At 45.8% G+C, this 72089-nt stretch overlaps 2 protein-coding genes and 2 pseudogenes across 2 annotated transcripts; 2 read left to right on the plus strand and 2 right to left on the minus strand.

The window, feature by feature from the left end:
• Positions 1-28187: 28187 nt before the first annotated feature.
• Positions 28188-28535, plus strand: LOC137359423 (histone H2B-like; the record flags this gene model as incomplete). The annotated part of the gene is made up of 1 exon (XM_068025403.1): positions 28188-28535. A coding segment is annotated over one exon (348 nt), but the record flags the coding sequence as incomplete, so codon positions are not given.
• Positions 28536-29537: 1002 nt separating this feature from the next.
• LOC137359402 (histone H3-like) lies at positions 29538-33484 on the plus strand. Its single transcript, XM_068025384.1, has 2 exons — positions 29538-30005; positions 33269-33484. Exons 1-2 carry the CDS (start codon positions 29574-29576, stop codon positions 33482-33484), a joined length of 648 nt encoding a protein of 215 aa, XP_067881485.1. The 5' UTR covers positions 29538-29573.
• A 515-nt stretch (positions 33485-33999) lies between these two features.
• On the minus strand, positions 34000-41215 carry LOC137359404 (histone H2B-like; annotated as a pseudogene).
• Positions 41216-62115: 20900 nt separating this feature from the next.
• LOC137359433 (U4 spliceosomal RNA) lies at positions 62116-62172 on the minus strand (annotated as a pseudogene).
• Positions 62173-72089: the final 9917 nt, after the last annotated feature.

Genomic DNA, 72089 nt, shown 5'->3' on the forward strand with positions numbered 1-72089 from the left:
TGCCCTCTTGGTCCCTTTTTCCCCGTTCCTTTCTCACCTTTTGCCAGCCTGATGCCTGGCCGATTCCCTTTTGTTCTCAGCAGGAGTCCCTTACAGTTCACTAGCCTTCTGCTGTCGGGGCCTCCAAACACCGATACAGGACTTAGAGGTGTAGATTTCACTGCAGGCTGGGGTTTCCCCTCAATCTGGCACATGTGGAAACTCCTACAGTACTCCACTACATCTTTGTAGAGTTTTAGCCAGTCAAACCGCTGTGCTATGTGGGCTCTGGGTTTTTGTACACCGACATATACAGCCACTGTAGTCCCGTGGGCCATTCTTAATATTTCTCTCCGGTCCCTCTGTGGCAGCACTAACTGGTGAACCACTGTCCACTCCTTGCTCTCAGGTCTGTGACGAGAACTCCACTTCTTCATCAGTACCTCATTCTTTAAACAGTAGCAATCAGGTACTCCCTCTGCTTCAATTTCAGAATAGGTAGCCTGTGCTAACTCTCTCAATACTGGGTCAGCTCGCTGAGCCTCAGCTAGGGAAGATCTATTTAACTGATTCCCTGGGTCTTCGAACTTTCCAAAGAAAGTCTCGGACAGGCAGACCTCATGGTGATCTGCCTGCAGTGCCAATTCAGTCTCCTCTGGGGGAGTTGGTTTGATCATGGCCTCACTCATTACATTCAGAGAAACTGCAGAGGACCATCTCCTGCCACTGCCCTGTCTCTCTCACCTCCTGCGGTCTCTCTTTCACTACTGGGGAAGCTACCACCTTTGTCCCTGCCCGATCATTACCTAGGAGCAGGTCAACCCCATCCACAGGCAAACTAGGGACAATCCCTATGGTCACCGGTCCTAAAAATAGGTCGCACTCCAAGTGCACCTGGTGCAAAGGTACAGGCATACGCTGCCCTCCAATACCATTTACCACTATTCTGTAGTTTACTGCACTCTCTGGGGCAAAGGTCAGGCCTTTTCCCAGTAAAAGGGATCTAGTGACCCTGTGTCCCTGAGAATTACTATGGGCTTGCTGGCCCCACTGCAGTGGTATGGGGTTACTCTTCCTTCAGACACACAACCCTGATAACCTTCAGGAATCCTATTAAATTTTCCTGCACTTGCAACGGTAGACTTCCTGGGTCTCACTCTTACTGCAGTTAAAGCCATAACTTGTTCTGCTGTGCTTTCCATCAGGGTCCTTTCTTCACTGAGCGGGTGTGCCCTGATTAACCCGACAGGTTTTCCTTTTAGTTTCCAGCAGTCAGCTCTTAAATGCCCTGCTTTATTACAAATGGAAGCACACAGGTCTCCGGGTCTCACTCCTACTTACAGCACTTTCCTTTTTGGCTGAAGGAGGGTCCCCTGTGTCTCCTGCTTTTCTTCCCCTCCCAGGATTGCTTGGGCTTCTATCACCTTCCCACCCTCTGTCCTTTTCGGATTTGTAGGGGTGATTAGGAAAGGTTTTCCCCTGGGAAACTGATTTATAAATGAGAGCAAACTCATCGGCCAGGACTGCTGCCTGCTGTGCTTTATGAGCCTTTTGTTCCTCCACATGTGTCTTTATGGAGAGCAGGAGAGAGTTTTTAAATTCCTCTAACAAAATTACTTCTCTGAGATTTTCATAGCTGTACTTTAAGAGCCCTCAGCCACTGGTCAAAAGCCACCTGCTTATTTCTCTCAAACTCCAGGTAATTTTGATCAGCTTGTTTTTGAGGGTCTAAATATTTGGCGATAGGCTTCTGGTACTAACTCATATGCCCCGAAGATAGCATTTTTTGTCAGTTCATAATTTCATGAACTCTCATCTGGCAACATGGAATAAACCTCATCAGCTTTTCCCACTAATTTGCTCTGTAACAACAGAGTCCAAGCCTCAGCTGGTCACTTTAACTGCCTTATCAGTTTTTCAAAAGACACAGAAAATGCTTCCATGTCTCCCTCATTGAATTTTGGGATCAGTTGGGAAAGTTTTAACAATCCTGAACCCAGCCCTGAATTGTGTTCCTCCATATTGGCCATGCTTTCACTGTGGTTACTCTGTCGCCCCTGAGTTAACTCAATCCATCTCAGCTCTCTTTCTTTGCATTCTTTCTGGAAGGTTCTTTCTCTTTCCCTCTCCTCTCTCTCTCTTTCCCTGTCTTCTAATTCAAGTTTCCTCTGTTCCAATTGTACCTTTGCTAGCAATACCCTGTCAGAGTCTACTTCTAACCCTGTTTCTGCTTCTTCAGATTCAAGGGAAAAATGATTGGCCACTGGTCTTAGGAGTTCAGACTTCCTCACCTTGTCACGTACAGTGATCCCACACTGCTCAGCCATTTTCCTCAACTCCTCCATAGTCAGTGCTTTTAACTTATTCCAAGTTACTTCCCCCTGGCTTGGGGAGCTACTAGCTTCCATCGCAGACATGTTAGTATTCCAGCACACACAACCACGAGAAAACCTGTATTGAAATCTTTTCTCTTTGTTGATTGGGAAAATATTGGCTTCCCACTTCCAATTTCCCTTTTGTCTATGGGTAAAATCTCAGATGCTCGCCCCCAAATTTCTCTTATGACTAGGTGAGAAGGGGTCGAGGGGTTCCCTCTCAGCCTTTGCCTGGTTTAACTGTAACAGGGGTTAATTTTTAAAACACTGTGTTTTTAGCTCCCCCTTAGTGAATCTTTGTTCACTGCTCCAATTGTAAGGCAAAGAAATCAAATAGGTTTCCTTAGATTTAAACAAGGTAAAAGTTTATTAATCTTAACCTCTAATCAGGTTAACGATTATGAACATGCGATGCGACCAGGCTAGCATGCATATACGATAAACACACGCAGATAGAGACAGAAAAAGTAGAAGGAATAAATGGGAAATGTTTGAGGCAATATCTGGTAGTTACAGTCCTTTAAGTTCAATGTGGAGTCTTTGGTTGTCGATAGGTCTTGCAATTTGTTGGGGCACAGGTTCTGATGTAGCAGTCTTTTCTCCATTGAGATTTACGTGTCTTCCGTATCCAGTGCCTTCAGTCGTTTCTTGATATCATGTGGAGTGAATCGAATTGGCTGAAGTCTGGCATCCGTGATGCTGGGGACTTCAGGAGGAGGTCGAGATGGATCATCAACTCGGCACTTCTGGCTGAGGATTGTTGCAAATGCTTCAGCCTTATCTTTCACACTGATGTGCTGGGCTCCTGCATCATTGAGGATGGGGATATTTGTGGAGCCACCTCCTCCAGTTAGTTGTTTAGTTGTCCACCACCATTCATGGCTGCATGTGGCAGGACTGCAGAGCTTAGATCTGATCCGTTGGTTATGGGATCACTTAGCTCTGTCTATTGCATGCTGCTTACGCAGTTTGGCACGCAGATAGTCCTGTGTTGTAGTTTCACCAGGTTGACACCTCATTTTGAGGTATGCCTGGTGCTGCTCCTGGCATGCCCTCCTGCACTCTTCATTGAATTAGGGTTGGTCTCCTGGCTTGATGGAGTAGAGTGGGGGATATGCCGGGCCATGAGGTTACAGATTGTGGTTGAGTACAATTCTGCTGCTGCTGATGGCCCACAGCGCCTCATGGATGCCCAGTTTTGCATTGCTAGATCTGTTCAAAATCAATCCCATTTAGCACGGTGATAGTGCCACACAACACGGTGGACGGTATCCTCAATGTGAAGGCGGGACTTTGTCTCCACAAGGACTGTGCAGTGGTCACTCCTATCAATACAGTCATGAACAGATGCATCTGCAGCAGGCAGATTGGTCAGGACGAAGTCAAGTATGTTTTCCCCTCTTGTTGGTTCCCTCACCACCTGCCACATACCCAGTCTAGCAGATATGTCCTTTTGGACTCGGCCAGCTCGGTCCGTAGTGGTGCTACCGAGCCACTGTTGGTGATGGACATTGAGGTCACCAACCAGAGTACATTCTGTGCCCTCGCCACCCTCAGTGCTTCCTCCAAGTGCTGTTCAACATGGAGGAGTACAGACTCATCAGCTGAGGGAGGGCAGTAGGTGGTAATCAGCAGGAGGTTTCCTTGTCCATGTTTGATCTGATGCCATGAGACTTCATGGGGTCCAGAGTCAATGTTGAGGACTCCCAGAGCAACTCCCTCCCTACTGTATACCACTATGCCGCTACCTCTGGTGGGTCTGTCCTGCCGGTGGGACAGGACATACACGGGGATGGTGATGGCAGTGTCTGGGACACTGTCTGTCAGGTATGATTCCGTGAGTATGACTATGTCATGCTGTTGCTTGACTAGTCAGTGGGACAGCTCTCCCAACTTTGGTACAAGCCCCCAGATGTTAGTAAGGAGGACTTTGCAGGGTCGACAGGGCTGGGTTTGCCATTGTCGCTTCCGGTGCCTGGGTCGATGCCGGGTGGTCCGTCCAGTTTCATTCCTTTTTATTGACTTCGTAGCGGTTAGGTACAACTGAGTGGCTTGCTGGGCCATTTCAGAGGGCATGTAAGAGTTAACCACATTGCTGTGGGTCTGTGCTAAATTATTCGGATTCATTCTGTACCTTTCCATCTGCTGCTCTACCTCATATTTAATTTGTAGCTTAGGCTGCACTCTTGTGGGATTGATCCGGTGCCTTTCAATCTGATAGTGGGTGTGATTTTGAACTGAGATTGATGGATCTACCTTTGAGCAGGACTGAGTTGGGGTGAATTGGAAACAACTTCTGCCTCTCCTGCTTTGTTTGATTGTCTGCTGGATTGAAAATGTGTCTCTGGAACTTGGGATCAGTGTGAGTCTGACTGCTTCTGCTCTCTGTGACTGTGGAACTCATGGCCTGTCTGTGTCTCTGAGCTCTGGGAGTGATAATGTACCTACTCTGTGTTAGAAGGAGTGGACTGTACATGTCCTTGTGCCGGGGAATCATCACATTCCTTCTGGTTCCTTCAAGTATTTGCCGAGAGAAAGAAAGAAAAATATCTCTTGTAACTCAAGATCAATTGAGGTGGAAACTAGAAAAGACATGAATGTAATATTTCAATTAATAATCATTATGACCAACCAAAAAGGATGATCAGTAATACAAAGAGTGTCAGTGTCTGATTCCACTGCAGCACTCAGCTTCTGCTGATCAGGTTTTCTTTGGTAGTTTTATAACAATTTAGTGACATCCAGGAACAACCCAACATCTGCACTGCTCCATGAATGGGAATACCTGCTGGAGCAGGGATATTTGCACAAGTCAGATTTTTAATTCCACCTGGCATTATAATGCAAGAACTAGGAGCAGGATTAGGCCATCTGCCAGTCGAGTCTGTTCCACCATTCAATCAGATCATGGCAGATCTGATCATAGTCTCAACTCCACTGTCCTGCCTGTCCCCATAACACTTCACTCCCTTGTAAATCAAAAGTCAGTCTAACTCAGCCTTGAATATATTCAATGACCAGCTTCCACCATCCTCTTGGGTAGAGAATTCCAAAGAACAACAACCCTTTGAGAGAAGAAATTCCTCCTCAATTCCATCGAAAATGGGAGATCCCTTATGTTGAAACTGTTCCCCCGAGTTCTTGTTTCCCCTCATGAGGGGAAACATCATCTCAACATCATCAAGCCCCTCAGTATCCTATATGTTTCAAAAGATCACCTCTCATTCTTCTGAACTCCAATGAGTGTAGCACAACCAGGTCAACCTTTCCTCACAAGAGAACCATTCATCCCAGGAATCAACCTGGTGACACTTGCCTGAACTACCTCCAATGCAAATATATTCCTCCTTAAATAAGGAGACCAAAACTGTAGGCAACACTCAAGGTGTGGTCTCACCAACACCCTGTTCAGTTGCAGCAAGACTTTCCTACATTTATACCACATCCCCCTTGCAATAACGGCCAACATTCCATTAGCCTTCCTAATTACTTGCTGTACTTTCATGCTAACTTTTTGGGATGCATACACAAGGACACCCAGATCCCTCTGTACCACAGCATTCTGCAGTCGCTCTCCATTTAAATAATATTCTGCTTTTCTATACAGTCTACCAAAGTGGATAACCTCACATTTTCCCCACACTATACTTAATTTGCCAAATTTTTGCCCACACATTTAACCTGTCTTTATCCCTTTGCAGACTCTTTGTGTCCTCCTCACAACTTGCTTTCCCACCTATCTTTGTATCAGTAAATTTAGTTACAATACATTCTGAAGGGGGAGGTGAAAGGGAAAAGGACATGTAACAGTGAACAAAGGAGAAGGCCTGATGAACCACGAGTAGTCATGTCTGACATAAACCAGACAAGGGTGAAAGTTTCATGCGTTCGTGCCTTGCTAATGATTGGATAGTATAATGTATACCTGCTTAGAATGTAATTGGGTAACCTAGCTATGTACAAGTAGACACAACTGGATTGAGATAAGAGACAAGACTGTGTAACAGAATGATTGGTAAATGTAAATGAGCTGCTATCTGTAAAATGGTATAAAAATGATGTTTTTGGAACTATTTGGGGAGTTCGTACACCATCTCGAACGGGTACGGTCTCCCTTGCAGATGCTTGCAATAAACCGGTGAACAAAGAGCTTGAGTCTCGTGTGGTCTATTATGGACAGAGGGTGACTGAACTCCTTTTCACACTCGGTCCCTTCATCAAAATCATTAATATAGATTGTAAGTAGTTGAGGCCCCAGCACTGATCCCTGTGGCACCCCACTAGTTACAGTTTGCCAACCTGAAAATGACCCATTTATCCCAGTTCTGTTTCTTGTTCAATAGTCAATCCTCTGTCCATGCTGATATATTACCCCTCAATACCATGAGCTCTTACCTTGTGTTGTAATCTTATACATGGCACTTTAGCAAATACCTTTTAAAAGTCCAAATACACTACATCTACTGGTTCCCCTGCATCTACCCTGCTTGTTACATCCTCAAAGAACTCTACTAATTTTGTCAAACATGATTTCCCTTTCATAAATCCATGTTGACTCTGCATGATTGTATTATAAATGTTCTTTTGCTCTTTACTTCATCAAGGATTCCAGCATTTTCCCAATGACACCCATTAGGCTAGCAGGCCTGTCATTGCCTGCTTTCTCTCTTCCTCCTTTCCTGAATAGGGACGTTACATTTGTGGTTTTAATATCCACTGGGACTGTTCCAGAATCTAGGGAATTTAAGAAGATTACAACCAATGCATCCACTATCTCTGTAGCCACTTCTTTTAAACCGATGCAAGCCATCAGGTCCAGGGGACCCGTCAGCCATTAGTCCCATTAGTTTTCTTAGTACATTTTCTCTAGTGATAGTGATTGTTTCAAATTCCTCCCTCCTTTTCTGCCTTGATTTTCTACTATTCTTGGGATGCTTTTAGTGTCTTCAGTGAAGACATGCAAAATTCTTGTTCAAAGTCTCTGCCATTTACTTGTTTCTCATTCCACCAATCATTCAACCAAAACCGACAGCCGCTGTTCAAACCCTTAACACTTCTCACCTGGTGCCAGCCATAGGTGTCGTTTGCATAACTGTCCCCATCCCTACTGTCCGGCTCTGTTCCCTCTATTCACTGCTCAATAACAACGAACAGTGAGAAACTGGAGCTAAACCAGGAACATGCATTACAGGTTTGAGGATAGAAAACAACAATTATTTTCAACAGCAGCTTCTTCCCGTTCTGTCTCCCTTACCTTGTCCACAAATCGCCTGAGAAAGGCTTCTCCTTCCGCGCTCACTCCATGTTCCGGGACCAGTTCCTGCTCCACTCCGCCTCTTACAAACAGCCCCCGAACTTGCTCCAGAGTCAATGTTGATCTCTGAGCCCCTCTGCGGACAGGCTCCCAAAACAACGTGCTGCTGGAAGGAGACTGCTGTTTACTCGCTTACACCGGGACTCCCATCTGTTTCAAACAAACTTCTTCCGCTCACAGAGTAAATGACGCGAAAGGACACTGCGAGGGGAGGGGAGAGCGCATGCGCTCTTCTGCTCCTGAACAGTGGGGCGGGTGGGATTGCATCGCGCATGCGCTTCTTTCCCCACTCATTCAGAAAATAAAAATGAATTGGAACTTTCCCCAGTTCAGTTTTCTCCGAGTTTGAGCAAAGGAACTGGGGCTGTGGGGAAAGGTCAGAGAACGTTTCAAGCTGGGGGATTCCCCCTTTCTGAAGCTCAGTTTGAGATCATTCCCTGCAGTGTGTTTGCTCTTCATTCACCCGTCTTCTCAAAGCAATCCTCCGAGGGAGTTGCTGTGTTTGCTGCGATCGCGCAGGAGTTAATATCTGACAGTAACAGTCCCAGATTAATGTCATCACATTGAAACTGTCCCTCACTGACAGTCATATCGAACGGTGTGAGCTGAAAGATTACAGAGATCAACAGGGCCAAGAGCGTTAAATTTGGAACATTGTTCACCTCACGAACTGTTTCACAGAGTCGAGGAATAATAATGTGTCTGTTTATGACACAGTATCAGTTAGAGATGAGACTGTACCGTCTGTCTCCCAGGGGATCTTTCAAAATAAAATGAGGCTTCCAGGTCAGCCTGTAACTGCTGATGGGGATCTCTCTCTGTCTCACCTCTCATCACCCCCCGCCCGTTCCCACCCCGCCCCCGTCTCTCTCAATTTTTCACTATCACCTCTGTCTCTCGTGCTCTATATAAACGTGGGATCCAGTTATTGGGTGTGACATGGACATACTGATAGAAAATGCACTATTGATACTGTCTCTCTTCCTCTCTAAATGCTGCACATATGTTTGGGATACATTATTGTTATCAAAGTTATTGAGTGTGATACGTGTGCACTTTATTGTGTTACTGATACTGTCTCTGATGATACATATGAATGTGTAATACAGTGTGATATGGGCACACTGTTAGGAATGGTCGGACTTATTCTCTGCGGTGCTGTATATGAAGGGGGATAATGTTAGTGAACATGATAGAATCATAGAAGGTTTAAGGCAGAGAAAGAGGCCACTTGGCCCATCATGATCTGTGGCAGCAGAAAAAGGGCTAACATAAAGGAATGGCAGGGGTGCTTCAACCTCGAGAATGCACCTCTTGTGCTATGTGGGAGCTCCAGGATGCTTCCCGTATCCTGGAGAACCATTTGTGCCAGGAAGTATTGTCAATTGCAGCTGCTTAAGCTCTGGGTTTGGAACTTAAGCGGCAGCTGGTGAAACTGCGGTGCATTCGTGAGAAGTGAGTTATATGGATAGTATGTTTATAGATGTGGTCACCCCACAGATTAAGAGTATGCAGGGAGAGAGGGAATGGGTGACCACTAGGCAGTCAAAGAGAATCAGGCAGGTAGTGCAGGACACCCTGAGTGCATCACACACTCCGACAGGTTATGAACACAGAGGACAGTGATGCTTCAGTTGGGGAGTGCAGCCAGAGCCAAATCCATGGCACCACGGGTGGCTCAGCTGCAAAGGGGAGTACAGGGAAGACTGGAAAAGCCATAGTGATAGATGATTCAATAGTCAAGGGAACAATCAGGCATTTCTGTGGCTGTAGACGTGAATCCCAGAATACTGTGGTGCCTCCCTGCTGCCAGGGTCAAGGATGTCATTAAGCAGTTACAGAGCATCCTAAAGGGGGAGGGTGAACAGCCAGCAGCTGTGGTCCACATCGGAACCAATGACAAAGTTGAAAGAAGGATGTTGTCCTCCAGTCAGAATTTAGGGAGCTCGGTAAGAAATTAGCATCAAAAGCAGTATTCTCCGGATTACTCCCAGTGCCAGGCAAAAATGAGTACAAGAATAGAAGGATAAGACAGATAAATGCCTGGCTGGAAAGATGGTGCAGGAGGGAGGGCTTTAGATTCTTGGGACAGCTCGGATGGGTTACACCTGAACAGAGCCGGGATGGAGTTCCTTGTGGGACATTTGCTAGTACTGTTGGGGAGGGTTTAAACTCATTTGGCAGGGGGGTGGGGACTGGAAGGTAGACTCAGATGGGACAAAATTAAAAATGAAAATGGAAGGCAGAAAATTAATGGATGAGTCTGGAAGACAGAGGAAACAAAGGTTAGAAAATTTTTTTAAAGTTTGGCAGTGCTCAAGAGTATCAATTTCAACGCAAGGAGTATAGAAAACGAAGCAGATGAGCTGAGGGCACAGATAGACACGTAGCAGTATGATATCATAGCTATTACAGAAACATGGCTTCAGGAGGGACAGGAATGGCAGCTCAACATTACTGGTTACAGGGTTTTCAGACACGATAGGGAGGAGGATAACAAAGGAGGGAGAGTGGCAATTTTGGTCAAAGAAACTAATCCAGCTGTGAGGAGGAATGATATGTTGGAAGGTTTATCAAATGAGGCCGTATAGATTGAGCTAAGGAAAAAAAAAGGGGCAATCACACTGCTGGGAGTGTACTAAAGATCCCCAAACAGTCAGAGGGAGATAGAAGAGCAGATATGTAGGCAAATCTCTAAGAAGTGCAAGAACAATAGGGCAGTAACAGGAGGGGATTTTAACCACCCCAACATGAACTGGGATACTTTTAGTGTGAAAGGAATTGAGGGAGCAGAATTCTTGTGATGCATTCAGGAGAACTTTTTTTAGCCAATATGTAGCAAGTGCAACAAGAGAGGGTGAAGTTTTAGATGTAGTTTTAGGAAATGAAGATGGGCAGGTGGAAGGAGTGGCAGTGGGAGAGCATTTTGGTGGTAGTGATCATAATTCAGTCAGAGTTAACATAATTATTAAAGGACAAGGATAGAACAGGAGTTAAAGTTCTCAGTTGGGGCAAGGACAACTTTACTAAGCTGAAGAGTGATTTAGCAAAAGTGGACTGGAAACAGGTACTTGAAGGTAAATCAGTGTCAGAGCAGTGGGAAGAATTCAAAGGGAAGATTCAAGGGGTTCGGAGTCAACATGTTCCCACAAAGAAAAAGGGTGGGAAGGCCAAATCTAGAGCCCCATGGATGTCAAGGAGCTTATGGGTATGATAAGGCAGTAAAGGAAAAATTATGCCCGACATAGAGAACTTAATACTACAGAAAGCCGAGAGGGGTATAGAATGAGGAGTGGAGCGGGGTGGGGGGTGGGGGGGGGGATGCGGAATCAACATCGAAATTAGGGAAACTAAGAGCGGGCATGGAAGAATATTGGTAATCAAAATCAAGGTGAACACAAAAATGTTTTATCAATGCATTAAGAGTAAAAGGATAACTAAGGAAAGAGTTGGGCACAGAAAAGACCAAAAAGGCAACCGATGTGTAGAGGCAGAAGATGCTGGCATTGTTCTTAATGAATAATTTGCATCTGTCTTCACAAAAGAGGGGGACGATGCAGATACTGTAGATAACGAAGAGGGGTGTGAAGTATTAGACGTGATCAACAGAGGGAGAGAGGACATATTAATGGAATTAGCTTATTTGAAAATTGATAAATCACCAGGGCCGGATGAAATGAGCCCCAGGCTCTTCAAAAGCAAGAGAGGAAATAGCGGAAGGTCTGACCATCGTTTTTCAGACCTCACTGGATACAGGTGTGATGCTGGAGGATTGGAGGACTGCTAACATTGTACCTCTGTTTAAAAAGGGAGTGAGGGATAGACCGAATAATTACAGGACAGTCAGTCTGACCTCAGTAGTGGGAAAATTATTGGAATCTATTCAGAGAGACAGGATAAAATGTCACTTAGAAAGGCACAGATTAATCAAGGATAGTCCAGCATGGATTTGTTAAGGGAAGATCTTGTCTGACCAACTTGATCAAAATTTTGAAGAATTAAAAAGGAAGATAGTTGAGGGCAGTGCAGCTGATGTAGTCTACATGGATGTAAATGTAGGAAGCATGATCAAGAAGTTTGCAGATGACACAAAGATTGGCCATGTGGTAAATAGCAAGGAGGATAACTGTAGGCTGCAGGAAGATCTTCATGGTTTGGCCAGATGGGCAGAAAAATGGCAAATGGAATTCAATCCAGAGAAGTGTGAGCTGATGCATTTGGGGAGGTCAAACAAGGCAAAGGAATACACAATTAATAGGAAAATGCTGAAAGGTGTAGAGAAAGTGAGGGACCTTGGGGTAAATGTCCACAGATCCCTGAAGGTAGCAGGACAGGTCGATAAGGTGGTAAGAAGGCATATGGAATCCTTTCCTTTATTAGCCGAGGGATAGATATAAGAGCAGAGAGGTTATGCTGGAACCGTATAAATCATTAGTCAGGCCACAACTTGAGTAATGTGTGCAGTTCTGAGCACCTCATTACAGAAAGGATGTAATTGCCCTAGAGAGAGTACAGAGGAGATTTACGAGGATGTTGCTGGGACTGGAACAACGCAGCTGTGAGGAAAGATTGGATAGGCTGGGGCGGTTCCCCTTGGCACAGAGAAGGCTGAGGGGAGATCTGACTGAAATGAACAAAATTTTGTGGATTCTGGATAGAGTTGAAGTGAAGGGCCTGTTTACCTTAGCAAAGAAATCAGTGACTCGGGGAATAGATTTTCAGTGATTGGCAGAAAGATTACAGGGGAGATGAGGAAAAAAAAAATTCAGCCAGAGGGTGGTGGGTGTCTGGAACTCACTGCCTGAAAGGGTAGTTGAGGCAGAAACACTCAACTCATTCAAAAGAAGTCTGGATATACACTTCAAATGCCGTAATCTGCAGGGGTACCGACCAAATGCTGAAATGTGGGATTAGAATGGGTGGAAAGTTTTTCATCTGGCACAGACATGATGGGCCAAATGGCCTCTTACTGTGCCATAAACTTGCTTTGATTCTATAAATTATCCAGCTGCTGCAGTGGAATTTGAACTCATGTCTCTGGACCATTAGTGGAGACTTTTGGATTACTCGTCCTTTAATGTAACCACAAAATCACCATACCTCTGTATGAGAGTTTTTACTGGTTTGTCATGTGGAGTTCAGTCTGCACAAATGGAATTGATAATCTATTTCACTCTGATCATGTATGAGATGTTTTTGGCTGGTAAATAATGTGGATCACAGTCAACTGTATTTTTCAATTCTGCAGTCTGGGTGAGTTCTACCCAGGCATCTAATTTACATCACAGTTTACACTTCGTATCAGCATTGCTCAGTCTGATACTGTATGTGATTTTTGGACTGGCAATGTTTAGATAAATTTACAGTAATGGAATTGATACTGTATTTCAGTTTGATATTGTATCAGTTTTTAGAATGGTATGTAATGTTTAGATCAATCTGCACTAATAGAATTGATACTGTGTGTTTTTAGAATGGTATACAATGTTTCGATCAATCTACATGAATAGTATTGATACTGTATTTCAGTTTGGTATTGTATGAGTTTTTAGAATGGTAGATAATGTTTAGACCAATCTACACTAATGGAATTGATTCCGTATCTTTCCATTTCACAGTGTGGGTGAGTTCTGAACTGGTATCTAATTTGTGTCTCAGCTTACAATATCTTTCAGCACCTTTGAAACTTTCACTGTAATGAATGTTGGACTTGTTTGCGACTTGTATCTCAGGGTACACCATGGGGATGTTTCAACATCCTTTATAATCAATGGGTGTGAGCTTTGGGTATGGTATTTAATTTAAATCTCAGGGTACATCATTAGGTTAGATTCTGTGCCAATCAATCAGTCTTCTTCTTCTTTGGCCTCGTTGTCTCGAGAGACAATGGGTAATTGCCCAGAGGCAGTCAGTGGTTTGTGAAGCAGCTCCTGGAGTGGCTAGAAAGGCCAATTCTCGAGTGACAAACTCTTCCACAGGCACTGCAGATAAAATTGGTTGTCGGGGCTGTTACACAGTTGGCTCTCTCCTTGTGCTTCTGTCTTTTTTCCTGCCATCTGCTAAATCTCTTCGACTCGCCACTCTTTAGCCCCGCTTTTATGGCTGCCCGCCAGCTCTGGCAATCTCTGGCAACTGACTCCCATGACTTGTGGTCAATGTCACAGGACTGCATGTCGCGTTTGCACATGTCCTTAAAGCGGAGACATGGATGGCCGGTGGGTCTGATACCAGTGACGAGTTCCCTGCACAATGCGAGATGGGGATCCTGTCATCTTCCATGTGGCTCACATGGCCAAGCCATCTCAAGCGCCGCTGGCTCAGTAGGGTGTATATGCTGGGAATGCTGACCGTCACGAGGACTTCTGCATTGGAGATACAGTCCTGCCACCTGATGCCAAGGATTCTACGGTGGCAGCAAATATGGAATGAGTTGAGATGTCAGTCTTGGCTGACAGACGTTGTCTAGCCTTGCTGCTGCAGAGCAAGGTACTGAGGACACAGGCTTGATAAACTTGGACTTTTGTGTTCTGTGTCAGTGCATCATTTTCCCACACCCTCTTGGCCAGTCTGGATATAGCAGCAGATGCCTTTCCCATGCGCTTGTTGATTTCTGCATCGAGAGATAGGTTACTAGTGATAGTTGAGCCTAGGTAGGTGAACTCTTGAACCACTTCCAGAGTGTGGTCGCCGATATTGATGGTATCAATAACAAACAGTAACGTGTACCAATTCTATCTGATATTTAATTGCTAGCTAAGTCTGCATTATATTTAGATTGACACATTGCATTTCAATCTGCTAGTGGGTGTGATTTTGACCTGGGATTGATGTATCTGACTGTCAGTGGGACTGAATTGGGTGAAATGGAAACAACTTCTTTCTCTCCTGCTTTGTTTGATTGTTGGATTGAAAATGTGTCTCTGGAACTTGGGATCCATGTGGGCCTGACTACTTCTGCAGTCTGAGACTAGGGAATTGATGAACCATCTGTACCTCTGTACTCTGAGTGATAATGTACCTACTGTGTGTGAGAGGAGCTGGCTGCACTGTTCCTTGTGCCTCGAGTGCAGCAACCATCACATTCATCATGATTCCTTCAAGTATTTGCCTGTATGAAGAAAAAATATATCTTATAACTCAAGAACAGGTGAGGTGCAAAATATCAAAGATGTGAATTTACTTTCTGAATTAATAATTATTAAGAACACACACAATTGAAAACCCATGTCAGTATCTGCCTCCACTGAAGTACTGAAGCTCCCAGCTCCTGCATCACAAGTGTTCTGGGCAGATCCATCCAGACAAAACACTGCACTGTGATCGTCCCAACTGCTCTATGCTCTGCACAATATTTCCAGCCATCCTGCATCATTTGCATAAATAAAGAAAAATAAAGCCTGATATGTATATTGCTCAATTCATTTCTCCCCATACACTTGCTCACTTGTTCCACCTCCCCTTACGTGCATCAATACTATTCACCTCAATCTCTCCATGTGATAGAAAATTCCAGATTCTATCCATTCACTGCGTAAATACAATTTTCATGAATTCCTCATTGGCTTTAGGAATGATGATTTTATATTTTTGGCTCTTGTTTCAGACACCACCACAAGTGGAAACATGTCTCCGTGTATTCCATAAAAGCCCTTCACTATTTCCTCACTTTTTTCATTTGTTATGTGACGTGAATGTTACTTGCCACTTATCAGCCTAAGCCTGGATGTTGTCCAGGTCTTGCTGCGTCTGGGTTCGGGCTGCTTCAGTATCTGAGGAGTCATGAATGGTGCTGAACATTGCACAATCATCAGTGAACATCCCCACTTTCAGCCTTGTGATGGAGGGAAGGTCATTGATGAACCAGCTGAAGATGGTTGGGCCCAGAACATGAGCCTGAGGAATTCCAGCTGTAATGTCCTGAGACTGAGATGATTGACCTGAACAACCACAGCCATCTTCCTTTGTGCTAGGTATGACTCCAACCAGCAGAGAGTTTTGCCCAATTCCCATTTACTCCAATTTTGCTTGGGCTCCTTGATGCCATACATGGTCAATAGCTGCCTTGATATCAAGGGCAGTCACTCTCACCTCACAAGGCAATGTTTCTTTAACTCTAAAATAAAAGCAAAATTCTGCAGATGCTGCAAATCTGAAATTAAAAAAAACAAAATTGCTGGAAATACTTAGCAGTTCAGGCAGCGTATGTGGAGAGAGAAACAGAATTAACATTTCACGTCTGTGTCCTTTCATCTTACAATATGTTTTATGTCCTGGTATGTAATGGTCAAGTTCATTCAGTTTGCAGTAATGGAATTAATACTGTGTCTTCCGCTCTGACCATATGTGAGATTTGTGGAGTGATGTGGAACATGGAGCTCAGTCTGCAGTCTGGGTACATTATTGGGATAAATTCTGTACTTTACAATCAGGTTCTGTTTGTCTGCTGTATCTGACATTGAATTTGTAGTTCAGGCTGCACTCTTGTGAGAGTGACACAGTGCCTTGCAATCTGATAGTGGGTGTGATTTTGGACTGGGATTGATGTATCTCCTGGTCAGTTGGGGTGAAATGGAGACAACTTCAGTCTTTCCTGCTCTGAGTGACTGTTGGATTGAATAAATGTTTCTGGAACTTGGGATCAGTGCCGGTCTGACTACTTCTGCTGGCGGTAATTGTGGAATTGATGTCTCTGCTCTCTGTGAGTGATACTGTACTTACTGTGTGTGAGGAGCTGGCTGCACTTCCTCTTGTGTCGAGGAATCACTGCATTTATTCTGCTTCCTTCAAGTATTTGCCTATGGAAAGAAAAAAGTATTTATTATAATTCAGGAAGAGATGTGGTAGAAGATACAAAAGTGACCAAAACAATTTTTCAATGAATAATCATTGTGAACAATCACAAAGGAAACCCAGCAATGCAAACAGAGTCAGTGTCTGATTCCACTGCAGTCCTGCAGCCCCCAGCTACTGCATACCAGGGGCTTTGGCCATTTTACAACAATTAAATGACATCCAGAAACAATCCACTGGGACATGAATGGGACTGACCGACGGAACAGGAACTTTTACACAGGTCAGATTTCCAGTTCCCGCTCCCATGGTCTAACCGTTCAAGCGAAACCAAACAGCCGCTGTTTAAAATGTGTCCTTCACACTTCTCACCTGGTGCCGATAATAGATTCTCTTTGTGTAACTCCCCACATCCTGACTGTCCGCATCTGTTTCCACACTTCACTGTCCAATAACAAGAAACTGTGGGATGAGGCTGGATCGCTCTCTTTGCGCTGGCACAGACATGATGGGCCGAATGGCCTCATTCTGCGCCGGAAATTTTCCATGTTTCTGTTTGCTGAATTGTTGCAGAAATCTGCGCCTGCGCTCCCCTCCCCCAGCACTGCCTGTGAGCGGAAGAAGATGGTTGAAAACAGCCTCGAATGGAGAGATCCCAGTCCCGGGGGAAGGGAGCAAACAGCAGCCTCCTTCCAGCAGCACATCGCTTTGGGAGCGTGTCCGCAGATAGACTCAGAGATCAGCATCGAGTCCGGGGCAAGTTCAGGCGGAGGCGGGGGCTGTTTGTAAGAGGTGGAATGGAGCAGTATCTGGTCCCGGAACATGGAGTGAGTGGGGGAAGGGAGAGGCCATTTTCGGGTTGTGTGTGGACAGGGAAAGGAGACGGAATGGGAAGAACCTGTTACTGCAGTGCAGTCAAACAATGATAATATTTGTATGGCTGGGCTTCCTTTGTGGGCGTTCATTATTATTTGAGAGATTAAATTCTTTAAAATCCTGTATGTTCTACCTTCCCTGTATTTCAGTTAGAAACATACTTTTGTTCAAACAGGCAAATAATTGAATGAACCGGAATAAATGTGATGTTTCCTCCACCCAAGTTACAAGGAAGAGTGTCACCAGCTCCTTCTCATACAGTCCGTACATTATCACTCACAGAGCGCAGACGCACAGACAGGTCATCAGTTCCACAGTCTCAGACAGCAGAAATAGATGCAGAGACACATTTTCAATCCCTCAATCAAACAGAGCAGGAGAGACAGACGTTGTTTCCATGTCACCCCAACTCATAAATCCCAGTCCAAATTCTCACCTACTATCAAATGATCACTGTGCCAATCCCACGATCGTGCAACCTCAGCTACAAATTATGGTTCCCGTTTCAAAGTTACAGAATTAACCTCAATAATGGAGGCATTATGTGTGTTTATGGGCGGCACAGTGGTTATCACCGCAGCCTCACAGTTCCAGCGACCCCCGGGTTCAGTTCTGGGTACAGCCTGTGTGGAGTTTGCGAGTTCTCCCTGTGTCTGCGTGGGTTTACGCCGGCTGCTCCGGTTTCCTCCCACCTCCAAAGACTTGCAGGTTGATAGATTAATTGGCCATTGTAAATTGCCCCCAGTGTCGGTAGGTGGTAGGAGAATGGTGGGGATGTGGTAGAGAATATGGGATTAATGTAGGATTAGGATAAATGGGTGGTTGTTGGTTGGCACAGACTCAGTGGGCCGAAGGGCCTGTTTCAATGCTGTATCTCTAAATAATATAAAAATATACTCTGAGATTCAAGTTAAATACCAGCCCAACACGTTCTGAGTTTATGAGTAATAATTGCCATAATGTGTCCAGACATATACATTAAAACTCATCTGGATTATGAAAATAAAAGTTACAATATAAATTTGATTTGTGTAGTCTGAGCTATAAATAACATACCAGTCCTAAAACCTCATACTGTGTCAGTTGGAAGATACTGTACAATTCCAGACTGAGTTCATTTTACATGCAAGTCCAAGATTCTCCCTCAGACTGAATGGCACTGATCAAATTGATTCGTACAGCCTGAGTTACACTTGCACACCAATCCTGTATCAGATTGAAGGATACATTATTTTTCACTATTGTGTTTACAGTGACAGATATTTAATATCAGGTAAAACCTCAAACATACTGTCTGCTTAAAACCTATCACATCTGTGGCCTGTTGCATTGCTGACATTTTATGTAGAATGAATCCAGACTTGCAAACAGTCCCAGGGACGGAAGGTTATATCATGAATCCCACACTCACACAGAGTACCAGATACTGACAGATACAGAGTGATTCTGATACACATGCTCAGTGCCAGATGCTGAAAGGTATAGGTTGATTGCTGCACTCACTCACAGTATCGCAGCCTGAGTCATCTAAAGCAATCTAACACACAAATAGTAGCACTGAGACATTGAGAAAGAGTCCAAAACTCACATAGAGTACCAGGCACTGACAGATACAAACTGAAAACTACACGCACATGGATATAGGATTGGCTAACTCACAGAAAACAGAGTGGGGATAAATGGGGCATTTTCAGATTGGCAAACTGTAACTAATGGAATGTCACAGGGATCAGTGCTGGGGCCTCAACTATTTATGATCTATATTAATAACTTGCATGAAGGGACTGAGTGTACTGTTGCCAAATTTATGGATGGTACAAAGATAGGTAGGAAAGCAAGTTGTGAGGAGGACACAATGTGTCTGCAAAGAGATATAGATAGGTTAAGTCAGTGGGCAAACGTTTGGCAGATGGAGTATAATATGGGAAAATGTGAGATTGTCTACTTAGGCAGGTAGAATAGAAAAACAGAATATTATTTGCACAGTGACAGACTGCAGAATGCTGCTGTACCAAGGAATCTGGGTGTCCAGGTACATGAATTACAAAAAAGTTGGCATGAAGGTATAGCAAGTAATTAGGAAGGCAAATGGAATGTTGGTATTTTTAGCAAGGGGAATGGAGTATCAAAGTAAGGAAGTTATGCTATAACTTTACAGGACATTAGTGACATCCCAACTCTACACAGTTTTGGTCTCCTTACTTAAGGAGGGATATACTTGCATTGGAATCAGTTCAGAGAAGGTTCACTAGGCTGATTCCTGGGATGTTGGATTGTCATATGAGAAAAAGTTGAGCAAGTTGGGCCTATACTCACTGGAGTTTAGAACATTGAGAGTGGATCTTCTGGAAACCTACAAGATTCTCAGTTGCTGGCCGGGGAGATGCTGAGAAGATATTTCTACTTGTGGGGAAAAGTAGAATTAGGGACCACAGTTTCAAGATAAGTGGTCTCCCATTCAAGAAGGAGATGAGGAGGATTTTCTTCTCTCAGAGGGTTGTTCATCTTTGGAATTCTGTTCCCCAGAGGACTGTGGAGGCTGGATCATTGAATATATTCAAGGCTGTGACAGACAGATTTTTGATCTACAAGGGAGTCAATGGTTCTGGGCGCAGGCAGGAAAGTGGAATTAAGGCCACAATCAGAACAGCTATGATCTTATTGAATGGCGGAGCAGGCTCGATGGGCCAAATGGTCTTCCCCTGCTCCTATTTTGTATCTTCTTATCTTCTTGCACACACACATTCAACCAGTGTGTGGTGGACCGAGAATGAATCCCACTTTCATCCACAATTGCAGTGACTGAAAGGTATAGAATTAATCCCACAGATGCACGCAGTACCACTGACAGGTGCAGAATGAATCCCATGCTCACACACAGCACCAGGGATTGAAAAATACATGTGATTCCCACCCTCACAGAACAATATCAGACTGAGTTACAGAATGATTTCCACATTCACATAGTGCACCACTGACGGCTAATTAATTCATCCCACAATCACACACATTACAGAGGCTGACAGATACAGAATCGATCTCACACTTTCACAAATTGAGTGACAGGTACAGAATGAATCCCAAATTCATAAACTGTCCGAGAGAATGACAGATACAGTACCAATGACAATTCAGAATTAATCCCAAATTTACACATGAAATTCGAGATGGACCGATACAAAATTAATTCCACATTCACACTCCGCGAGAGACTGATAGTTACAAAGTGGATCCAGAACTTGCAGACAGTGCCTGAGACTGACAATTACAGAATGAATTAAACACTCTCATACAGTACCAGAGATGACTGAAATGGAATTGATAACACACACATATGTGATACCAGCGATGGAGCATACAGAATGAATCACATTCTGGAACAGAGATAGAGTTATACAGTATGGATCTCACACTCATGTACAGTACAACAGATTAACAGGTAAAATATCAACCTCAAACACACATACATTACCAAGGATCAGTTCAGAATGACTAACAAACTCAATTAATGTGTTAGAGGATGAAAGATACAGATGAATACAAAGCTCAAACACAAGATACAGCCTGAAAGCCACACTCAAACACAGTACTGGAGACCAACAGATACAGAATGAATCCCACACTCGCACATAATTCCAGAGACTGGCAGATGCAGAATGGATGTCACACTCAAACTTCTTCTTAGGCAGTCCCTTGGGAACAAGGATGACTTTCTTCCACTACAGGGTTGTGTGTCCTTAAGTAACTGAATAGTCCAATTCTTGATCCACACACTCGGCTACAGGTGGGGCAGATGGTGTTTGGTGAGGTGGATGAATGGGATACTTGAATTTCCAAATACTCCTTCCACTGTTTGCGTTTGGTTGCGACCTGGGCATGCCGACGTTGTTCAAACTGGCTGGCACCTTCACGGTTGCTTCTTCACCATTTTGGGTGGTCTCAGGTAAGAGATGCCCACGAATCAGTGGAGATGTTACTTATTTTTCAGGGAGTCTTTAAGGAAATTCTTGTAACGTTTCCTCTGCCCTCCTGGTAGTCTCTTGCCCTGACGGACCTCAGAGTAAAAAGCTTGATTTGGAAGTCTGGTGTCAGGCATGCGGATAATGTGGCCCACCCAACATAACTGACTAGCCATGAACAGTGTCTCGATACTGGGGTTGTTGGCCTGAGAGAGGACACTGATATTGGAAGCGCCTGTCCTGCCACTGAATTTGCAGGATCTTGCGGAAGCACCGCTGGTGATATCTCTCCGGGGTTTTGAGATGTCTGCTGAACAGTGTTGATGTTTCCGACACATACAGGAGGGCAGGTAACACTGCAGCCATGTCAACCATGAGTTTGTGTCTGATTTGAGGTCTTTGTCATCAACCATTCTTTTCCTCAGACAACTGAAGGCTGTGCTGACACACTGGAGGTGATGCTGAGTGACATTTTTAGTTTAGTTTAGAGATACAGCACTGAAACAGGCCCTTCGGCCCACCGAGTCTGTGCCGACCATCAACCACCCATCCATACTAATCCTACACTAATTCCATATTCCTACCACATCCCCACCTGTCCCTATATTTCCCTACCACATACCTATACAAGGGGCAATTTTTAACGGCCAATTTACCTATCAACCTGCAAGTCTTTGGCATGTGGGAGGAAACCCACGCAGACACAGGGAGAACTTGCAAACTCCACACAGGCAGTACCCAGAATTGAACCCTGGTCCCTGGAACTGTGAGGCTGCGGTGCTAACCACTGCACCACTGTGCCGCCCTATATGCCGCTGTGCCGTCTTATGTGAAAAGGTTGAGCAGGTTGGGCCACTGCGCCGCTACTGTGCCATCTTATGTGAAAAGGTTGAGCAGGTTGGGCCAAAACTCACTGGAGTTTAGAAGATTGAGAGGTGATCTTTTTGAAACCTATAAGATTCTCAGTTGCTGGACAGGTAGATGCTGAGAGGATGTTTCTCCTTGTGGGGAATGTAGAATTAAGGGCCACAGTTTCAAGATAAGTGGTCTCCCATTCAAGAAGGAGATGAGGAGGAATTTCTTCTCTCAGAGGGTTGTTCATCTTTGGAATTCTGCTCTCCAGAGGATTGTGGAGGCTGGGTCATTGAATATATTCAAGGCTGTGATAGATAGATTTTTGACCTACAAGGGAGTCAATGGTCATGGGCGCAGGCAGGAAAGTGGAATTAAGGCCACAATCAGAACAGCTATGATCTTACTGAATGGCGCAGCAGGCTCGATGGGCCAAATGGCCTTCTCCTGTTCCTATTTTGTCTCTTATTATCTTCTTACACACACACTCAACCAGTGTGTGGCGGATCTAGAATTAATCCCACTTTCGTACAAAATACCAGAGACTGAAAGGTACAGAATTAATCCCACAGCTATATACAGTGCCACCGACAGGGACAGAATGAATCCCATGCTCACATACAGCATCAGGAATTGAAAGATACATGTGATTCCCACCCTCACAGAACAATATCAGACTGAGTTACAGAATGATTTCCACATTCACATAGAGCACCACTGACTGCTAATTAATTCATCCCACAATCACACACATTACCAGAAGCTGGCAGATACAGAATGTATCGTTCACTTTCACAAAGTACTAGTGAGTGAATGGTACAGAATGAATCCCAAATTCACAAACTGTACTAGAGAATGGCAGATCCAGTGCCAATGACCAATTCAGAAAGAATTCCAAATTTACACATGACACTAGAGATGGAGAGATACAAAATTAATTCCACATCCACACTCTGCGAGAGACTGATCGTTACAAAATGGATCCAGAACGTGCAGACAGTGCCAGAGACTGATCGTTACAGAATGAAATAAACACTCACATACAGTACCAGAGATGACTGAAATGGAATTGATACCACACACATATGTGATACCAGTGATGGAGCATACAGAATGAATCACACACACATAACAGGAACAGAGATAGAGTTATACAGAATGAATCTCACACTCATGTGCAGTACAACAGATTAACAGGTAAACCAACAACCTCAAACACACATACATTACCAAGGGTCAGTTCAGAATAACTGCAAAACTCAAATAATGTGTTAGAGGCTAAAAGATACAGATGAATACAAAACTCACACACAAGATACCAATAGATACAGCCTGAAAACTGCACTCAAACACAGTACCAGATACCGACAGATAATGAATGAATCCCACACTCATACTCAATACCAGAGACTGACAGATGCAGAATGGATGTCACACTAAACTTCGTCTTAGGCAATCCCTCGGTAAGGAGGATGACTTCCTTCCACTCCAGGGTTGTGGGTTCTTAGGTAACTGAATAGTCCAATTCTGGATCCAGACACTCGGCCACAGGTGGGGCAGATGGTGCTTGGTGAGGTGGGATAATGGGATTCTCCAATTTCCAAGTACTCCTTCCACTGTTTGCATTTGGTTGCTTACTGGGCATGTCGACGAATTTTGAACTGGCTGGCACCTTCGCGGATGCTTCTTCTCCATTTTGGGTGGTCTCAGGCAAGAGATGCCCATGAATCAGTGCAGATGTCACGTTTTTTCAGGGAGTGTTGAAAGGAAATTCTTGTAACGTTTGCTCTGCCCTCCTTGTAGCCTCTTGCCCTGACGGAGCTCAGAGTAGAAAGCTTGTTTTGGGACTCTGGTGTCGGGCATGCGGATAATGTAGCCTGCCCAACATAACTGACTCACCATGACCAGTGTCTGGTTACTGAGGATGTTGGCCTGAGAGAGGACACTGATATTGGAGCGCCTGTCCTGCAACTGAATTTGCAGGATCTTGCGGAGGCACCACTGGTGATATCTCTCCAGGGTTTTGGGATGTCTGCTGTACAGTATCTATGTTTCTGACACATACAGGAGGGCAGGTAACACTGCAGCCATGTCAACCAAGAGCTTGGTGTCTGATTTGAGGTCTTTGTCATCAAACATTCTTTTCCTCAGATGACTGAAATCTGCCCTGACACACTGGAGGTGATGCTGAGTGTCATTGTCGATATCTGTCCTTGGTGACAGGAGGCCCCCAAGGTATGAACAGTGATCCACATTGTCCAGTGGTTCGCCGTGGATCTTGATAGTCGGGGGGCAGTGTCAGGGAGCAGGTTGGTAGAGGACCTTTGTCTTCTGGAGGTTTAGCTTAAGGCCAATTATTTCATATGCCTCTGTGAATGCATCGATAAGGGTTTGAAGCTTGGCCTCTGAGGGTGTGCATATGCCAGCGTCATCAGCATACTGCAGTTCGATGACAGAGGTTGGAATAGCCTTGCATCTGGACTGGAGGCAACATATGTTAAATCGTTTCCCAGCAGGTCTTGCAGCATCTGTGGAAAGAGAAGCAGAGTTAACGTTTCAGGTCAGTGACCCTTCTTCGGAACTGGCAAATATTAGAAATGTCAAAGGTTATAAGCAAGTAAGTCGGGGGTGGGGCAAGAGATAACAAAGGAGAAGGAGTAGATTGGACAAGGCCACATAGCTGACCAAGAGGTCATGGAGCAAAGGCAAACAATATGTTAATGGTGTGTTGAAAGACGAAGCATTAGTACAGATAGGGTGTTAACGAACTGACGATTGAACAGCAGCAAGTACAAACATGAAAAAAAACAGTGGGTAAGCAAACTGAACAAACTACAATGAAATGAAATGAACAAAAGGAAGAAAATTGTAAAATATGTAAAAAAGAAAAAAGAACTAAAAATAAAAGTAAAATGACGGGCCCCCGTCCTTGACTACATTCCAATGCATGGTACCCACCGTGCTGTCAGCACAATTCCTGACTGACAGAGACTGAAAAGGCAAACTCACAGCTAAAAATCCATAAGGCCGCTTGCGTATATGGAATTCCCGCCGAAATTCTAAAATACGGCAGAGAAGCACTCTTGACACAAATACATGGTCTCATTTCTCTCATCTGGAAGTAAGAGAGCATGACAGGGGATCTCTGAGATGCCGTAATTGTGATCATCTTCAAAAAAAGGTGACAAGACAGACTGTGTTAACTACAGAGGGGTATCCCTGCTGTCCACCACAGGGAAGGTCATCACAAGAGTCCTTCTCAACTGCCTCCTCCCCGTGGCTGAAGACGTCCTACTGGAATCACAATGTGGATTCTGTCCATCAACAGACACAGTGAACATAATCTTCACAGCAAGACAACTTCAAGAAAATGTAGGGAGCAGCAGCAACCTTTATAAATGGCCTTCTCTGTCCTGACAAAGGCCTACGACTCGACCAACTGGCAGGGATTATGGAACGTCCTCCTCAAATTTGGCTGCCTGGAGAAATTCGTCACCATCCTCCGATGACTGCATGAGGACATGTAAGCTGTAATCCTTCCCAACAGCCCTACCACTGAACCAATGCTAATATAAACTGGGCTCAAGCAAGGCTGTGTCACCACACCAATGCTCTTTTCTATCATCCTCGCCACAACACTCCACCTCATCTCCTCACACTCACATTGCCAGAGACTGAGAGACAGAATGGATGTCAAACTCACACACAGTACCAGAGTATGAGAGATACAGAATGAATCCATACAGCACCAGACACTGAGAGCTACCGAATGACAGAACACTCTCAAACACAAAAGAAGAGAGTAAAATAATTGAATTAACTGCACACTCACCTACAATAGCAGAGACACAAGGACACATAAGTGTCCTCCCAACAACAGCCAGGACATTTCCAGGGAGGTTTACACGGGCAGCGGCTCTTTCAATAAAAACTGGGTTTGGAGAGAGTCTTTATGAAATATACTTCCTGATTGCAGGTAGGGTGTTTGTGATTGGTTGCAAATCTTTAATCTGATTGGATGGGGAAAGACACCAATTAGAGAATTACAATATAAAACCTTTGTGACATCACTTCCAATCACCCAATCACAATCTTTACTTTCCCCCATCCGTCAATAGCATAGAGCTGTGGGATTGTCTATTTAATCCGCACTCGGAAGGGGTTTGGTTTATTTCTGTGTCTGAAATTGGAACTGAAGATGGTTGAGGAGAAGAAGAAAGCTCTACACAAACATCAGTAGCGCAGTCTCAATCAACGGGTGGGAATCTGAAAGTTTCCCGATCAAATCTGGAGTCAGACAGGGCTGTCCTCTGTCCCCGGTCTAGTTTGTTTGCTGTGTTGAACACTTTGCTGAGTCGATGAGGAAGGATGCGAGCATAAGAGGGGTGACAATCCCAGGCAGCGGAGGCACTCAGGTCAAAACCTCCCTGTACATGGATGACGTCGCCGTTTTCTGCTCGGATCCGCTGTCCGTGCGCAGACTAATGAGCATCTGCGACCAGTTCGAACTGGCCTCGGGAGCCAAAGTTAACCACGGCAAGAGCGAGGCCATGTTCTTTGGCAACTGGGCTGACCGATCCTTTGTCCCCTTCACCGTCAGGTCAGATTACCTGAAGGTGCTGGGGATATGGTTCGGAAGGGCCGGGGCGTGCACCAAAACATGGGAGGAGCGAGTAGCCAAGGTACGACAAACGTTGAGCATGTGGGGGCAGCGATCTCTCTCCATTGTGGGTAAGAACCTGGTCATCAGGTGCGAGGCGCTCACGTTGTTGCTCTACATGGCGCAGGTCTGGCCTATACCCCACTCCTGCGCCGTGGCAGTCACCCGAGCCATTTTCCGCTTCGTCTGGGGATCTAAAATGGACCGGGTCCGGAGGGACACGATGTTCAAATCTCTGGACAAGGGCGGGAAAAATGTACCCAACGTGGCCCTCATCCTGATGACCACCTTCGTGTGCGGCTGCATCAAGCTGTGTGTATATCCCCAGTACGCAAACTCCAAGTGTCACTACGTGCTGAGGTTCTATCTGTCCCCGGTGTTGCGAAGGATGGGCCTGGTCACATTGCCGCGGAACGCACCATGCAGTTGGGCGGCGCCGTACCACCTATCCTTCGTGGAGCAGTTTCTGCGGAAAAACACCTTTGACCACCGGTCCATCAGGCAGTGGTCTGCACGGAATGTCCTCAAGGCCCTACGGGAAAAGGAAACGGTAGATCCTGTCGGATGGTTCCCCGAGCAGACCGTCAAAGTCATTTGGCGGAATGCCTCATCACCAGAACTTTCAAACAAGCACCAAGACGTAGCTTGGCTGGTGGTGAGAAGGGCCCTCCCCGTCAGATCCTTCATGCACACCCGAAGTCTCGCCCCCTCCGCAGAGTGCCCCCGCGTTGGCTGTGGTGGGGAAGAGACGGTCGCCCACCTCCTCATGGAATGTGCCTTTGCAAAGCAGGTGTGGAAAGAGATGCAGTGGTTTTTGTCAAGGTTCATCCCAAGCAGCTCTGTAACACAGGAGTCTGTGCTCTCCGGGCTGTTCCCAGGGACGCACACCGAGACAAACATCATCTGCTGCTGGAGGACTATCAATTCGGTGAAAGACGCCCTTTGGTCTGCCCGAAACTTGCTGGTCTTCCAGCGCAAAGTGTTGTCCACCACCGAATGTTGCAGACTGGCACATTCCAAGGTCCAGGACTACGTGCTGAGGGACGCACTAAAGCTTGGGGCAGCCGCAGCAAAGGCTCAATGGGGAAAGACCACAGTGTAAGGTTCCCCCACCAAGCTGGACTGAGGGGCTGGATCAATGGGAAACCACTCGAACTGTATCGTTAATATTCTCAATTGCTGTAAATGTAAAACTGTAATTGACATGACAATTGTGAAACAGAAGGGTTGGGAAGAAACTCATGACAGTATTGAAGGAAACTGATCTCCCTTGCAATGTTTGTATTTTTTGGTGCTGTTTGGAAACTGTTTGGCAATGTAATTTTTACAGATTTTTATGAATAAAGTATATTTTGGAAAAAAGAAAGAAGAAAGCAGCTCCTAAGAAGGGCGCCAAGAAAACCTTAAGTAAACCATCAGCAAAGGGCGGCAAGAGGCGGAGAAAGTCGAGGAAGGAGAGTTACTCCATCTACATCTACAAAGTGATGAAGCAGGTTCACCCCGACACCGGCATCTCCTCCAAGGCCATGAGCATCATGAACTCGTTTGTGAACGATATTTTCGGGCGCATCGCGGGTGAGGCTTCCCGCCTGGCCCATTGCAACAAGCGCAGAACCATCAGCTCCCGGGAGATCCAGACCGCCGTGCGCCTGCTGCTGCCCGGGGAGCTGGCCAAGCACGCCGTGTCGGAAGGGACAAAGGCGGTGACCAAGTACACCAGCTCCAAGTAAAACTGCACAATGGACTGAAAAACATCCCAAACACAACGGCTCTTTTAAGAGCCACCCACAATCTCTCTGAAAAAGCTACAACTTCATCTCTATGGTATCGATTTGTTTTGTTTCTTATATATGAAAGGTCTGGAACTTTCTAATTGCCTTTGTGATCTCTGTTTTATCCCAGGTATATTTGGGTGATTCACTTTCACTGTCTGTGAGATCTTTGTGTCTCTACTTAATGATGCCGTGTAAATTAATTGCTGACCACTGACCGCAAGTGCGCTTTGATTTCAGACGCGTTCATATTCGGCCCCTTTCCTGTATTCCGCTAATAAAAGCTGACAGATCAGTTCTCAGTCACTTGTTTCCCTTGTTCAAGCTTGGCCTCAATAATTAATCAGTACATTATCTGGAAACCCCGCTGTTGTCGGAAACCTCAGTCTCACATTTCAACTCCTGACAATAAAACACTTTCTCTCCGCTTTTGTCTCCCACAAATAGGTTCAATCTAGAATCAGTGATTCGGTATCTTGACAAAGATTGACCTGAAATGTATCCGTTTGCAGAATGCTGTGAAAGAGACTTTCTGCCGCCGCTTACAGACTGTTTCAAAAAGGACTGAGAATAAACCCGAATAGATACCAGATTGGAAAAGTGTATCTGGAACTTGTGACAATGTGTGGAATAATACAAGAGAAAGAGTTTAAAATCTTTGCTGTAAAAGATCTTTGCTGACAAATATCATTGAAATGTTCTGATCATGTTCATAAGATGAATTAAAGCAAATTTCTCCTTTGTCAAAACCGTTGTTTCCGGCACTGATATTGGCGGTTTTTTAAAAATTGAGTAATCAGTAATAATCGACCAATCGGAGGCAATAGCTTCCTGTGTTTCTGTTTATTATCGGGGTTTGGTTTAAACTGACTGGGCGTCGGGTTCCAGCCAATTACTGCTCAGGGCGGTTCCTCACAGAGTTTAAAAAGGCGGATGTGCAGCAGATTCAGTATTAACAGTCTGTGTGTCTCAGATTGTGCAGAATCCGTTGAGAAAATGGCCCGGACAAAGCAGACAGCGCGTAAATCGACCGGAGGGAAAGCTCCTCGCAAACAGCTGGCTACCAAAGCGGCCCGGAAGAGCACTCCAGCCACGGGTGGAGTAAAGAAGCCTCATCGCTACAGACCCGGCACTTTGGCTCTGAGGGAGATCCGCCGCTACCAGAAATCCACTGAGCTCCTCATCCGCAAACTGCCCTTCCAGCGCCTGGTCAGAGAGATCGCTCAGGACTTCAAGACAGACCTGCGCTTCCAGAGCTCGGCCGTCATGGCCCTGCAGGAGGCCAGCGAGGCTTACCTGGTGGGGCTCTTTGAGGACACCAACCTGTGCGCCATCCACGCCAAGCGAGTCACCATCATGCCCAAAGATATCCAGCTGGCCCGCCACATCCGCGGGGAACGCGCCGAAAACCCGGCTTCAGTAACAAGTGTAACAAGGGCTCTTTTCAGAGCCACCAAATCAGCAAAGGAAAGAGCTTCCATCTCTGTTCATCATCAAACACATTAGATTGGAGGGGCGGTCACATGGTTTCTGTTTTGTCACATCACTTTCCCGAAAGGCCTGTCGGACTGAGAGCTGATCTGGAATTTAGAAAGCAGCATTCCCGGAGACTCATTGCTGTTCAGCACAATCTCAACCCTGCTCCTGGGATCCGTTAGCTGACATTTGGGGAAAAGAAATGGATCCCAGTTTTATTTGGAAGGCATTAATGGAGCCAGCTCCGTTCACATGAGGGTTATTTACAAACATTACCCAATGAGTTCGCTAATAGTTGAATCCCTTGGAGATCGGTACACAGGACATGTAAGGCAGCTCGGTCACACTGACTCGAACCGCCAGTTCCCCGGGGTTGCAAACCCTGACACTGCGGGGAGAGAATCCCCGACTCTCCCGCCGCCGGGGGAGTAGACAGCTTTGTGTCCGGAGAATAGGGAGGGCCGGGGGGGAAGGCACATATTAAAGCGCTGCAATGGACTCAGCTCCCGTGTGTGAGCAACTCTCAGATTCCGTCCTCTGGGAACAGTGCGGTCTGAACAGATCAGGTTAGGAGAGAAACATACAGCCCGAGAATGGCCTCTTCCTGCATTGACTCTGCTCCGGGAGCAAATTCTCATTGAGAAGCCGGAGAGAGAGAAAAAACAGAATTCAAACTGTCTGCATGCGAAACAGGTCAATCCACTGTTACAATAACTCCATCTCTGATTCCCTCCTGACAGTAACCAGCCCTTTCACAGAGACTGTGGGTGGCTCTGAAAAGAGCCTTTGGTTTATTAGATGATATTTTGGCCGCTTTACTTTTTCTGGGAGCTCTGAGCACTGGTTTTCTTGGGCAGCAGCACGGCCTGGATATTAGGCAGCACCCCACCCTGAGCGATGGTCACTCCTCCCAGCAGCTTGTTGAGCTCCTCGTCGTTGCGGACGGCCAGCTGCAGGTGTCTGGGGATGATGCGGCTCTTCTTGTTGTCCCGGGCCGCGTTCCCGGCCAGCTCGAGGATTTCAGCGGTCAGATACTCGAGCACAGCAGCCAGATAGACCGGGGCTCCGGCACCCACACGCTCAGCATAGTTACCCTTTCTCAGGAGTCTGTGAACACGGCCCACTGGGAACTGCAGTCCAGCCCGGGAGGAGCGAGACTTGGCCTTGGCCCGAGCTTTCCCGCTGGTCTTTACTCTTCCTTTTTTTTTTAATTTCCATAATATACTTTATTCATAAAAATGTGTAAAAATTACATTGCCAAACAGTTTCCAAATAGCACCAAAAAATACAAACATTGCAAAAGAGATCAGTTTCTTTCAATAATGTCATGAGTTTCTTCCCAACCCTTCCGTTTCACAATTGTCATGTCAATTACAGTTTTACATTTACAGCAATTGAGAATATTAACGATACAGTTCGAGGGGCTTCCCATGGTTCCAGCCCCTCAGTCCAGCTTGGTGGGGGAACCTTACACTGTGGTCTTTCCCCATTGAGCCTTTGCTGCGGCTGCCCCAAGCTTTAGGTCGTCCCTCAGCACGTAGTCCTGGACCTTGGAATGTGCCAGTCTGCAACATTCAGTGGTGGACAACTCTTTGCGCTGGAAGACCAGCAAGTTTCGGGCAGACCAAAGGGCGTCTTTCACCGAATTGATAGTCCTCCAGCAGCAGTTGATGTTTGTCTCAGTGTGCGTCCCTGGGAACAGCCCGGAGAGCACAGACTCCTGTGTGACAGAGCTGCTTGGGATGAACCTTGACAAAAACCACTGCATCTCTTTCCACACCTGCTTTGCAAAGGCACATTCCAGGAGGAGGTGGGCGACCGTCTCTTCCCCACCACAGCCAACGCGGGGGCACTCTGCGGAGGGGGCGAGACTTCGGGTGTGCATGAAGGATCTGACGGGGAGGGCCCTTCTCACCACCAGCCAAGCTACGTCTTGGTGCTTGTTTGAAAGTTCTGGTGATGAGGCATTCCGCCAAATGACTTTGACGGTCTGCTCGGGGAACCATCCGACAGGATCCACAGTTTCCTTTTCCCGTAGGGCCTTGAGGACATTCCGTGCAGACCACTGCCTGATGGACCGGTGGTCAAAGGTGTTTTTCCGCAGAAACTGCTCCACGAAGGATAGGTGGTACGGCGCCGCCCAACTGCATGGTGCGTTCCGCGGCAATGTGACCAGGCCCATCCTTCGCAACACCGGGGACAGATAGAACCTCAGCACGTAGTGACACTTGGAGTTTGCGTACTGGGGATCTACACATAGCTTGATGCAGCCGCACACGAAGGTGGTCATCAGGATGAGGGCCACGTTGGGTACATTTTTCCCGCCCATGTCCAGAGATTTGAACATCGTGTCCCTCTGGACCCGGTCCATTTTAGATCCCCAGACGAAGCGGAAAATGGCTCGGGTGACTGCCACGGCGCAGGAGTAGGGTATGGGCCAGACCTGCGCCACGTAGAGCAACAACGTGAGCGCCTCGCACCTGATGACCAGGTTCTTACCCACAATGGAGAGAGATCGCTGCCCCCACATGCCCAACTTTTGTCGTACCTTGGCTACTCGCTCCTCCCATGCTTTGGTGCACGCCCCGGCCCTTCCGAACCATATCCCCAGCACCTTCAGGTAATCTGACCTGACGGTGAAGGGGACAAAGGATCGGTCAGCCCAGTTCCCAAGGAACATGGCCTCGCTCTTGCCGTGGTTAACTTTGGCTCCCGAGGCCAGTTCGAACTGGTCGCAGATGCTCATCAGTCTGCACACGGACAGCGGATCCGAGCAGAAGACGGCGACGTCATCCATGTACAGGGAGGTTTTGACCTGAGTGCCTCCGCTGCCTGGGATTGTCACCCCTCTTATGCTCGCATCCTTCCTAATAGACTCAGCAAAGGGTTCAATACAGCAAACAAATAAGACCGGGGACAGAGGACAGCCCTGTCTGACTCCAGATTTGATCGGGAAACTTTCAGATTCCCACCCGTTGATTGACACTGCGCTACTGATGTTTGTGTAGAGCAGTTGGATCCAATTGCAGATTCCCTCCCCAAACCCCATTTTGGAAAGCACGTCCATCATGTAGGTGTGCGATATCAACAATCTCACAAATACCTTGACGAAGAATGGTTATTTTCCGCAGCATTTACTGTACTTATAGACTGAGAACTCATCTCATTGGTCGGTACTTAATTCACCTCATTTGCCTATATTCTTCACCAATCAGGACACTGACAAACGGAAGAGGGCGGGATTTACCCGCCACACTACCAGAAGCAGAGAATTTGTCAATTTCACAAAGCCCGCCAATTTCATTCTCGGAAAAGAGCGGATTAAAATAAATGTCACCCTTAGTCAAAGATTTCAAATCCCTTCTCTTTTTTTTGTTTTATTCAATTCTTTCCGCCACCAATCACAAGCGCGGTTTAAAAATGTTGTGTAAATTGTGGTTCATTCTACAATCGTGTACAAACTGTTCCAGTTGGGAATAAATCCCTGTTCATAGCATTTCCCTGAAGGAAAACACTCAGTTTAGTCTTCAATCAGAGCCCAGTGTCCTTCTCTGAAAAGAGGAAGCCGGATCTGCTCAATCTGCTCTGTTCCTGTTCCGGCGAGTTGCTGTGAATAAAACGATGAATCAGTTCACATTTCAGGAATAGAGTGAAGGGACTAAGGTCTGACCTTTACAGCTAAAAACAGCTGTTAATGCAGTCATTGAGGAGCTGTGCAATAATAACAGCTTTTAGCAAAAAAAGCGAAGGCGGATGAGCGGATTATGTGTCCGTGTACAGTTTATGGGACAGAAGACACAGGTACAGCAGTGGGAACGTTATTATGTTATACATTGTTTTAAAATAATTTAATAGAGATGTTCGGATGCAGCTTTTTCAGAGAGATTGTGGGTGGCTCTTAAAAGAGTCTTTGTGTTTGATCTGTTTTTCAGTCCATTGTGCAGTTTTACTTGGAGCTGGTGTACTTGGTCACCGCCTTTGTCCCTTCCGACACGGCGTGCTAGGCCAGCTCCCCGGGCAGCAGCAGGCGCACGGCGGTCTGGATCTCCTGGGAGCTGATGGTGCTGCGCTTGTTGTAATGGGCCAGGCGGGAAGCCTCACCCGCGATGCGCTCGAAAATATCGTTCACAAACGAGTTCATGATGCTCATCGCCTTGGAGGAGATGCCGGTGTCGGGGTGAACCTGCTTCATCACTTTGTAGATGTAGATGGAGTAACTCTCCTTCCTCGACTTTCTCCACTTCTTGCCGCCCTTTGCTGACGGTTTATTTAAGGCTTTCTTGGCGCCCTTCTTCGGAGCTGCTTTCTTCTTTTCAGGCATCTTCAGATTCAATTTCAGACACAGAAATAAACCAAACCCCTTCCGAGTGCGGATTAAATAGACAATCCCACAGCTCTATGCTAATGAGGGATGGGGGGAAAGTAAAGATTGTGATTGGGTGATTGGGAGTGATGTCATAAAGGTTTTTTAACTGTAATTCTCTAATTGGTGTTTTTCCCCATCCAATCAGAATAAACATTTGCAACCATTCACAAACACCCTTCCTGCAATCAGGAAGGATATTTCACGAAGATCCTCCGGCCCCAGTTGATATTGAAAGAGCCGGTCCCTGTGTACAGCTCCCTGGAAATGTCCTGGCTGTTGGTGGGAGGACACTTATTGATGATTCTCTGTCGTTGTGTCTCTGCTATTGCATGTGAATGTGCAATTAATTCCACTGCTTTTAGTCTGTGGTACTGTGTTTGCACATGTTATGTAATTCGGTAGCTCTCGGTCTCTGGTGCTGTATGGATTCCTTATCTATCTGTCAGACTCTGGTACTGTGTTTGAGTATGACATCCATTCTGTATCTGTCAGTCTCTGGGATGGTACGTGAATTTGGGACTGACTCTGAATCTGTCAGTGGTTCTGTATGTGTGGAATTCAAGCTATCTGTGTCAGCATCTCACAATATGTAGGAGTTCACGATTTATTTGTCAGTCTCTGGTAATTTTGGCAGTTACTGAATCTGCCAGTGGTACTGTAGGAGTGTTTGTGATTGATTTTGTATGTGTCAGTCTTTGCTACTACATCGGAGTGTGGGATTAATTTTGTATCTCTCAACCTCTGGAAGTGTGTGAGATTGTGGGATGAATTGATCAGCAGTCAGTGGTGCTCTATGTGAATGTGGAAATCATTCTGTAACTCCGTCTCATATTGTCATGTGCGAGTGGGAATCACATGTATCTTTTAATACCTAGTGGTGTGTGTGAGCATGGGATTCATCCTGTACTTGTCGGTGGTACTGTATGCATCTGTGGGATTGATTCTGTACCTTTCAGTCACTGGTATTGTGTATGAAAGTGAGATGAATTCTGGATCTGCCACACACTGGTTGTGTGTGTGTGTGTACACGTGTGTGTAAGAATATAATAAGATACGAAATAGGAGCAGAAATAGGCCATTTGACCCATCAAGCCTGCTCTGCCATTCGATAAGATCATGGCTCTTCTGATTGTGACCTTAATTTCACCTTCCTGCCTGCGCCCATAACCATTGATTCCCAACCATTGATTCCCATGTTGATCAAAAATTTGTCGAACAGAGCCTTGATTCAATGACTCAGCCTCCACAGTCCTCTGGGGAACAGAATTCCAAAGATGAACAACCCTCTGAGAGAAGAAATTCCTCTTCATCTCCTTCTTGAATGGAAGACCACTTAGCTTGAAACTCTCGCCCCTACATTCCCCCACAAGGAGAAACATCCTCTCAGCATCTACCTGTCCAGCCCACTGAGAATCTTATAGGTTTCAATAAGATCACCTCTCAATCTTCTAACTACAGTGGGTATAGGCCCAACCTGCTCAACATTGTCTCATAAGGCAATCCTTCATCACAGAAATCAGCCTAGTGAACCTTATTTGAGTTGATTCCAATGCAAGTATATCCCTCCTTAAGTAAGGAGACCAAAACTGTATGGAGTCCTTTAGTTGGGTTGTCACTAATGCCCTAGACAGTTATAGTAAAACTTCCCTACTTTTATACTCCATTCCCCTTGCTAAAAATGCCAACATTCCATTTTCCTTCCTAATTACTTGCTATACCTTCATGCTAACTTTTTGTAATTCATGTACCTGGCACCCAGATCCCTTGGTGCAGCAGCATTCTGCAGTCTCTCTCTATGTAAGTATTATTCTTTTTTTCTATTCTTCCTGCCAAATTAGACAACCTCACATTTTCCCACATTATACTCCAGCTGCCAAACTTTTGCCCATTGACTTAACCTATCTATATCTCTTTGCAGACACTTTATCCTCTTCATAACTTTCTTTCCTATCGATCTTTGTCACATCCATAAATTTGGCAACAATACACTTGATCGCTTCATGTAAGTTATTAATATAGACCATACATAGTTGAGGCACCAGCACTGATCACTGTGGCACTCCATTAGTTAGATTGCGAAAATGAAAATGCCCAATTTATCCCCACTCTCTGTTTCCTGTGAGTTAGCTCATCCTAGATCCATGTGTGTATAGTCTTCAGTTTGTATCTGTCAGCATCGAGTGCTCCATGTGAGTTTTGGACTCTTTCTCAATCTCTCAGTGCTACTATTTGTGTGTTAGATTGCTTTAGATGACTCAGGCTGAGGAATTGTGAGTGAGTGCAGTCATCAACCGATGCCTTTCAGCACCTGGCACTGAGCATGTGTTTCAGCATCACTCTCTATCTGGCAGTGTCTGGTACTCTGTATGAGTATGGGATTCATTATATAATCTTCTGTCCCTGGGACTGTTTGCAAGTCTGGATTCATTCTACATAAAATGTCAGCACAGCAACAGGCCACTGATGTGGTCGGTTTTAAGCAGATAATACGTTTGAGGTTTTGCCTAGTATTAAATATCTGTCACTGTGAACACAATAGTGAAAGATAATGTATCCCACAATCTAATACCGGATTGGTGTGCAAGTGTAACTCAGACTGTACGAAGCAATTTGATCAGTGTCATTCAGTCGGACAGTGAGAATTTTGGACTTGCATGTAAAATGACCCTATACATCTGGAACTGTACAGTATCTTCCATCTGACACTATATGTGGTTTTTGGACTGGTAGAAAACTTATAGCTCACTAGACAAATCAAATTTATATTGTATCTTTTAGTTCCACAATCCAGATAAGTTTTAAACTGGAATCTGAGTTTGTATCTTAGGTTATACTGTTTTTCATAATCTCTCAATCTGATTATGCAGTTGAGATATGGACTAGTGTCCAAATGTGGGTGATGCAGTGGTTAGCACCGCAGCCTCACAGCTCCAGTGACCCGGGTTCAGTTCTGGGTACTGCCTGTGTGGAGTTTGCAAGTCCACCCTGTGACCGCGTGGGTTTCCGCCGCGTGCTCCGGTTTCCTCCCACAGCCAAAGACTTGCAGGTTGATCAGTAAATTGGCCATTGTAAATTTCCCCTAGTGTAGGTCGGTGGTTGGAGAATGGTGGGGATGTGGTAGGGAGTATGGGATTAATGTAGGATTAATATAAATGGGTGGTTGTTGGTCGGCACAGACCCGGTGGGCCGATAGGCCTGTTTCAATGCTGAATCTCTAAATAAAAATAAATACATTATGGGAATTAATACTGCAACTTCTAAACTCATAACGTGTAAATATTTAGCTGGTATTTAACCTGAATCTCAGAGTACATTATTGAGGTTAATTCTGTAACTTTGAAACTGGAACCACGTGCCAGTTCTATATGTATTTAAATTGTAGCTGAGGTTAGTCATAGAGTCAGAGTTATACAGCATAGAAACAGGCCCTTCAGCCCATCGTGTCCATGTCAGCCATCAAGCACCTATCTTTTCTAATCCTATTTTCTAGCACTTGGCCTGTAGACTTGTATGCTATGGCATTTCAAGTGCTTATCTAAATTATTCTTAAATGTTGTGAGGGTTCCTGCCTCTACCGCCCCTTCAAGCAGTGTGTTCCAGATTCCAACCCCTCTCTGGGAGAAAAGGTTTTTCCTCAATTCCCCGCTCAACCTCTTGCCCCTTACCTTAAATCCATGCCCCCTGGTTATTGACACCTCTGCTAAGGGAAAAAAAGTTTCTTCCTATCTACCGTATCCATGCCATTCATAATTTTTTATACCTCAATCAGGTCCCCCCTCGGCCTTCTCTGTTCTAAGGGAAACAACCATGGCCTATCCAGTCTCTCTTCACAGCTGAAATGTTCCAGCTCAGGCAACATCCTGGTGAATCTCCTCTGCAACCTCTCCAGTGCAATCACATCCTTCCCATAGTGTGGCGACCAGAACTGTACACAGTACTCCAGCTGTGGCCGAACGAGCATTTTATACAACTCCATCATAACCTCCCTGCTCTTATATTCTATGCCTCGGCTAATAAAGGCAACTATCCCATATGTCTTCCTAACCAACTTTTCCACCTGTGCTGCTGCCTTCGGTGTTCAATGGACAAGTATACCAATGTCCCTCTGTACTTCCTGTGGTCCTTTCATCTATTGTATATTCTCTTGCCTTGTTAGTCCTCCCAAAATGCATCACCTCACACTTCTCAGAATTAAATTTTATCTGCCACTGCTCTGCCCACCTTACCAACCCATCTATATCGTCCGTAATCCAAGGCTTTCCTCCTCACTATTTACGACACCCACCAATTTTCATGTCATCTGCGAACTTACTAATCATATCACCTATATTCACATCTAAATCATTAATGTACACTGCAAACAGCAAGGGTCCCTGCACCAATCCCTGCGTACACCACTGGTCACAGGCTTTCAATCGCAAAAACAACCCTCGACCATCACCCTCTGCCTCCTGCCAATAAGCCAATTTTGGATCCAATTTGCCAAATTGCTCTGGATCCCATGGACTCTTACCTTCTTGACCAATCTCCCATGTGGGACCTTATCAAAAGCCTTACTGAAGTCCATGCAGACTACATCAACTGCTTTAACCTCATCTACATGCCTAATCACCACCTCACAAAATTCAATCAAATTTGTTAGACACGATCTCCCCCTGACAAAGCCATACTGACTATCCCTGATTGATCCCTGCCTCTCCAAGTGGAGATTAATCCTGTCCCTCAGAATTTTTTCCCAATAGTTTTCTTACCACTGATGTTAGACTCACTGGCCTGTAATTACCTGGTTTATCCCTGCTCCCCTTCTTGAATAATGGTACCACATTCACCGTCCTCCAGTCCTCTGGCACCTCTCCTGTGGCCAGAGAGCATTTGAAAATTTGTGTCAGAGACCCTGCAATCTCCTCCCTTTCCACACATAGCAGCCTGGAATACATCTCATTTGGGCCTGATGATTTATCCACTTTTGAGCCCGCTAAAACCGCTAACACCTCCTCCCGTTCAATGCTAATTTGTTCACGTATATCACAATCCCCCTCCCTGATCTCGACACCAACATCGTCCTTCTCCATAGTGAACACAGAAGAAAAGTAACCAACCAAAACCTCGCTTACATCCTCCGGCTCCACATACAGATTGCCACGTTGGTCCCTAATGGGCCCTACTCTTTCCCTGGTTATCCTCTTGCCCTTAATATACTTATAAAATGCCTTGGGATTTTCCTTTATCTTGCCCACCAGTGTTTTTTCATGCCCCCTCTTCGCTCTCTTAATTACTTTTTTTTTAATGTAACCACCCCCACCTGCACTTTCTATACTCCTCGAGGGCCTTTGCTGTTTTCAGCCCTCTGAATCTGCCATAAGCCTTTTTTTTTTCCTTATTCAATCCTTGATATCCCTTGACATTCAGGGTTCCCTAAACTTGTTGGTCCTCCCCTTCATCTTTACGGGAACATGTGGGCCCTGAACTCTCACTATCTCCTTTATAAATGACTCCCGCTGGTCTGATGTAGACTTTCCTAGAAGTAGCTGCTCCCAGTCCACTTTGGCCAGATCCTGTTTTATCATATTGAAATTGACCTTCCCCCAAAACAGTACCTTTATTTCCAGTTCATTTTTGTCCTTTTCCATAACTGCCTTAAATCTTAGAGTTATGGTCACTATCCATGAAATGCTCCCCCACTGACACTTCTACCACTTGTGCGGCTTCATTCCCCGAGATTAGGTCCAGTACCACTTTCTCTTGCAGGACTCTCTACGTGCTTACTCAAAAAGCTCTCCCGAATGCACTTTCAGAATTCCACCCCCTTTAACCTTTTGCACTACGACTATCCCAGTTAATATTGGGGAAGTTGAAATTCCCTCTTATTACCCTATTATTTTTACACCCCTTTTAGATTTACCTACATATCTGCTCCTCTATCTCTACCTGACTGTTTGGAGGCCTGTAGTACACTCCCAGACAAGTGCTTGCCCCATTTTTGTTTTTAAGTTCTAACCATATGGCCTCATTTAAAGAACCTTTTAATATATCATCCTTCCTTACTGTAGTAAATGATTCCTTGGTCAATAGTGCAATGCCACCTCCTCTTTGACATTCACCCCACCCCCTCCCCCTCCCCCTTCCCCTTGCCCCCATTCCAGTCCTTGTCACACCTGAAGATTCTATACCCTGGAATATTGAGCTGTCAGTCCTGCCCTTCCCTCAACCATGTTTCTGTGATAGCAATATCATATTGCCATGTGTTAATCAACGCCCTCAATTCATCTTCGGAGTTCTGAAGAAGGGTCACTGACCTTTTATTTTTTTATTTAGAGATACAGCACTGAAACAGGCCCTTTGGCCCACCGAGTCTGTGCCGACCATCAACCACCCATCCATACTAATCCTACACTAATTCCATAATCCTACCACATCCCCACCTGTCCCTATATTTCCCTACCACATACCTATACTAGGGGCAATTTATAATGGCCAATTTTACCTATCAACCTGCAAGTCTTTGGCATGTGGGAGGAAACCGGAGCACCCGGAGAAAACCCACGCAGACACAGGGAGAACTTGCAAACTCCACACAGGCAGCACCCAGAATTGAACCCGGGTCGCTGGAGCTGTGAGGCTGCGGTGCTAACCACTGTGCTGCCCCAAATGCCCTGAAATGGTAACTCTGCTTCTCTCTCCACAGATGCTGCCAGACCTGCTGAGTATTTTGAGCATTTCTTGTTTTTAGCCCTCAATTCATCTGCCTTACTTGTAAGACGCCTTGCGTTAAAATAGATGAAATCCAGCCTTCCATTATTCGCTTGCAATATTGTGGGATTGACACAGTGATAATTCGATAGTGAGAGAGAATTTGGACTGGGATTTATGTATCTACCTGTCAGTGGTACTGAGTTGGGTTGACATGGAAACAACGTCTGGCTCTCCTGCTCTGTTTGATTGATGGATTGAAAATGTGTCTCTGGAACGATTTCTGCTGTCTGAGACTGTGGAACTGATGACCTGTCTGTGTCTCTGCGCTGTGTGTGTGATAATGTACGGACTGTGTGTGAGAAGGAGCTGGTGGTTGGGCTTTGTCTGTGAATGGCTCTGTGGTGTAGTAGACAGCACGTCACTGTTATATTAAATATACGTCACCATCCAGTTGATGAAACCCTCCATTCTTTAACCATTGCACTGCCCCATGACAGGTAGATGGGGGAGGGGAGCGCAGGTGCAGATTTCTGCAAGAATTCACCAAACAAAAACATCAAAAAGTTCCAGCACAGAATTAGGCCATTTGGCCCATCGTATCCACACCAATGCAAAGGCAGCAATCCAGTCTAATCCCATAGTTGTTTATTGGACAGTGGGATGTGGGGAGTTACACAAAGAGAATCTATTATAGGCACCAGGTGAGAAGTGTGAAGGACACATTTTAAACAGCGGCTGTTTGGTTTCGCTTGAACGGTTAGACCATGGGAGCGGGAACTGGAAATCTGACCTGTGTAAAAGTCCCTGCTCCGTCGGTCAGTCCTATTCATGGCCCAGTGGATTGTTTCTGGATGTCATTTAATTGTTGTAAAATGGCCAAAGCCCCTGGTATGCAGTAGCTGGGGGCTGCAGGACTGCAGTGGAATCAGACACTGACTCTGTTTGTGTTGCTGGGTTTCCTTTGTGATTGTTCATAATGATTATTAATTGAAAAATTGTTTTGGTCACTTTTGTATCTTCTACCACATCTCTTCCTGAATTATAATAAATACATTTCCTTTCTACAGGCAAATACTTGATGGAAGCAGAATAAATGTCGTGATTCCTCGACACAAGAGGAAGTGCAGCCAGCTCCTCACACACAGTAAGTACAGTATCACTCACAGAGAGCAGAGACATCAGTTCCACAATCCCCGACAGCAAACGTAGTCAGACCGGCACTGATCCCAAGTTCCAGACACATTTATTCAATCCAACAGTCACACAGCGCAGGACAGACTGAGGTTGGTTCCATTTCACCCCAACTCTGTCCCAGCTAGATACATCAATCTCCGCACAAAATTACACCCACTATCAGATTGCAAGGCACTGTGTCATTCTCACAAGAGTGCAGCCTGAACTACAAATTCTATGTCAGATGGGAAAGACAAACAGGACCTGATAGTAAAGTACAGAATTAATCTCAATAATGTTAGATTGCAGACTGAGCTACATGTTACACACTACTCCACAAAACTCATAAATGGTAAAAATGGAAGACATAGTCTTCCATTACTGCAAACTGAGCACAAGTAGGAGGAGGAGCAGGCCATTCAGCCCCTCAAGCCTGGCCCGCCATTCAATAAGATCATGGCTGATCTCTCCCATGCCTCAACTCCTCTTTTGAGCCTGCTCCGCTTAACCCTCCACTCCCTGAGATTTCAAAAATCTATCTGCCACCTCCTTAAATACATTTCGTGACCTAGCCTCCACAACTCTCTGAGGTACAGAATTCCAGAGATTCACCACCCTCAGAGAAAAAAATTCATACACATCTCAGTTTTAAATGTGTGCCCCCTTATTCTGTAACAATGTCCCCTTGTTCGAGATTCCCCCACCAGTGGAAATATATTCTCAACATCTACCCTGTCAAGCCCCCTTAGAATCTTATTTGTTTCAATAAGATCACCTCTCATTCTGTTCTTGATAAGACAACCCCTGCATTCCAGGAATCAGCCTCGTGAACCTTTTCTGAACTGCCTCCAATGCTAGGATATCCTTCCTTAAATACAGTGACCAAAACTGTACGCAGTACTCCACGTGTGGCCTCACCAACACCCTGTGCAGTTGTAATAAGACTTTCCTATTTTTAAACTCTCACCCCTGAGCAATAAAGGCCAAAATTCCATTTGCCTTCCTAATTATTTGCTGCACCTGCATGCTAACTTTTTGTGTTTCCTGCACAAGAACACCCAGATCCCTCTGAACTGCATTTTGAATTTTGTAGTTTTTCTCCATCTAAATAATAATCTGCCTTTTTATTCTTCCTGCCAATGTGGATTACCTCACACTTTCCCACATTGAACTCCATCTGCCAAGTTTTTGCCCACTCACTTAACATATCCCTTTACAGTTTCTTTGTGTCCTCATCACAACATGCCTTTCCACCTATTTTTGTATCGTCAGCAAATTTGGATACTCTACAATATGTCCCTTCCTCCAGGTCATTAATATAGATAGTAAATAGTTGAGGCCCTAGGACTGATCCTTGTGGCACCCCACTAAATACGGCTTTCCAACCTGAAAAAGACCATTTAATCCCGACACTCTGCCTTCTGTGTGTTAGCCAATCCTCAATCCATGCTAACACATTACCCCCAATACCCTGAGCTCCTATTTTGTGCAATAACCTTTTATGTGGCGCCTTCTGAAAATCCAAATACACTACATCTACTGGTTCCCCTTTATCCACTCTGCTTGTTATATCCTCAAAGAGCTCTAACAAGTTTGTCACACATGATTTCCCTTTCATAAAACCATGTTGACTCTGTTTGATTGCATTATGTTTTTCTAAATGTCCTGCTATTTCTTCCTCAATAATGGACTCTAGCATTTTCCCAATGACAGATGTTAAGCTAACTGGTCTATAGTTTCCTGCCTTCTGTCTCCCTCCTTTCTTGAATAAGGGCGTCGCATTAGCGGTTTTCCAATCCGCTGGCACCCTACGGAATCCAGTGAATTTTGGTATATTATGACCAATGCCCCTACTATCTCTGCAGCCACTTCTTTTAAAACCCTTGGATGGAGGCCATCAGGTCTTGGCGACTTGTCTGTCTTTAGTCCCATCAGTTTGTCCAGCACCTTTTCCCTCGTGATAGAGATTGTTACAAGTTCCTCCCTCCCATTTACACCTTGCTCATCTATTATTGTTGGGATGTTTATAGTGTCTTCCACCGTGAAGACCGATGCAAAATATTGGCTTAAATTATCTGCCATTCCCCTGTTCCATGTTATTTATTCCCCAGTCTCATCCTCTAAGGGTCCCACATGTACTTTAGCTACTCTCTTCCTTTTTATATTCAAGGATATTCGATATTCCGGAAGAATAGGGAGAAAGGAAAAGGAGGTGGGGTAGCTTTGTTATTAAAGGAAGGGATCAGTGCAGTTGTGAGGAATGATATCGGTGTAATAGATGGTGATGTAGAATCAGTTTGGGTGAAAATAAGGAATAGCAAGGGAAAGAAATCACGCATTGGAGTGGTCTATAGGCCCCCGAGCTCTTGCTGTTTGTTTTTATATTTCTTGCCAATTTACTCTCAATCAATTTTCTCTCTTTATTCATTTTTTAAGTCATGCACTGCTGGTTTCTAAAAAATTCCCATTCCTCTGGCCTAGCACTAGCTTTTGCTGCTTTGTCTGCCTTTGCTTTTGATTTGATACTCTCCTTAACTTACTTTGTTATCCTCGGGTGGTTCATCGTTCTCCTCGAGTCCTTCCTTCTGACTGGAATAAATGTTTGCTGAGTGTTATGAAATATCTGCTTAAAAGTCTGCCACTGCTCATCGACTGACTTCCCCCGTAGTCTATTTTCCCAGCCTGCTTTAGACAACTCATTCTTCCTACCACTGTAATTGCCCTTGTTCAAGTTGAAGACACTGGTTTGAGACCCCAGTTGCTCACCCTCAAACTGAATTTGAAATTCTACCATGTTATGATCACTTCCCCCTAGAGGATCCTTAACTACGAGATATCTTATTAATCCTACCTCATTACACATTACCAAGTCTAAAATAGCCTGTTCCCGGCTAGGTTCTGCAATGTTCGAAGAAACAATCCCTGATGCACTCTACAAATTCGTCTTCCATGCTACCCTTGCCAATTTGATTTGTCCAGTCTATATGAAGATTAAAATCACCCACGATAATTGCAGTGTTCTTCTTACACGCCTCCATTATTTCCTGATTAATATTTTGTCCTACAGAGGCACAACTCCTCAGGGGCCTATAGACCATTCCCATCCGTGATTTCTTCCCCTTGCTATTCCTTATTTCCACCCAAACTGATTCTACATTACCATCTATTACACCTATATCATTCCTCACAACTGCACTGATCCCTTCCTTTAACAAAGCTACCCCACCTCCTTTTCCTTTCTGCCTCTTCTTCCGGAACGTCGAATATCCTTGAACATTGAGATTCCAGTCCTGGTCATCCTGCAACCACGTCTCAGTGATAGCTATCAAATCATATTCATTTATTTCTCTGTGTGCCGTCAGCTCATCTATCTTGTTACAAATGCGATGTGCATTCAGATAAAGAGCCTGAAGCTTTGACTTATTCTCATTTTTACCTATTCTAGTTCTAATTTCTACTGTACTCTTATGCTTGTATTCTCTGTTCCTACCGGTCACACTCTGATTAATGTATGCCCCTTCACTACCCTGCACCTCTGTTCTCTCGTTACTTTTCAACTTTATAAACTTCCCTTCAATAGAACCCTCCACCCCACTATTTAGTTTGAAGCCTTATCTACAAGCCTAGTTGTACGATTCGCCAGGCCACTGGTCCCAACATGGTTCAGGTGCAGCCCATCCCAATGGAACAGCTCTCTCTTTCTCCAGTACTGGTGCCAGTGTCCCATGAATTGGAACTCATTTCTCCCACAAAAATCTTTGAGCCACGCATTTACCTCTCTAATCTTATTTACCCTGTGCCAATTTGCACGTGGCTCAGATAGTAATCCGGAGATTATTACCTTTGTGGTTCTGCTTTTTAATTTAGCCTCAAGCTGCTCATAGTCCCTCAGCAGAACCTCTTTCCTAGTCCGACCTATGTTGTTGGTATCTATGTGGATCACAACAACTGGATCCTTTCCTTCCCACTCCAAATTCCTCTCTCGCCCGGAAAAGATGTCCTTAACCTTGGCACCAGGTAGGCAACACAATCTTCGGGACTCTCTATATCTTTGCTGTGGATAACAGTATCTATTCCCCTAACTATGCTATCCCCTATGACTACAATATTTCTCTTTTCTCCCCCCACTTGAATGGCGCTCTGAACCAGGGTGGTCAGTTCACTCATCCTCCCTGCAGCCTGTGCCCTTATCCACATTGGAAGCAAAAATCTCGTACCTATTGGATAAGGGCACTGGCTGAGGCTCCTCCAAAGCTAAATTCTGGATCCCCATACCTGCCTCACTCGCAGTCACACCCTCCTGTCCCTGACCATGGTCCAAATTGGATGTAATTAATCTAAGGGGTGTGACTGTCTCCTGAAACAGTGTCCAGGTAACTTTCGCCCTCCCTGATGCGTCGCAGTGTCCACAGCTCGGACTCCAGCTCATCAACTCTGAGCCAAAGTTCCTCAATCAGCTAACACTTGCTGAAGATGTGGTCACCGTGGATTGCATCGGCGTCCACCAGCTCCCACATACTACAGCTGTAACACATCGCCTGCCCAGCCATCTCTATTCTATTTAATTAATTAATTTGGATTGCAGTATTTAAAAAAAAACATTTAATTGTAATCTTAACCTGTAATGACATCTCCTGATTTAAATCACTTGGCCAAAACAAAACAGACATGGAAGAAATACCCGCCAATCACTTACCGGCTCTCCTGTGATGTCACACTTCGATTATTGCTGGTCAAGCAGGTCCACAGAACTGAACAGAGCTCTTGCCACCGACACTGTCACTGCTTCTGGTCTCGGGCCTCGGCTCACTGCTCTTTATACCCAGGCTCCTCTCGCCACCGACACTGTCACTGCTTCTGGTCTCGGGCCTCGGCTCACTGCTCTTTATACCCCAGCTCCTCTCGCCATCGACACTGTCACTGCTTCTGGTCTCGGGCCTCGGCTCACTGCTCTTTATACCCCAGCTCCTCTCGCCACCGACACTGTCACTGCTTCTGGTCTCGGGCCTCGGCTCACTGATCTTTATACCCCAGCTCCTCTCGCCACCGACACTGTCACTGCTTCTGGTCACGGGTCTCGGCTCACTGCTCTTTATACCCCAGCTCCTCTCGCCACCGACACTGTCACTGCTTCTGGTCTCGGGCCTCGGCTCACTGCTCTTTATACCCCAGCTCCTCTCGCCACCGACACTGTCACTGCTTCTGGTCTCGGGCCTCGGCTCACTGCTCTTTATACCCCAGCTCCTCTCGCCACCGACACTGTCACTGCTTCTGGTCTCAGGCCTCGGCTCACTGCTCTTTATACCCCGGCTCCTCTCGCCACCGACACTGTCACTGCTTCTGGTCTCGGGCCTCGGCTCACTGCTCTTTATATCCCAGCTCCTCTCGCCACCGACACTGTCACTGCTTCTGGTCTCGGGCCTCAGCTCACCGCTCTTTATACCCAGGCTCCTCTCGCCACCGACACTGTCACTGCTTCTGGTCTCGGGCCTCGGCTCACCGCTCTTTATACCCCAGCTCCTCTCGCCACCGACACTGTCACTGCTTCTGGTCTCGGGCCTCGGCTCACCACTCTTTATACCCCGGCTCCTCTCGCCACCGACACTGTCACTGCTTCTGGTCTCGGGCCTCGGCTCACTGCTCTTTATACCCCAGCTCCTCTCGCCACCGACACTGTCACTGCTTCTGGTCTCGGGCCTCGGCTCACTGCTCTTTATACCCCAGCTCCTCTCGCCACCGACACTGTCACTGCTTCTGGTCTCAGGCCTCGGCTCACTGCTCTTTATACCCCGGCTCCTCTCGCCACCGACACTGTCACTGCTTCTGGTCTCGGGCCTCGGCTCACTGCTCTTTATACCCCAGCTCCTCTCGCCATCGACACTGTCACTGCTTCTGGTCTCGGGCCTCGGCTCACCGCTCTTTATACCCCGGCTCCTCTCGCCACCGACACTGTCACTGCTTCTGGTCTCGGGCCTCGGCTCACTGCTCTTTGTACCCCAGCTCCTCTCGCCACCGACACTGTCACTGCTTCTGGTCTCGGGCCTCGGCTCACTGCTCTTTATACCCCGCCTATCACCTGACCTTACATACCGGGACATAAAACATATCGTAAGATGAAAGGACACAGACCTGAAACCTTAATTGTGTTTCACTCTCCACATTTGCTGCCTGAAGGCCTGAGTATTTGCAGCACTTTTGTTTTTTTTTCAAATTTCCAGCAGCTGCAGAATTTTGCTTTTGTTTTCGGGTTAAAGCAACACTGCATTGTGAGGTGAGAGTGACTGCCTTTGACATCAAGGCAGCCTTTGTCCGTGTATGGTACCATGGAGCCCAAGCAAAACTAGAGTAAATGGGAATCAGGAGTAAAACTCTCCGCTGGTTGGAGTCAGACCTAACACAAAGGAATATGGCTATGGTTGTTCAGGTCAATCATCTCAGTCACAGGACATTACTGCTGGAGTTCCTCAGGCTAGTGTTCTAGGCCCAACCATCTTCAGCTGCTTCATCAATGACCTTCCCTCCATCACAAGGCCAGAAGTGGCGATATTCACAATGTTCAGCACCATTCGTGACTCCTCAGATAGCCCATGATCAGATGCAGTAAGACCTGGTCAACATCCAGGCTTGGGCTGATGAGTGGCAGTAACATTCATGCCACATAAGTGCCAGGCAATGACCATCTCAAATAAGAGAGAATCTAATCATCTCTCCTTGATGATCAATGGCATTACCATCACTGAATCCACCACCATCAACATCCTGGAGGTTACCATTGACCAGAAACTGAACTGGACCAGCCACATAAATGCTGTGGCTACAACAGCAGGTCTGCTAGGAACAACAGCTAGGAACTCTGTGGCGAATAACTCACCTCCTGTCTCCCCACACATGTCCACCATTTACAAGGCACAAGTCAGGAGTGTGATGCAATACTCTCTACTTGTCTGGATAAGTGCAGCTCCAACAACACTCAAGTAGCCTGTTTGATTGCCCCCATCCGCCACCTTCAACATTCATCACCGATGCACAGTGGCAGCAGTGTGTACCATCTACAAGATGCACTGCAGCAACTCACCAACGCTCCTTCGACAGCACCTTCCAAACCCGCAACCTCTACTACCTAAAAGGACAAGGGTAGCAGATGCATGGGAACACCAAGTTCCCCTGCAAGCCACAAACCATCCTGACTTGGAACTATATCGCCATTCCTTCATTGTCGCTGGGTAAAAATCCTGGAACTCCCTTCCAAACAGCACTGTTGGTGTTCCGACATCTCAAGGACTGCAGCGGCTCAAGAAGGCAGCTCACTACCACTTTGTTTAGGGCAATTTGGAATGGACAATGAATGCTGGCATAGCCAGTGATGCCTACATCCCATGAACAAATGAAAAAAGTGAGGAAATAATGAACGGCTTTTATAAAGTACAAGGAGGCATGTTTACTTTTGTGGTGAAACAAGAGCCAAAAATATAAAATCGCCATTCATAAAACCAATGAGGAATTCATGAAATATGTATTTATGTAGTGAATGGTTAGAAGCTGGGATTTGCTATCACAGGGAGAGGTTGAGGCAAATAGTATCGATGCAGGGAAGGTGGAACAAGTGTATGGGGAGAAAGGAATTGAGAGATATACATATCGGACTTTATTTATCTTTCATTCATATGAAGCAAGATGGTTGGAAATATATGTAGAGCATAGAGCAGTTGGAACAATCCCAGTGCAGTGTTTTGTCTGGATGGATAAACTGCATTTATTTTAATGCAAGAAGCCTTACAGGTAAGGCAGATGAACTCAGAGCATGGATCGGTACATGGGATTGTGATATTATAGCTATTACGGAATTGTAGTTGAGGGATGGGCAGGACTGGCAGCTCAATGTTCCGGGGTACCGATCCTTCCGGTGTGACAGAGGTGGAGGTAAGAGAGGAGGGGGAGTTGCACTATTGATTAGGGAAGACATCACGGCAGTACTTAGAGAGGATATCCCGGGGTGAATGTTCAGTGAGGCCAAATGGGTAGAACTTAGAAATAAGAAAGGGGTGATCCCTTTGATGGGATTATACTATAGACCCCCCAATAGTCAGAGGGAAGTGGAGGAGCATATAGGTAGGGAAATCACAGATAGGTGTAGGAATTATAGGGTTGTAATAATAGGTGATTTTAACTTCCCTCATATTGACTGGGACTGCCTTCGTGCTAAGGGATCAGATGGGAAGAATTTTTTAAATGTGTCCAGGATAGTTTTCTGAAGCAGTATGTGGATGGCCCGACTAGAGAAGGGGCTACACTCGACCTCCTCTTAGGAAATGAGGATGGGCAGGTGGTTGATGTGTCAGTGGGGGAGCACTTTGGGACCAGTGAACATAATTCTATTAGCTTCAAGATAGTTATGGAAAAGGATAGGACTGGTCCTCAGGTTGAAGTCCTAAATTGGGGGAAGGCTAATTTTGATGGCATCAGACAGGAATTCTCAAAAGTTGAATGGGAGAGGTTGTTTACAGGTAAAGGGACGTCTGGCAAGTGGGAGGCTTTTAAAAGTGAGATAGGAAGAGTTCAGGGCCAGCATGTTCCTGTTAGATGGAAGGGCAAGGCTGGCAAGTTTAGGGAACCTTGGTTGACGAGGGATATTGAGGGTCTGGTCAGGACAAAGAAGGAGGCACATGTCAGGTATAGGCAGCTGGGATCGAGTGAGTCCCTCGAGGAGTATAGGGGATGTAGGACTACACGTAAGAAGGAAATAGGAAATTTGGAGGGTCGCCACATGACCAGAAGGACGTGGAGGCTTTGGAGAGGGTATAGAAGAGGTTTACCAGGATGTTGCCTGGTCTGGAGGGCATCAGCTATGAGGAGAGGTTGGAAAAACTCATTGTTTTCACTGGAACGACGGAGGTGGAGGGGCGACATGATAGAGGTTTTCAAAGTTATAAGCGGCATGGACAAAGTGGATAGTCAGAAGCTCTTTCCCAGGGTGGAAGAGTCAGTTGCTAGGGGACATAGGTTTAAGGTGAGAGGGGCAAAGTTTAGAGGGGATGTGCGAGGCAAGTTCTTTACACAGAGGTTGGTGAGTGCCTGGAACTTGCTGCCGGGGGAAGTGGTGGAAGCAGGTACGATAGCGACGTTTAAGAGGCATCTTGACAAATACATGAATAGGAAGGGAATAGAGGGATACGGTCCCCGGAAGTGCAGAAGGTTTTAGTTTAGGCAGGCATCAAGATCGGCGCAGGCTTGGAGGGCCGAATGGCCTGTTACTGTGCTGTACTGTTCTTTGTTCTTTGAAAAGGGGCCATGAGATTTCCCTGGCAGATAATATAAAGGAGAATCCTAAAAGATTCTATAAGTATATTAAGAGTAAGAGGGTAGCTAGGGGGACAGTTGGTCCCCTTAAGGATCAGTGTGGCAATCTATGTGTGGAGCCACAGGAAATGGGCGAGGTCTTAAATGAATATTTTTCGTCCGTATTTACCGTGGAGAAGGTCATGGAATCTAGTGAGTTCAAGGGAGGGAACAGCAATATCCTGGAGCATATCAACATTACAAAGGAGGTGGTGTTGGAGGTTTTGAAGTGCATTAAGGTGGATAAATCCTCAGGGTCTGACCAGGTGTATCCTAGGATGCTATGGGAAGCAAGGGAGGAGATTGCTGGGGCCCTGGCAGAGATTTTTGTATCATCGTTAGCCACGTCTGAGGTACCGGAAGACTGGAGGATAGCTGATGTTGTGCCTTTATTTAAGAAGGGCTGCAGGGATAAGCCAGGGAACTGCAGGCCGGTGAGCCTTACATCAGTGGAGGGAAAGTTATTGAAAGGGATTCTGAGAGACAGGATTTATATGCATTTGGAAAGGCATGGTCTGATTAGGGATAGTCAAAATGGCTTTGTGCGTGGGAAATCATGTCTAATGAATTTGATTGAGTTTCTCGAGGAGGTGACCAAGAGGATTGATGAGGGCAGAGCGATGGACGTTTTCTACATGGACTTTAGCAAGGCCTTTAGCAAGGCCCCGCAAGGTAGGCTGGTCCGGAAGGTTCGAACACATGGGAACCAGGGTAAGCTAGCAAATTGGATACAAAATTGGCTTGGTGATTGGAGGCAGAAGGTGGTAGTGGAGGGTTGTTTTTCCGATCGGAGGCCGGTGACCAGTGGTGTGCCGCAGGGGTCGGTGCTTTGCCCTCTGTTTGTCATATATATTAATGACTTAGATGTGATAGTTGGGGGCATGATTAGTAAGTTTGCAGATGACACCAAAATTGGTGGTATAGTGGACAGTGAAGAAGGTTGTCTAATGTTACAACAGGATATAGATAAACTGGGAAAGTGGGCAAGGGATTGGCAAATGGAATTTAACGCAGACAAGTGTGAAGTGATGCATTTTGGGAAGTTAAACCAGGGCAGGACATATATAGTGAATGGCAGGGCCTTGGGGAGTGTTGTTGAGCAGAGAGACCTTGGGGTGCAAGTACATAGTTCCCTGAAAGTAGCAACACCGGTAGACAGGATGGTGAAGAAGGCATATGGCATGCTTGACTTCATCGGCTGAGGCATTGAGTACAAGACTTGGGACAACATGTTACAGTTGTACAAAACGTTGGTTAGGCTGCATTTGGAGTACGGTGTGCAGTTCTGGTCGCCACACGACAGGAAAGATGTGATTAAGCTAGAGAGGGTGCAGAAAAGATTCACAAGGATGTTGCCTGGTTTGGAGGGCTTGAGTTATAAAGAGAGATTGGATAGGCTGGGTCTGTTTTCCCTGGAGCAAAGGAGGCTGAGAGGAGACATGATAGAGGTATATAAAATTATGAGGCATAGGTGGGTGGACAGCCAGAGTCTGTTTCCCATGGTAGGGGTGACTAAAACTAGACGGCATAGATTTAACGTGAGAGGGAGGAGGTTTAAAGAGGATCAAAGGGGTAAATTTTTCACACAAAGAGTAGTGGGTATCTGGAATGAGCTGCCTGAGGTGGTGGTGGAGGCAGGAACAGTAGCAACATTTAAGAGGCATCCGGACAGGTACTTGAATGAGCAAGGCATAGAGGGATATGGAATTAATGCAGGCAGGTGTGATTAGTATGGATGGGCATTATGGTCGGCATGGACGCGGTGGGCTGAAGGGCCTGTTTCTATGCCGTATGACTCTATGACTCTATGGATCTGCCCAGAACACTTGTGATGCAGGAGCTGGGAGCTTCAGTACTTCGGTGGAGGCAGATACTGACACTGGTCTACATTTGTGGCTGTTATTAATGATTATTCATTGAGAAATTTAATTCATCTGATATTTTGCACCGCATCCGTTCTTGAGTTATAAGATATACTTTTTCTTCATGCAGGCAGATACTTGAAGGAATTGTGATGGTTCCTGCACTTGAGGCACAAGGAACTGTGCAGCCAGCTCCTCTCTCACACAGTAGGTACATTATCACTCAGAGTACAGAGGCACAGACAGTTCATCAGGTCCCTAGTCTCAGACTGCAGAAGTAGTCAGGCTCACATTGATCCCAAGTTCCAGAGGCACATTCTCAATCCAACAATCAAACAAAGCAGGAGAGAAAGAGGTTGTTTCCATTTCACCCCAATTCAGTCCCATTGACAGTCAGATACCTCAATCCCAGGTCAAAATCACACCCACGAGCAGATTGAAATGCAATGTGTCAGTCTAAATATAATGCAGACTTAGCTAGCAATTAAATATCAGATAGAATTGGCCCACGGTACTGATTGAATGGCACAGAATCTGACCGAATGATATAGCCTGAAATTTAAATTAAGTACCATACCCAAAGCTCACACCCATGATAAAGGATGTTTAAATATCCCCATAGTGTACCTTGAGTGACATACAAGTCCAACATTTTTTACAGTGAAAGCTTCAAAGGTGCTGAAAGATACTGTAACCTGAGACACAAATTAGATACCAGTTCAGAACTCACCCACACCGTGAAATTGAAAGATGCAGTATAAATTCCAATAGTGCAGATTGATCTAAACATTGCCAATCCAAAAATTACATACAGTATTAGATTGAGCAAAACTGATATGAAGTGTAAACTGTGATATAAATTAGATGCCTGTACAGAACTCATCCAGACTGCGGAATTGAAAAATACAAAGACAGAGATACACATTATTTACCAGTCAAAAAATTCATACATTATCAGAGTGAAACAGATTATCAATTCCATTTGTGTATACTGAAATCCACATTACAAACCAGTAAAAAATCTCAGAGGTATGGTGATTTTGTGGTTACTTTACAGGACGAGTAATCCAGAAGTCTCCACGAATGGTCCAAAGACATGAGTTCAAATTCCACTAAAGCAGCTGGGTAATTTATAGAATCATAGAAAGTTGAAGGCACAGAAAGAGGCCACTTGGCCCATTGTGTCTGTGCCAGATGAAAAACATTCTACCCATTCGAATCCCACCTTCCAACATTTGGTCCGCAGCCCTGCAGATTATGGCATTTGAGGTGCATATCCAGACTCCTTTTGAATGAGTTGAAGGTTTCTGTCTCAACTCCCCTTTCAGGCAGTGAGTTCCAGACCCTCACCACCCTCTGGTTGAAAAAACATTTCCTCTTCTCTCCTGTAACCTTTCTCCCAATCACTTAAAATCTATGCCCCTAGTCACTGATCTCTCTGCTAAGGTGAATAGACCCTTCACCTCAACTCTATCCAGACCCCTCAAAATTTTGTACATTTCAGTCTTCTCTGCACCAAGGAGAAAAGCCCCAGCCTATCCAATCTTTCCTCATAGCTGCATTTTTCCAGTCCCGGCAACATCCTCGTAAATCTCCTCTGTACCCTCTCTAGTGCAATTACATCCTTTCTGCAATGAGATGATCACAACTGCACACAGTACTCATGTTGTGGCCTGACTAATGATTTATACAGTTACAGCACAACCTCCCTGCTCTTATATTCTATACCTCGGCTCATAAAGAAAAGGATTCCACATACCTTCTGACCACATTATCGACCTGTCCTGCTACCTTCAGGGATCTGTGGACATTTACTCCAAGGTCCCTCACTTTCTCTACACCTATCAGCATTTTCTTATTAATCGTGTCTTCCTTTGCCTTGTTTGACCTCCCCAAATGCTTCACCACACACTTCTCCAGGTTGAATTCCATTTGCCATTTTTCTGCCCACCTGACCAGACCATCAATATCTTTCTGCAGCCTACAGCTATCCTCCATGCTATTTACCAGATGACCAATCTTTGTGTCATCTGCAAATTTCTTGGATCGTGACCCACACGTTTACGTCCATGTAGACTACATCAACTGCACGACCCTCGTCTATCTTCCTTGTTACTTCTTCAAAAAATTCAATCAAGTTGGTCAGACAGGATCTTCCCATAATAAATCCATGCTGACTATGCTTGATTTATCTGTGCCTTTCTAAGTGACAGTTTATCCTGTCGCTCTGAATGGTTTCCAATAATTTGCTCACTACTGAGGTTAGTCTGGCTGGCCTGTAATTATTCGGTCTATCCCTCACTCCCTTTTTAAACAGATGTACAACGTTAGCAGTTCTCCAAAACCACACCTGTATCCAGTGAGGACTGGAAAATGATGGTCAGACCTTCTGCTGTTTCCTCTCTTTCTTCTTTTAACAGCCTGGGGTACTTTTCATCCTGCCCTGGTGATTTATCAACTTTCAAATACACTAATCCTATTAATATGTCCTCTCTCCCTCTGTTGATCACATCCAATACTTCACACCGCTCTTCCTTAACAACAACACCTGCATCGTCCCCTCTCTTTTGTGAAGACAGATGCAAAGTATTCATTAAGAACATTACCAACATCTTCTGCCCCTACACACAAGTTACCTTTCTGGTCTTTTATGGGCCATACAATTTCCTTAGTTATCCTTTTACTCTTAATGTATTGATCAAACATCTCTGGGTTCACCTTGATTTTGATTGCCAATATTCTTTCATGCTTTCTCTTCAGTTTCCTAATTTCATTTTTGATTTCCCCCCTCCACATTCTATACTCCTCTTGGTTTTCTGCAGTATTGAGTTCTCTGTGTCGGGCATAAGCTTTCCTTTACTGCCTTATTATACCCATAAGCTCCTTGACATCCATGGGGCTCTAGATTTGGCCGTCCCACCCTTTTTCTTTGTGGGAACATGTTTACTCTGAACCCCTTGAATCTCCCGTTTGAATTCTTCCCACTGCTCTGACACTGATTTACCTTCAAGTAGCTGTTTCCAATCCACTTTCGCTGAATCACTCCTCAGCTTCGTAAAGTTGTCCTTGCCCCAATTGATAACTCTAACTCCTGTTGTACCCTTGTCCTTTCCATAATTATGTTAAAACTGACTGAATTATGATCACTCCCACCAAAATGCTCTCCCACTGCCACTCCTTCCACCTGCCCATCTTCATTTCCTAAAACTAAGTCTAAAACTGCACCCTCTCTTGTTGAACTTGCTACATATTGGCTAAAAATGTTCTCCCGAATGCAGCTCAAGAATTCTGCTCCCTCAATTCTTTTCATATTAAAACTATCAAAGTTCATGTTGGTTAAAATCCCCTACTATTTTTTTATTTTTTTATTTCCAAAATATACTTTATTCATAAAAATCTGTAAAAATTACATTGCCAAACAGTTTCCAAACAGCACGAAAAAATACAAACATTGCAAAAGAGATCTGTTTCTTTCAATAATGTCATGAGTTTCTTCCCAACCCTTCCGTTTCACAATTGTCATGTCAATTGCAGTTTTACATTTACAGCAATTGAGAATATTAACGATACAGTTCGAGGGGCCTCCCATGGTTCCAGCCCCTCAGTCCAGCTTGGTGGGGGAACCTTACACTGTGGTCTTTCCCCATTGAGCCTTTGCTGCTGCTGCCCCAAGCTTCAGTGCGTCCCTCAGCACGTAGTCCTGGACCTTGGAATGTGCCAGTCTGCAACATTCGGTGGTGGACAACTCTTTGCGCTGGAAGACCAGCAAGTTTCGGGCAGACCAAAGGGCGTCTTTCACCGAATTGATAGTCCTCCAGCAGCAGTTGATGTTTGTCTCGGTGTGCGTCCCTGGGAACAGCCCGTAGAGCACAGACTCCTGTGTTACAGAGCTGCTTGGGATGAACCTTGACAAAAACCACTGCATCTCTTTCCACACCTGCTTTGCAAAGGCACATTCCAGGAGGAGGTGGGCGACCGTCTCTTCCCCACCACAGCCAACGCGGGGGCACTCTGCGGAGGGGGCGAGACTTCGGGTGTGCATGAAGGATCTGATGGGGAGGGCCCTTCTCACCACCAGCCAAGCTACGTCTTGGTGCTTGTTTGAAAGTTCTGGTGATGAGGCATTCCGCCAAATGACTTTGACGGTCTGCTCGGGGAACCATCCGACAGGATCCACCGTTTCCTTTTCCCGTAGGGCCTTGAGGGCATTCCGTGCAGACCACTGCCTGATGGACCGGTGGTCAAAGGTGTTTTTCCGCAGAAACTGCTCCACGAAGGATAGGTGGTACGGCGCCGCCCAACTGCATGGTGCGTTCCGCGGCAATGTGACCAGGCCCATCCTTCGCAACACCGGGGACAGATAGAACCTCAGCACGTAGTGACACTTGGAGTTTGCGTACTGGGGATCTACACATTGCTTGATGCAGCCGCACATGAAGGTGGTCATCAGGATGAGGGCCACGTTGGGTACATTTTTCCCGCCCATGTCCAGAGATTTGAACATCGTGTCCCTCCAGACCCGGTCCATTTTAGATCCCCAGACGAAGCAGAAAATGGCTCGGGTGACTGCCACGGCGCAGGAGTGAGGTATGGGCCAGACCTGCGCCACGCAGAGCAACAACGTGAGCGCCTCGCACCTGATGACCAGGTTCTTACCCACAATGGAGAGAGATCGCTGCCCCCACATGCCCAACTTTTGTCGTACCTTGGCTACTCGCTCCTCCCAGGTTTTGGTGCACGCCCCGGCACTTCCGAACCATTTCCCCAGCACCTTCAGGTAATCTGACCTGACGGAGAAGGGGACAAAGGATCGGTCAGCCCAGTTCCCAAAGAACATGGCCTCGCTCTTGCCGTGGTTAACTTTGGCTCCCGAGGCCAGTTCGAACTGGTCGCAGATGCTCATCAGTCTGCGCACGGACAGCGGATCCGAGCAGAAGACGGCGACGTCATCCATGTACAGGGAGGATTTGACCTGAGTGCCTCCGCTGCCTGGGATTGTCACCCCTCTTATGCTCGCATCCTTCCTAATAGACTCAGCAAAGGGTTCAATACAGCAAACAAACAAGACCGGGGACAGAGGGCAGCCCTGTCTGACTCCAGATTTGATCGGGAAACTTTCCAATTCCCACCCGTTGATTGACACTGCGCTACTGATGTTTGTGTAGAGCAGTTGGATCCAATTGCAGATTCCCTCCCCAAACCCCATTTTGGAAAGCACGTCCATCATGTAGGTGTGCGATATCCTGTCAAAAGCCTTCTCCTGGTCCAGGCTGATGAGGCAGGTGTCCACCCTCCTGTCCCGTACGTAGGCGATCGTATCCCTGAGTAGCGCGAGACTATCAGAGATCTTCCTGCCGGGTACAGTACAGGTCTGATCGGGGTGAATCACCAACTCCAGAGCAGACTTGACTCGACTGGCTATGACTTTGGACAGAATCTTGTAATCAACATTAAGCAGTGAGATGGGCCGCCAATTTCTGATTTCTGCCCTCTCCCCCTTCTGCTTGTAAATGAGGGTGATGATGCCTTTTCTCATGGTCTCTGACATGCTGCCGGCCAGGAGCATACTCTCGTATACTTCCAGCAGGTCCGGGCCGACCCAGTCCCACAGGACCGAGTACAACTCGACCGGTAAGCCGTCGCTCCCGGGGGTTTTACTCGTCTCGAAAGACTCGACGGCCTTTGTCAGCTCGTCCAGAATTAGCGGCTTGTCCAGTCTCTCCCTCCTGCTGTCATCTAGGACCTCTGTGATAGATGACAGGAAGGACTGGGAGGCTCTGCTGTCTGTGGGCTTCGCGTCATACAGCCCAGCATAAAAGGATTTGCTGATCCTTAGTATGTCGGACTGCGAAGACGTTACCGAGCCATCTTCTTCCTTCAGGCTGCTGATAACAGAGCTCTCTCTGTGTACCTTTTGGAAGAAGTAACGCGAGCACGTCTCATCCTGCTCGATGGAGTGGACTCTGGACCGGAAGATGATCTTGGAGGCCTCCTTGGCAAAGAGCGAGGCCTGCTGGCTCTTCACCTCTTGGAGGTCCTCCTTGACCTCGACCCCCATTGACTGCAACCGGAGTAGATTTTGCATAATTTTCTGGAGTCGGGACAGTTCCCTCTGTCTCTCTCTCGCCTTCTGAACACCTTTGTGGATGAAGAACCTCTTGATGTTCTCCTTTATCGCTTCCCACCAGTGAACTGGAGACTCAAAGAGGGGTTTCACCGTCCTCCAACCTTTGTAATCTCTTTTGAGTTCCTCAACGTTCTCTGGGGTCAGCAGTGTCGCATTGAGCTTCCACGTCCCTCTGCCAACCCGCTGGTCGTCCTGTAAGTGACAGTCGGCCAGTAAGAGGCAGTGGTCGGAGAAGAACACCGGCTTGACGTCGGTGGATCCGACCGTGACAGCACGGGACACAAACAGGAAGTCAATCCTGGAACGAGCAGACCCGTCCGATCTTGACCATGTGTATCTGCGCTGCGCTCCGTCTGCAGGTTTGCTGAAGACGTTGTGCAGTTTGGCATCCTTAATTGTTTCTACTAGGAATCTGGACGTAGCGTCCAGTTTGCTGTCGTCACTGCCGGATCGTCCAGCCGCATCGATGATGCAGTTGAAGTCACCGCCTAGGATGACTGGCCTGGACGTCGCCAGCAGCAGTGGGAGCTGCTGGAAGACGGTCAGCCGCTCGCTGCGTTGTACCGGGGCGTACACGTTGATCAACCGGAGCGGAGCGTTGTTGTACATCACGTCTGCTACGAGGAGGCGGCCGCCCACCACCTCCTTAACTTCGGAGATGGTGAAGTTACCTCCCCGCAGCAGAATACCCAGGCCGGAGGAACGGCAGTCATTACCCCCCGACCAGATCGATGGCCCGTGGGACCACCATCGCGACCACTGCCTGTAGGTGCTGAGGTGTGGTATTCCACACCCCTGCAGAAACAGTAGGTCAGCTTTGACCTTGGCAAGGTAATCCAAGGTTGAAACACATCGCGTAGTAGATTTAATGCGACGCACATTAATGGAAGCAATTCTTACACCCATTTTTTACTAAAGATTAGTTGTTGCTTCCCATACCATTTGTCCTCGCTAGTCCCAGTCCTTCCCCTTCGGGATGTTCCTGCATACCCATCGTATGCGCAAGCAGTTTCACGTTGGTTGGGCTCAGAAACCCCTCCTGATTTTTCATGCAGGGTTTGTGCCGCTCGGGTGACATCGGGGGGTCTTGTAGGCAGAGAGGATTGGGTTGTCCTCAGCTGCTTCCATCTGTTCCTCCTCTAAAACATCACAGCTCCCGGTCTCCCGGAGCTCAGGTGCGCCAGACGTGTCTTTGCTCCCGGTGTCGCAGAGCTGAGATGCGTTGGCCTCTTCGTTACGTGTCGGGCATTGGGGTTGGGGCATGCCGGGCCCATCACAGCTTCCAGTGCCCGGGGGCTGGGATGCTTTATCATCCATCTCGGAGTTCTGCCGCCTCTTTTGAAGGGGCTGTCGTTCCAGCATTTCCCCGTCCATTGAAGAGGAGTTGTTGCAGTCTGATTCAGAAGAGAGCCTCCTCTTGCCACTGGTTTGGGTGGTGGCTTTGGGATGTTTTTTCTTTGTGGTTTTCCCTGTTTGGGTGGTGGCTTTGGGATGTTTTTTCTTTGTGGTTTTCCTCTGGACCACTTGCCACTGACCTGCTTGTCCATCTGCTGCCTCCTCCTCCATTGATTCTGTCTGTGGAGGAGGGGTTTCCGGGCGCTGGATAGGTGCTGGGTCGTTGGTTTCAGCTGCCTCCCCTTCCTTCTCAGGCTGAAGTTCCTCACTGCGGAGAAGGTTGCTGGTCTCCTTTCGGACAGCGGACGCCTTCATCGAACCTTCGCCCGGCCATTCCTTGGACCTTGCCGCCTGAGCATAGCTGAGACAACGTTTGGGGCAGGTCTTGTAGAGATGGCCTGCCGCACCGCACAAGTTGCAACACTTCGTCTGCTTACAGTCCTTGGTCTGATGGCCTTCCTCCTTGCAGTTCTTGCAAACAACCGTGCTGCAGTTGGCTGCCATGTGACCAGATTTGCCACAGGTGCGGCAAACTCTGGGCTGCCCAGCGTAGACCAAGAAGCCTCGACTTCCCCGATAGCAAAGCTGGAGGGAGGGTGGATGATGGCTCCACTGGGATCTACCTTCAAGGTCACCTTGACCTGCCGCTTGCTGGTCCAGATCCCAAAGGGGTCCTTGACATCAGAGCTGCTGCCGGCCACCTCGACGTACCTGGCGAGAAAGGTGAGTACATCCACCACCGGAACATGGGGGTTGTAGAGGTGAATCGTCACCACCCGGTCCCGTTGTGACGGAAGCGTGAAGAGCGGCTCCGCTGTGAGGATCGACAGTGGAGCCCGGTCCCCTTTCTCCTTGAACGCCTTCAGGAACTTGATGCATCCCGCCACGTTCCGGAACGTCACTTCGAAGTATCCACTGCTGGGGAAATCCTGCAGGCAGAAGACGTCCGTCGCTTGAAATCCGCAGCAATCGAAGAGAATTTTCTTGATGAACAAGGTGCGATCGACTGGTGCATCTCCTTCCTTGTCCGTCACGAACACCCGAACTGTGTTGCGCACTCCCTGGCCCGAAGCTCGAAAATTGGTTATAGCCATTTTACTCAAAGCTTCCCCATAATCACGCTTCGGTTAAACCTCATTAGCTACGATATTGCCACTGCGCAAAACTCAAATCCCCTACTATTACTGCTCTATTGTTCTTGCACTTCTCAGAGATTTGCCTACATATCTGCTGTTCTATCTCCCACTGACTGTTTGGGGGTCCACAGTACACTCAGTGTACTATGATTGCCACTTTTTTTGTTCCTTAGCTCGATCCATATAGTCTCATCTGATAAACCTTACAACATATCATCCCTCCTCACAGCTGTAATAGTTTCTTTGGCCAAAATTGCCACTCCCCCTCCTTTCTTATCCCCCTCCCTATCGCGTCTGAAAACCCTGTAAACAGGAACATTGAGCTGCTACTCCTGTCCCTCCTTAAGCCATGTTTCTGTAATAGCTATGATATCATACTGCCATGTGTCTCTCCGTGCCTTCAGCTCATCTGCTTTATTTGCTATACTCCTTGCATTAAAATAGATACCCTTGAGCACTGCCAAACTTTTTTTTTTTTAATTTTCTAACCTTTGTTTCCTCTGTCTTCCAGACATTAATTTTCTGCCTTCCATTTTCATTTCAGCTTTTGTCCCATCTGAGTCTACCCTCAGGTCCCCATCCCCCTGCCAAACTAGTTTAAACCCTCTCCAACAGCACTGACAAAATGTCCCGCAAGGAACTCAGTCCCAGCTCTGTTCAGGTGCAACCCATCCGATCTGTCCCAAGAATCTGAAGCCCTCCCTCCTGCACCATCTTTCCAGCCACACATTCATCTGTGTTACCCTTCTATTCCTGTACTCATTTGCACGTGGCACTGGGAATAATCTGGAGATTACTACTTTTGATGGCAAGTTTGCTGATTTCTTACCGAGCTGCCTAAGTTCTGACTGCAGGACAACATCCTTCTTTCTAACTATGTCGATGGGTCCAATGTGGACCACAACTGCTGGCTGTTCATCCTCCCCCTTCAGGATTCTCTGTAGATGCTCAATGACATCCTTGACCCTGGCACCAGGAAGGCAACACTCCATTCCTGGATTCACATCTGCGGCCACAGGAATGCCTCATTTTTCCTTGACTATTGAGTCGCCTATCACTATGGCTTTTCCAGTCTTCCCTGTACTCCCCTTTACAGCTGAGCCACCCATGGTGCCATGGACTTGGTTCTGACTGCTCTCCCCAGGGAAGCATCATTGTCCTCCATATTCAGAACTGAATACCAGTTGGAGAGTGAGATGCACTCAGTGTCCTGCAGTACCTGCCTGATTCTTTTTGACTGCTTGGTGGTCACCCATTCCCTCTCTCCCTGCTTACTGTTAAGCTGTGGGGTGACTACATCTATGAACATGCTATCCATGCAGCTCTCATCCTTTCAAGTGAACCGCAGTGTCGCCAGCTGCTGCATAAGTTCCAAAACCCAGAGCTCAAGCTGCCGCAATTGACCACACTTCCTGCACAAATGGTTCTCCAGGATACGGGAAGGATCCTGGAGCTCCCACATAGCACAGGAGGTGCACTCTCGAAGCTGAAGCACCCCTACCATTCATTTATTTATTAGTTGACCCTTTGCTACTGCTTAAAAAAAACCTTACCAATACTACAACACCTTAGAATTATTAATAAAACCTTACCAGTACTGATAAATCCTACTAAAAATCAATACAGTTCACCAGTTAAAATAAACCTTACTCAAAAAATAATACTCAGCTACTCACTTGTTCATTATTATGAATATTGAATTTATACTGTTTTTTTTTAGTCTGCCAGAGTTGAGACGCTATAACCCAACTATTTATGCACCCACCCGAACCGTGGTGTATTAACTATTTATTGATAATCCCTAACAGCAGTTACTCACAACCAATCACCTTGCAGCTTTCCTGTTATGTCACAGTTCACTTTGTTTTCAAACTCCGGTGGCCTGGGCTCCTGTCTGCTCCACTCACGCTGCTTCCTGCTGTCTGAGTGATCTCTCTGTCTCTCTCTCTCTATTTTATAGCTGTACATTGTGAGTTGTGGATTGGTATTCAATATTTAGCTCTGTGAAAACGATTGTGAATGAAAAGTTAACTTTCAATCTTATGCATGGGCTGCTATGCAAAGGACTACAAAGTCCTTCACTTTGTAGTAATGGAATTGATACTTTATCTTTCAGTCTTAATCTTTGTGGGACTTTTTGACTGCTATGTAATGTGTAGCTCGGTCTAACATCTGACGTACATTATTGAGATTCGTAGGATCATAGGAAATAGGGGCAGGAGGCCAATCGGCCCATCGCACCTGCTCCGCCATTCAAACAGATCGTGGCTGATCAACTACCTCTACACTATTTTTCCCCACTATCTCCGTATCCCTTGACATAACTAGCCACATAACTAGGGAGGTAGAGAGGGCTTTAAACGGAATAGTAGGGGCAAGGGATCAACTTTGGGAAGACAATGGTAAATCAAAGAGTAGAGACAAGGCAAGAGAGAATGGTATGAATATTGGAAATGATAAACAGACTGTGACAGGAAGGACAGAGCATACAAATCTAAGAGTAAATCAACAGATAAGGCTACAGGTCACAAAAACAATAAAAGGACACAACTAAAGGCTCCGCATCCGAATGCATGTACCATTCGAAACAAAACAAAACAGATGAACTGAGAGCGCAAATAGAAATAAATCAGTATGATCTGTTAGCCATTACAGAGACATGGCAGCAGGACAACATAGATTAGGACCTGAATATTGAAGGGTACATGGCATTTAGGAAGGATAGGAAGCTAGGAAAAGATGGAGGGGTAGCTCTGTTAATTAATGATGCTATTAGCGCAATAGAGAGGGATGACCTAAGTTGAGGATACCAGGATGTAGAAGTAACGCAGTTTGGGTAGAAATGAGAAATCATAAAAGGCAAGAAATCACTTTTGGAAGTGGGGTACAGGCCACCTAACATTAACCACACTGTAGGACAGGGTATAAAGGAAACAAATAATGGCAGCTTGTCAGAAAGGTACAGTAATAATTATGGGGGATTTTAACCTACAGACAGACTGGAAAAATCGGATGGGCAGAGGTAGCTTCGATGAGGAGTACACAGAATGTTTTTGGGATAATTTCTTGGAACAATACATTCTGGAGCCAACCAGAGAGCAGGCTATACTAGACCTGGCATTGTGCAATGTGATAGGATTAATTAATGACCTCATAGTTAAGGCACCCCCAGGTAGCAGCGATCATAATATGAATGAATTTTACATTCAGTTTGAGGGAGGGAAGAGTGGGTCCAAGACCAGTATTTTAAACTTAAATAGGGCAATTATGAGAGCATGAAAGCAGAGCTAGCTAAAGTGAACTGGCATATCAGGTTAAGGGATAAGTCAATTGAGATGCAGTGACAGACGTGAAAGGGGATATTTCAGAATGCACAGAAAAGATACATTTCAACGAGAAAGAAAAATTCTGAAGGTGGGACCCACCAACCATATTTAACTAAAACAGTTAAATATAGTATCAAACTTAAAGAAAAAGCTGACAATTACACAAAGATGGGAGACAGGTCAGAAGATTGCCGTTTTTTATATACTGTTCAAAGAATGACTAAAAGGTTGATAAGGAAGGTTAAATTAGAGGACAAGAGAAAGCTAGCTCGAAATATAAAGACAGATAGTAAGAGTTTCTATAGATATTTTAAAAAGAGTTAATAAAGTGAATGTTGGTCCTATAAAAAGTGAGTCTGGGGAATTAATCATGGATAAGGAGATGGCAGATGAATTGAACAGATATTTTGCATCGGTCTTCACTATTGAAGATACAAATAACATCCCAGTATTAGCCGTAAGTCAGAAATGGAAGGGAGAGAGGAAATCAAGAAAATTACAATCACCAGGCAAGTGATATTGAACAAATTGTAGGAGCTGTGGGCTGACAAGACCCCGGGTCCTGATGGACTTCATCCAAGGGTCTTAAAAGAAATGGCTACTGAGATAGTTGATGCGTTAGTTTTAATTTTGCAAAATACCCTAGATTCGGGGAAAGTTCTGTTAGATTGGAAAATAGTGAATATAACTCCCTTATTCAAAAAGGGAAGGAGACAGAAAGCAGGAAACTACAGGCCAGTTAGCTCAACATCTCTCTTAGGGAAAATGTTAGAAGCTATTAAAGACATTTAAAGGGCATTTAGAAAAATTGAAGGTAATCAGGCAGAGTCAATATGGTTTTGTGAAAGGGAAATCATGTTTTACCAATTTATTGGAGTTCTTTGTGGGAGTTACATGTGCCGTGGATAAAGGGGAAGCAATGGTTGTATTGCACTTAGATTCCAGAAGGCATTTGATAAGGTGCCACATCAAAGGTTATTACAGAAAATAAAAGCTCATGGTGCAGGGGGTAACATATTGGCATGGACAGAAGATTGGCTAGCTAACAGGAAACAGAGTAGGCATAAAAATGGGTCATTTTCTGGTTGGCAAGGTGTAACGAGTGGTGTGCCACAGGGATCTGTGATGGGGCCTCAACATTTTACAATTAATAGTAATGACTTTGATGAAGGGACTGAAGGAATGGTTGCTAAATTTGCTGAAGACAAAGATAGGTCGGAAAGTAACTCGTGAGGAGGACATAAGGAGGATACAAAGGGGTATAGATAAGTTAAGTGAGTGGGCAAAGACCTGGCAAATGGAGTATAATGTGAGAAAGTGTGAAATTGTCCACTTTGGAAGAATAAAAAAGAAACAGATTATCTAAATGGTGAGAGATTGCAGAGCTCTGAGATGCCGAGGGAACTGGGTGTCCTACTGCATGAATCACAAAAGGTTAATATGCAGGTACAGCACGTCATTAGGAAAGCTAATAGAATGTTATAGTTTAACGCAAGGGGAATTGAAAACAGAAGTAGGGAGGTTATGCTGCAGCTATACAGGGCATTGGTGAGACCATGTCTGGAGTACTGAGTACAGTACTGGTCTACTTATTTAAGGAAGAATGTAAATGTGTTGGAGGCAGTACAGAGAAGGTTTACTAGACTAATACCTGGAATGGGGGGCGTGGGGGCGGGGGGGTGGTTTATGAAGAAAGACTGGACAGGCTAGGCTTGTATCAGCTGGAATTTAGAAGAGTAAGAGGCGACTTGATTGAAACATATCAGATCCTGAGGGGTCTTGACAGGGTGGATGTGGAAAGGATGTTCCCCCTTGTGAATCTAAAACCAGGGGTCACAGTTTATAATTAAGGGGTCGTCCATTTAAGACAGAGATAAGGAGAAATTTTTTCCCTGAGGGTCGTGAGTCTTTGGAATTCTCTTGCTCAAAAAGTGGTGAAAGCAGAGTCTTTGCATATTTTTTAAGGCAGAGGTAGATCGATTCTTGATAAGCGAGGGGATGAAAGGTTATCGGGGGTAGGTGGAAATGTGGAGTAATCAGTTCAGCCATGAACTTATTGAATGGCGGAGCAGGCTCGAAGGACCGAGTGGCCCACTCCTGCTCCTAATTCGGATGTTCGTACGTATGATAACATTAGTATTCAGAAATCTATCGATTTCTGTCTTGAGTATATTCAATGATTGAGCCTCCACAGCCCTCTGGGATAGAGAATTCCACAGATTTCCCACTCTCTGAGCAAAGAAATTCCTGCTCATCTCAGTCTCAAATGGCCTGCCCTTATTCTGAGACTGTGTCCCTTTGTTCCAGCCTCACTAGCCAGAGGAAACATCCTAACAAAATCTACCCCGTCACGCCCTGTGAGAATGTTGTAAGTTTCAATGAGATCACCTCTCATTCTTGGAAACTCGAGAGAACACAGGCCCAGTTTCTGCAGTCTCTCATCATAAGACAATCCCGCCATCCCAGGGCATGAGTCTGGTGAACCTCCGTTGCACTCCCTCTATGACAAGTATATCCTTCTTTAGATAAAGAAACCAAAATTGTACAGAATACTGCAGGTGCGGTCTCACCAAGGCTTCATACAATTGAAGCAATACATCTTTATTCATGCACTCAAATCCCCTTTCAATGAAGGCCAACATACCATTTGCCTCTTAATTGCTTGCTGCACCTGCACACTAGCTTTTAGTGACTCATGAACAAGGACACCCAGGTCCCTTTGGACATCGACACTTCCCCAACCTCTCACCATTTAAGAAATACTCTGCCCTTCTGTTTTTTCTACCAAAGTGGATCAGTTCAAACTTATTCACATTATATTCCATCTGCTATGTTCTTGCCCATTCACTTAGCCTGTCCGAATCCCCTTGAAGCCTCCGTGCATTCATTCTGTACCTTTCAATCAGGTAAATTTTGTCTGTAATAAAAACAAGAAATGCTGGAAATACTTAGTAGGTCTGGCAGCATCTGAAAGGTCACTGACCTGAAACGTTAACTCTGCTTCTCTCTCCACAGCTGCTGCCAGACCTGCTGAGTATTTCTACCATTTCTTGCTTTTATTTCAGATTTGCAGTATTTTGCTTTTAAATTTTGTCTGTTCTATTTCAGATTTTATATTTAAAATGTGGCCATGGTGACAGAGTTTATTGAGATCTGATAGTGGGTTTGTTTTTGGACTGTGATTGATGTATCAACCTGTCAGCTGTACTGAATTGGAGTGAAATGGAAACAACTTCTGTCTCTCCTGCCGTTGTTTGACTGTTGGATTGAAAATGTGTCTCTCGACTTTGGCATCAGTGTATGTCTGACTACTTCTTTTGTTTGTTCCAGTGGAACTGATGAGCTGGCAGTATCTCTGTGCTTTGTGAGTGATCCTGTACCTACTGTGTGTTGGAACGAGCTCGCTGCACTTTTCCTTGTGTCCAGGAATCACCACATCCATTCAGGTTCCTTCATGTATTTGCCTGCAGGAATGAAAAGTAACTCTTAAACCTTAACGTAAAAGCAAAATACTGCGGATGCTGGAAATCTGAAATAAAAACAAGAAATGCTGGAAATACTCAGCAGGTCTGGCAGCATCTGTGGAGAGAGAAGCAGAGTTAACATTTCAGGACAGTGACCCTTCTTCAGAACTAGCAAATATTAGAAATGTAAAAGGTTACAAGCAAGTAAAGCAGGGGTGGGGCAAGAGATAACAAAAGACAAGGTGCAGATAGGAGAAGGTCACAGAATAGTTGACCAGAAGGTCATGGAGCAAAGGCAAATGATATGTTAATGTGTGCGGAAAGACAAAGCATTAGTACAGATAGGGTGTTAACGGACTGAAAATTGAACAGCCACAAATACCAACATGAAAAAAAAACAGTGGGTAAGCAAACTGAACAAACTATGAAATAAAATAAAAACAAAACATATATTAAAAAAGGAAAAAAAAACTAAAAATAAAAGTAAAATGGGGGGCCCGTCATGCTCTGAAATGATTAAACTCAATGTTCAGTCCGGCAGGCTGTAGTGTGCCTAATTGGTAAATGATATGCTGTTCCTCGAGCTTGCGTTGATGTTCACTGGAACACTGCAGCAAGCCCAGGACAGAGATGTGAGCATGAGAGCAGGGGGGAGTGTTGAAATGGCAAACAACCGGAAGCTCAGGGTCCAGCATGCGGACTGAGCACAGGTGTTCCGCAAAGTGGTCACCCAGTCTCCGTTTGGTCTCCTAAATGGACAGGAGAGCATATTGTGAGCAGTGAATACCGTATACTACATTGAAAGAAGTACAAGTAAATCGCTGCTTAATCTGAAAGGAGTGTTTGGGGCCTGGGATAGTGAGGAGAGAGGAGGTAAATGGGCAGGTATTACACCTCCTGCGATTGCAGGGGAAGGTGCCATGGGAAGGGGATGAGGTGGTGGGGGTAATGGAGGAGCGGACCAGGGTGTCACGGAGGGAGCGATCCCTTCAGAATGCTGACAGGGGAAGGGAGGGGAAGATGCGTTTGGTAGTGGCATCACGCTGTACTAATGCTTTGTCTTTCAACACACCATTAACATATTGTTTGCCTTTGCTCCACGACTTTCTGGTCAACTATTCTGTGACCTTCTCCTATCTGCACCTTGTCTTTTGTTATCTCTTGCCCCACCCCTGCTTTACTTGCTTATAACCTTTTACATTTCTAATATTTGCCAGTTCCGAAAAAGGGTCACTGACCTGAAGCGTTAACTCTGCTTCTCTCTCCACAGATGCTACCAGACCTGCTGAGTATTTCCAGCACTTCTTGTTCTTATACCTGAAGAATTGGTGAGGTAGAAGATACAAAAGCGATCAATGCAATCGTCCCAATAATAATCATTATGAACAATCACAAAATGAAAACCAGGAACACAAACAGTGTCAGTGTCTGACTCCACTGCAGTACTGCAGTATTCAGCTTCTGTTTACCAGGTGTTTGCAGTGGTTTTACAACAAGTTTGTGACATTCAGAAACAACACAAGCCCTGCACTGCTCAATGACTGGGACTGTCCGATAGAGCAGTGACCTTTACACAGTCACATTTCTATTTCAACAGAAAACAAGCAGCCACTATTTAAAATGTGCCTTTCACACTTCTCACCTGGTGTCTGCAATAAGTGCTCTTTGTCTAACTGTCCACATCGTTATTTTGCGGCTATTTTCCCCCCACTGTTCACAATCCAACAAACAGTGAGAGACTGGAACTAAAGCAGGAAAATTCCCTCTCCTTTGGGTGGTGAAATTGTCAGTGATTTTCAATAGTGATTTCTTCCCATTGTGTCTCCCTGAGCCTGTACAGACACTGTCCGAGAATGAACTCTCCCTTCCCCATGTCCCCGGCTCACTCCATGTTCCGGGAGCAGCTCCTGCTCCACAGTGTCTGTTACAAACACTCCCCGACTCCCCCTCAACTTCCCACCACTCAATGCTAATCTCTGAGCACATCTGCGGACACGCTCCCAAAGCAGTGGCTGCTGGAAGTAGATGCTGTTTGTTCCCTTCCCCCGGGCCCGGGAAGTCTCCATTAGCAGCTGATTTGAAGCATCTTCCCCTGATTGAGTGAATGGCCTCACAGACTGGGTTGGGGAAAGGATGCGCATGCGCTCCACTCCTCATTGTGACGTCCCACTGGGGGCGGGGCTACATCGCGCGTGCGCAGAGATCTGCAGCAATTCAGCATTCAAACATCAATGGGAACTTTCCTCATTTCACCCTCATCAAAGTCCCAAAGAAAGTGAAGAGGGGCTTGGACTGGAGGGAGGGAGGGGCGGGGTAGGGGGAACCTAGAACCTAGAACGCTGCCCACTTGCCCCATTTAGATGCTCAATTTGCGGTCATTCCCTGCAGGGGGTTTGTTATTATTGAGCCCCTCCTGGTAAAACAATCCGATAGAAAGAGGGGAGAAAGGAGGGAGCCGGTGTGTTTGCTGGGACCTTGCAGAATTCATTTCAGCAGCAAAAGTCCCGGGTTATATTAACCCGAGTGAAACACGCTCTCTGTCAGAGGAAAACCGAACAGCCCTTTTCAACTTTTCCTTCGAAATTAAAGAGACCCGGAAGTGTCTTAGACTCGCGAGTGGAGCCAGAGGACTGGAGAATTGCCAACGTTGCACCGTATGTCTTCAGGGAAAATTATGTTTAACTAACTTTCTGGAGTTTTTTGAGGAGGTAACAGAGAGGGTTATTGAGGACAATGCTGTTGATGTGTACATGAACTTTCAAAAAGCATTAGATACTCATGGAATAAAAGGGACAGTAGCAACATGGATACGGAATTGGCTGAGTGACAGGAAACAAAGAGTAGTGATCAATGGATGCTTATTTGGGCTGGAGGAAGGTTTGTAGTGGAATTCCCCAGGGATCAGTGTTGGGACCCTTGCCTTTCCTGATATATATTAATGACCGAGACCTTGGTGTACAGGGCAGAATTTCAAAGTTTGTGGATAATACGAAACTTGGAAGCATTGTGAACTGTGAGGAGGATAGTGTAGAACTTCAAAAGGACATAGACAAGTTGGTGGACTGATGGCAGATGAAGTTCAATGCAGAGAAATTAGGTGATTAATTTGGTAATAAGAACATGGAGAGACAATATAGAATAAAGGGAACAATTCTAAG

This window comes from Heterodontus francisci, unplaced genomic scaffold (assembly GCF_036365525.1).
Source record: "Heterodontus francisci isolate sHetFra1 unplaced genomic scaffold, sHetFra1.hap1 HAP1_SCAFFOLD_102, whole genome shotgun sequence".
In the NCBI taxonomy this organism is placed as follows: domain Eukaryota; kingdom Metazoa; phylum Chordata; class Chondrichthyes; order Heterodontiformes; family Heterodontidae; genus Heterodontus; species Heterodontus francisci.

Excerpts from the sequence above, each read along its gene's own strand:
- LOC137359402 (XM_068025384.1), top strand. The coding sequence starts at position 29,574 with ATGGCCCGGACAAAGCAGACAGCGCGTAAATCGACCGGAGGGAAAGCT. Across the intron at positions 30,006-33,268 it reads ACCCGGCTTCAGTAACAAGT|GACACTGACAAACGGAAGAG; the intron begins GTAACAAGGGCT and ends TTCACCAATCAG.